This window comes from Phragmites australis, chromosome 6 (genome assembly GCF_958298935.1).
Source record: "Phragmites australis chromosome 6, lpPhrAust1.1, whole genome shotgun sequence".
Taxonomy (NCBI): domain Eukaryota; kingdom Viridiplantae; phylum Streptophyta; class Magnoliopsida; order Poales; family Poaceae; genus Phragmites; species Phragmites australis.
The window spans coordinates 41,398,919-41,471,007 of record NC_084926.1 but is presented as its reverse complement, the minus strand read 5'-3'; the positions used below and the strand labels follow the sequence as shown (position 1 = coordinate 41,471,007).

Here is a 72,089-nt window from a genome sequence, read left to right as displayed (position 1 = left end):
ATTACAATTTTATATTTTACAATACAATTTTCTTAACTGCAGGAGCGCTCACTATATGTTTCTTTCTCCTACAAAAAATATTATTGTGAAATTTCCATGATACCAAATTGCAAACAATGGTTAATTAATATTTCCTTTATTTTCTTAAATAAATAACATTAAGGTGCACATTCCCTGCAGTGGCCTATGCCATGATGCGCCAAGGTATATTTTAAGGAACCCCACTAACCGAACATATCCAGCCTTACATGCCAACAGCAAATTCTCAAAGGCACTACACAAAGTGTCAATCCTTAGACAGCTCCCCCAACACCCAAACTTGATGCCTCTGATTTTTTGCGTTTTTGTTTCTTGCTCCTGCTTCACAAGGACCACATCTTGATCTGCCTTTTTGCTGAATCATAGAGACCTAACCACAAACTTCAGAAGAAGTCACTACCTATGCCTATGTGCATGCAATCTACCACTAAGTAGCCCAATGTCACATCTAATAGCCCATATTTTTGACCTGATCTTTTTTGCTATGCATTCATGTTCCAAGTGGCATGAAAGGTCCCCCCACGGTGCCCTCTGCTCTCAACATCAACATAATTAGGGTGATGAGCAAGATATGGTGATCTTAGACAAAATATAATGATGGTCATTTCACCTTGACTCGTCCTTTACTGTTGTAATGTCGCTGTCATAAAAAAAAGTTATCTTTTGTTATGCCTTGAGCATAAATGCATCCAGTTAAATTAACTACTTGTCTTTTACAACAATAAAATAAATTTCACGGGGAATTATGATGTTTCCACGGTATGGAAGCTCTTGCAAGATTGCATTATATCTATTCTTTTCAACAGTATCGGAACTCGGAAGTGTGGTGCATCTCCTAAGACCATCCAACCATATTTCCTTCATTTTGTTCCCTTCTTGATTACTCTCCTCGTTCCTATTCACTTTATTTTATCTCATCTCTAACAGTTTCACTTCGAAAGGATTCGTGAAGGGAAAGGAGCGAGAATCCCGTCCTAAAGGGAATGACCTTAGAAATCCCTTCCTGACAAGAACCGTAAAAGAAAACCGTTGGAGTACTGAAATATAAAAAATCACTTCGTGAAGGGATTCTGGATCCTGATGGAAATCGGTTGGGGATGATCTAAGGTGCGCACTCGCACCTAGACATTTGAGTCCGAGTCAAAAGAGTGGCAAATACATATGACAACCAGCCCGAGCAAATCAAAACCTCTAAAAACCTAGTGCGAACTTCAACATATCGAAATTTAGATAGTGCACATGTTCAAGATTAGGTTAGGTGATGCACAAGAGGTGAAATTGAATCGTTAATAATTAAGATTTTTTTTCAATGCCAGTGCACTAGGGTGAGCTACTATAGCTTCGCCCCCCTGCAACCAGCTCTGATGGCATACATGATAGGATGAAAAATCTAAAGGCAAGGCTAACATAGCATAGGCATAAATTCTGCACAAAAAACTAACTTTTTGTCTACCATCAAAATGGAAGTTTTTCCTTTTTTAAAAGGGTAATCAAAATGGAAGTTGTTGCTCAAGATACCCCACAGTCCAAAGTTCCAACCCATCCGTCCTGGACGGGATTTTCTGATGTGTTGTACGGCCATTGATACATAGAGCCTAAGCCCATATACCAGTGAGCCTACAGTACACATGCAATACATCTGAAGATCCCGTCCGATCCGCCCCTTGCAATCTAGAAACGATTATGTGTAACACACTGCTTGCTAACATCGAAATTATGTCCCATGATCCTCTCATCCTAATGCCTTCGATACCACTCTAATGACGAGCAGTAATTAATTCATGTTTGACTGCGAATTCATTGTGGAGTAATTGAAAGGCTGACAAAATGGCCACGCGCGTTCATGTCACCGTAGCAATGCATTTTTTTACTGCGGCTTCTTTCAAGAAGCGAGCTTGCCCGCAGGAATTAAAATGTTATTAAAATTTTGCAAATTTTGAGAATTTTGATGGAGAATAAAGTATCGATTTTACCCTTTTTTTCACAGACATAGGAAACTCATATAGAAAAAGGAAAAATGATCAAATTTTTATGAATTACGATCTTTTCCTTGACGAACGAAAAAATTATAAAACGAAATTGAAATCTCGCCAAGAATCTCGTCGTGCTCGCGCTACCGTGCACTGACCGTGAAGAATACGTACATGCGTACGTTACGACGGTTATTTTTACTCGCTGGTACTACACGGAGCAGTAAATATCTTTTTCTCTCCTACGCGAGTGAATACGGCGCGAGGTGAAGACGGGCGCAGCGCAGTACAGAACAGAACGTGACGAGGGAGTCGGAACGCAGAAGGCAGTGAGTGGTAACTGTGACTTTTTTGCGCTGTCGAGTAACTTTTTGCTGCAGCAAGTACGGAGTAGTACTCATCGCAGTCAGTCACTCCACTCTTTCCCTGCGTGGACAGGACAGTAATGTTCAAGTCGGCCTGATTAGCTTTAAACTTTGCCACTTTATATACTTAGGCAACCTCTAGCGACTAACTTAAATTTTTATCCGAAAAATATTATTACAGTACTCCTTATTATTATTAAGATATCCTTTATTTTTTATCTCTAGCAGCTACCCATTTCCTATCTTCTACTCCTTTTTTTCTCTCTCCGATCCTGTTATCAGCCTCTTTTAACAGTACTACTACAGGACTGTTACAGTACATTACAAATACTGTAGCACTGGATTCTGCAAATTTGCAGTCACCGCTGGAGTTGACCTTATGCCATCTTCAACAACTATCTTAAATTTTTAATCTCAAAAACACTATTACAGCATCCCCTATTACTATTACAGCATCTCTTATTTTTTAATCTCTACTAGCTACCATATTTCTTATCTTCTACTGCTCTTTTCTTTTTTCTTCCTTCTGGACAAAATATTACCCTCTGTGAACAGTGTTGTCACAGTAACCACAACGATGTTTTCCTTCCTCCGGACCCACCGTCACCATCTGTGAACATTACTGCTACAGTATTTACTACAGTATTGCTGTTGCTACAGATCCAGTGCTACAGTTCCCCCGTGATGTACTGTAGCACTAGAATTCCAAATTTGAAAACTCCGTTGGAGTTGGCCTTATGTGTAGCAGATTCATCGTTTTCACCGTTCGTTCAAGTTAATTAAACGGTTTTTAGTGTAAATTTAAAATTTATTTTTTTAAAAAAATATTTAATCTTTTATTATTTGATATTCATATATAGACGTTCAATATTTATCTTATATAATTTTAAAAATATATTTAATCTCTTATTACTTATTTTTTATATCTAGATGTCTAATACTATCTCCGTTCTCAAATAGATGTTGTCGGAGTATGAACTCTACAAGCGTGGATCCGGAGGGACCTCTTTGAGATTCGACCGGGTGAATGATTCTGAATCTACCTCGTACGCGAAATAAATGGGAGTAAATAAGATGCATGTGGGTTGGATAATCGGATGCAGGAGGAAATAAATGCTCAGGGAATTTTAGACAGGTTCGGGTCGTACGGAGCGTAATACCCTACTCCTGTGTGTATGCTATAAATGCTTTAGAAATACCTCTCTGAGGGTCTCTTGTGTTACAGGGATGTTTGTCTAAGTCTAAGTCTAGAGCTTCGTGCTTCTTGTTCTTCGTCGGCTTGTCTCGGTCCTGAAGAAGCTGTTGTCTTCTGTGTCGCCTGTTTTGAGCTCGATCTATCCCTCCTTTTCTCCGGGGAGCCCGCCCTCCTTTTATACCCGTCGGGGCGGTTAGCGTGCCCAGAAAGGATGATGCGAGTTCCAAAGCGCCATAAAAGGAAAGCAACCATCATGGGCTGCAGCTTGATGTTACGGGGAGGGTTGAAAACGCGCCCCCGTTCGGTCCTGTCGTCATCATCCCGCTTTTCAGCGGGTGCAGCTGGCAGGGCCCACCGAGCAGCCCTGCGTGCTCGCCCGGTCAGAGCAAGCCTGACACAGCAGAGCGGCAGGCGATATGCCTCAAGCCCTGCGATGTTATCCCGAGGCGCGCCGGATGACGCGCGATGGGACTCGCCTTATTAAATGTCCACACGTCTCCCTGCCAGAGAGTGGCAGGGGCTGACAACAGGCGTGGGGGGAGTGGTTGGAAGTGACAGGCCACGCGCCCTCTTAAATGCAGCATCGAGCCTCTCACCAATTGACACCTCACCGCTGAGCCCTTTTAGGGACCTCCGGCGAAGGACTTCTCAGGTCATCGGGGAACTGTGAGTGCTTGGAAACTACTGTTCATAGCCCCGAGCACTCTCTCCCGGATATGCCCTTTCTTGATCCTCAAGGAACTCGGGTACTCGGGGACCACTGTTTATGGCTCCGAGCGCACTCTCTCCGGAACTATGACTACTCGAGTCATCGGAGAACTCGAGTACTCGGGGACTACTGTTCATGGCCCTAAACACCCTCTCCCGGAACTGTGACTGCTCGGGCCATTGGGGAACTCGGGTACTCGGGGACAACTGTTCATGGCCCGAGCACCCTCTCCCGGAACTTGGTCTTCTCGGGTCATCAGGGAACTCGGGTGCTCGGGGACCACTGTTCATGGCCCCGAGCACCCTCTCCCGGGACTTGCTCTTCTCGAACCTTGGAGAGATAATCCTCGAGGGAGAGCGTCACGTGGCACTCCGCTGTCCTTGCCTCGGGACTCGGGGACCCCCGGTTCCCATGTCACCAACAAATGTTGTTTGAAGAATTTAATTTTGTTTTCAAATAGTCGTTTTAAGTTTTCAATATAGTATTTTATTAGAGTGCTCATATTAAAGATTATTGAAAAATAGAATTTCAATTCAATGAGTGTGTTGGATTGGTGACTTATTTATTTTTATTAAATGTTGAAAAAATTAAGAGAGATAAAAAAATTATATATAAAAAAATTTATTATAATTTTATTCTATATGTTAAAGGCTAAAACAATATTAAAAATGAACTATCTGAATTGATTCTACCTTGCAGTTGCTAGTTACTAGCAGTTGCGTACTAGTACTTTAGCCTGGCTTTCAATGAAGACGATTAAATGGTTGTTTGGTTGGCGGCCACGCGCACCGTGCCAAACTGCTGGCCCGCTAATTATTTGGTGGAGAAATTGCCCGGCGTTGCTGTTTCGCCCTCGCGTGGGTGCAGAAAATACTGCACGTGGGCTCGCCGATGGCTGGCGCCCATCCAAACACGCAAGTGCTCACAGTCAACGACAAAAAAATGGCCGAGCAGGCATGGACGTCGAACCAAACAGGCCCCTAACAACTGGTGTTAGTAGGGGCCAGACGAGCGAGATTTTATCTATATTATTTATTTTATGATCTAATAACTGAATTAACATATGTCATTAAGGAATGAACATATGTCATTAAGGAAAAAGAATCTTTCATAGAAAGAGGTATATAAATTTGTTTTTCATCATTCACCCATGTACACGCACTCCGTATTTATAAACCTTCATTTCATATTCACCCATGCACACGTACTCGGTATTTATAAACCTTCATTTCACTTCACTTCTCTCTCATTTCACCCTAGTAAGCTTGCACCATCATCTAGCGTGTGCACAGTTTTGGTCTTTTCATGCTCCTCCTTGAGCATGTCTGGACTTACCACCAAGATCCACCTGACTGCAGTTGGAAATTTCGTTTAGATTTAGAAGTGGGGAAATGCATTCATAACGTTACCATCTTATTGGACTTAGAGCATATCCCGTAGGAATACAAATGTGTATTCAATGAATAATTCTGGGTCAGTATGTAATCTTTAATTTATTTTTTTAAGTTTCGGATCGAGTCAATAACTTAGAAAATATAAAACTTGCTGTGGGAGAGCTTGAAGAGGCAGCTGTTCACGTGTTGCTTTAGCAGTTCACGCCGCACGACAGTGTCCATAGCTGGCGCGCAAGCCAGAAGCGGTGCGGCGGTGCCACCGAGGTGTTGCTCGGCAAGTTATCGGCGTGTGCTGGGTAGGAAGCGACGTGAAGCGGCATGGAAGCCGTTGGATATTATTAAAATATAGAAGATTGAAATGTAGAAGATGAAGTACAGATAGTAAAAAATGTAAGGAAGAAAAAGTTTTAGAGCACTCTATATATAAATATGAAGGGTGCAATACGGCAATACCTAGTGTCTCCGGCAGATCTCTTCCAATATTGCAAATGAGGTGCGCGTAGAAATCGATTGCATTTATTAGCCATAAAAACGTGGATTTAATTCTGCGTGTACTTGGTGTGCTCTTGTACGGTCCCAACCCCAAAATATAGCTGCAGGTGTGTGCCTGTACCGGGGGCGGAGTGGGTAAGATTCCAGCGCGCCCTGGGGAAGATTCCGCGTAGGCGTAGCCACCTCCGGGTCCGTCCGTGCCAACGTTTCCGCCAGTGATTGGGCCGGAACTATTCCAATGCTACGTGCACACCACCCAGTAGGTGTACTTGTCTAGTAATGACTTTTCTATTTGGATAAAGTTACTGCCACTCTTTTTTTAAGATGTCGTTTTAGTTTTTATATATAAATAAGGTTATAATAATTTTTTATATATAATATGTTTACCTCTTTCGATTTTTTCAATATTCAATCAATGACATATAAATTATCAACCCAACACACTCATTGAATTGAAACTACACTTTTCAATAGACTTTAATATGAGCACTCTAGTAAAATACTACTTAAAAACCTAAAATGACATTTATTTAAAAACAAAATTAAATTTCTAAAATAATATCTATTTGAGAACCAAAGTAGTACCAAAATTGAAATCACTCGTACTTACAATGACACCAAATTGGTGACCTCAAATTTGGCATGCCAGAGTTTAAGCTCGGTTAATTCTTTCAGAAAGAAAGGAATTTCGGTTTGGCATATATGTTACTCCATATCCATATGTGTGCAAACCATCAAGCTCTAAGAAAACGTGTTAGACCGACTCAAAAAAGTAGAAACGCTTTGGGTTTGCAAAAAAAAAAAAAAAAATTGTTGCTCGAAAGTATAAATGTTGTAGAAAAGGAAATATCTGAACTTTATGATCCAGGTTTATAGTCACCTTAAGTAGGAGTAAAAACACTCTCAAATGGCACTGTTGAGGATTTTTTTATAATATGTTCGTCAAAATAACGGGTTGTCTTCGTGATTTAGGAATCCAACAGGAGACGAGCACATACGATGTATATAGATTCGGGCCCCCCGATTAGAGTAATACCTAGGTCATATGTAGTCGATGATATATCTGTATTCACTTGAGTATAAGTAAGGTGTTTAGGTCTATTATAGGAAGTAGATGAGATCTAAACTAAACTAATGAAGTAGTCGCCGAGTATCTCCTGTGGTCCTAGTGCTTGCATAGTATTGCAGATGAGTTATCCTCCTTCGGAAAAAGAGAGTCTCCCTCGGGGTCTAGGTCTCCACCTTATATATAGTGGTCTTGTACCATCTTCTATCTCATCATAGTCGATAAGGAATTATTCATCTTATCCACCAAAAAATATCAAATAAATCTGGCTAGGATACTAGTTGTTCTCGAGTTGGGTAACCAATCGAGACCTTCCTAGTATACGCCTACTAGATCTCTAGGAGTATCAGGTACTGCAGATACGGTTTCGTAATATCCGGAGTTGTTAAGCTTGCACACAGTATGCATTATCTGTATATAGTATACTCTTTATACGTATATACCATATAGTTAGATATTCAACAGTAGCCCCCTTACTCTGCTCGGGAGGAAGGTTTCTGCAATTTCCCACTCGAGTGCCGCCAAGTCTAAGCCTGGTCGAGTAAGGTGGTTCAGGCTTACGGTCAAGAGAATCGAGTAAGAATGGATCCTATTCTGAGTATCGAGTGGAAACACAATGGGTCGAGTGCCCTGCTATTGACCGCACTCGAAACTTAAGAAATGACTAAAAGCTCAATTAGTCGACACCCGATTCCGAGTAGAGTTAAAAAAATATTTTGAAATTTGAACTTATGGGTATAGGCGCATTTAATGCCTTGCAGAAGTTGGATGGGTGTGTAGAGATTTGCTCGATATCACCACTCCGCCTTTCACGCTGATCAAGGCGTCACAAAGACGGTAGTGGTTGCCGAAGCAGAATCTTTTTTGAATTTTAACTGAAGATAATGCCTACTTATTCCCTTGAGAGAAGGCTCAGTTCATGGGCCGAGTTGAAGACTCAGTTCATAGCCAACTTTCAGGATACTTTTGAGCGCCCAGGAATGGAGAATGATCTCCATCAACTGAACCAAGGAAAGGACGACTCCCTCCGAGACTCCATTCGATGATTCAGTGACAGGCGAAACACGATCCTGGATATTTCCGATGAATCAGTCATCGTCGCCTTTAAGAGGGGCGTCAAGAACACAAATCTAGTTGGGAAGCTTACCACCCGGAAGATCTAGACAGTCAAAGAGCTCTTTAAGTTGGCTGACAAATCTACAAAGAAAGTTGAAGCTCAAGCACATGCCAAAAACCCTCAGCCTAGCAAGGACAATCCTGAGTCCTCGAAGAACGAGGGGAAGAAGGGCAAGCCTGGTGACAAGCGCAAGGGTCTGGATACGACTATAGCCACGGTCGATAGGAGCAAGTCGCGCAATACTGGGGACAGTAAAGGCCTGAGTCGAGGTGGCAAGAAGTGGTACCCCATTCATTTGACCAATCAACATGACTTTGATGAATGATACGTCCTCAAAAGGAAGGTAGAAGAAAAGCTCAAAGCCGCCGCTATCGAGCACCATGATAAACAGATTAAGTCAGATGCTAAAGGTGATGAGCCTGAATTCCACAAGCCTAACCAAAGTTTGGCACACATCTTCGGAGGATCCACCACGTATGAGTCAAGGCAGTGCCCCTCGACCTGTCTAAACCAGCCAAGATGATCAAGGTTGGGGTTGGTTTCGACCCCAAATAGGAACTCGAGCTCGTTGCTTTCCTCCGAGAAAATCAAGATGTGTTTGCATGGCAACCGTCTGATATGTCTGGGGTCCCTAGCGAAGTAATCGAGCATAGACTAGCTGTTAAATCTGACGTCAAACCTGTGGTGTAGAAGCAACAAAGATATGCTGAGGATAGGAAGCTAGCTATCCAAGAGGAGGTTGACAAGGTCCTAAATATGGGCTTTATTCGAGAAGTTTTTCATCCTATGTGGCTCGTAAATCCTGTCCTCGTCAAGAAGGATAATGATAGGTGGAGAATGTGTGTCAACTTCATAGACCTCAACAAAGCCAACCCCAAGGATCTTTTTTCTCTCTCACACATCGACCGGATAGTCGACTCCACGGTAGGTTGTGTGTTGCTTTGTTTTCTAGATGCCTATTCGGGGTATCACCAAATTAGCATGGGAGTTGAGGATGAGGAGAAAATTGCTTTTACTACTTCTTTGGTGTATTTTGTTATGTAAAGATGCATCTTGGTTTGAATAATGTCAGTGCTACGTATCAAAGATGTATTCAGAATTGTCTACAACCCCAGATTGAGTGCAATATAGAATCCTACACCACCCTGGAGCTAGATCTCTAAATTGGAGCTTGGTCAGAGTGAACTCCTCCAATAGAAAGCTTTCCTATACTAAGGTGAGGCACCATCTACCGATTCTCCGTCATTCCCAAACTTAAGTCGATCCCCATATTGTTTAGACCCAAGCTTAACCTTAGCCTAGGGCTTATCCATGGGGTATTTTGAGTTTAGCTCAGTGAATATTGTCCAAATCACTTTAGAAGCACTCCACTAGTCCTATAGAGCATTTTCGTACCCTTCGTGGTTGAAGGTTTCACCGAAGCCTTCGTCGGCGGCCTCGCAAAGTGACGCCAGCAGGGTCTCGTGGTCAGACCGCCACTAGGGTCGGTCTGATCGCTAGACGACGATCTGACCGCCAAGCACTAAAACTTTTTGTAGGCTGACGGTCAGACTGCCACCTCCACGTCGGACTGGCCGCGGCCCTTCAAGGCTATATGTACTCAGGTTACCTTGTCTGGGGTTTTAAACTTCGGAACCCTGATGATTTGGTGGTTTTTTGCAAATGTTATCGGAACACGACGTTCTATTAATTATCCAGCATGCATCATATGTACACTTTTTTATTGTTTGACTATTTTTATAATGCATTCTTGATTCGTTTGGAGAGCGTTACACCGAGAGTCCAAGCGAGTGAATGTGCACCGAGCTACCTGAGTTATGTGAGTGTTGTTCGGGCAGTATCAGGCAACCACCAGAGCAACAAGGTAAGCATCTAAGCATACTCAACTTACTATTTTGGATCTCGTATTATATAACTTGATAAATATGCTTTATGTATGTTTGCATGAGTAGTGGGTCTATTGTTGGGTTTTGTTGGTATAACCTATGTTGATGAATTGCATTACCTCTATATTGACTTGTTGATCATCCATATCCTTATAGTCTTGATAACATTGTTGATGTTTAACTTAAAAGTTATTCGAAATACTTACCAATGCATAGGTCCTCAGTAGAAGTCAATTGATGACGCTACCATTGTTCATGAGCTTAGGGCCTACTTGTTGTTTACAAACACAATGACAATGATGTGAGTTATATGAGATGTGGGAATGAGGTGAGACATGGGCGGTGTTAGGGGTATCTTCTGCACCGGAGGAGTTCCTCGGTGTAGTTTGTAAAAGGAGTCCGTATGCCATAGATCGCTAGCATCATTTAAGCACCATCCGTTGGTGCAGTTAGCTTTAGCACTTTTTATACTTACTACATGTCGCATATGGGAACGATAAGCAAAATATACTTGTAGTTGTGACCTTTTGGCATGTGAATCGATGATGTCGTAGGCATAATAGGCTTATAGGGGTATCCAATTTGCTTCGAGAGTAGTTCTAGATGACCCTCGCACATATCGATGCATGATCAAACAGTTGAGGTTTATTGTGGAAGGTTGATATGAGTACCCCTTGCATGGGTATGTGTGGACACGTGAGCCGTATGGTACTCAAGTCGTGTAGGTAAGGGAATACCCACTGCAGAGTGTAAAAATAATTCAAATTATCGCGCTCTCAGTCATGAGTATGCTTCTGTCCATTTACATCGGTCGTAGAGTTTTCGAATTTAGGGATGTGTGATATGGAATAGTGTGTTGGGGATGGTTGGAAATGATTATTAATTACATGAGATGGTTTCAGTTATATTTATGTTCAAGTTGTTGGTTACAGGGTAGAAAGGTACTTTTGGTTAAGTATAAAAGCTCGTATGTGTATGTCAAATTACATTTTGCTTATAAAATTTACTTAACCGTGTGGCCGATTCCTTGCTAATACCTCAATGCATTCTTTTTGGAGTTGGGCTATTATATATATCCATTATAGATTAAGTCTTGCGAGTACCTTCGTACTCACGCTGCTCTTTCAGGTTCTACTAGTGAGAAGGAGCTCGTGTTTGGCTACTTCACGCTTGCCGATGTAGATGGCAGGATTGAGTAGTGCAAACTACTCGTGTGGCGTGCTTTTAGGTGGAGCCTAAGGGCATATGGCTTCACCTAGCTTTTGGTGTTGATAGGCGTTACTTTTGCATTGCATAGTTTCTCTGATTATTTGTGTAAATTATTCTAAATGGTTGAATATTTAAGAACTTGTAATATAATGTAATTACTTGCTCTTTTTAAAGCTTTGTTGTGATGCTATATGTTGGAAAGGCATGTGTTCTAATCTTGAGTACAAAACATGTGCCGAGACTACCGGGATGGTATTTTGGTTAATCATCTTGGTTTTGATTGATCGTCCTGATGATTAATTCGAATACTATTTAGGTGGTTTCTCACAGAAAATCTGCAATGCACCACCGGAATTTACTACTAGAGATCTGGAACCACCGCGATGGACCGTTGACAAGATATATGTGCATACCTTTTGTCATTTGGAAATGGAAGCACGACATTTTCGAAACAACGATTATGAACAACCTTTCGTTCCTTCGTACCACTCATCCCTCCAGGTTCACACAGAATGCATCATAGGAGAGCGGCAGAAGATCGAAAACCATCTAGTCACCAGATTCAATACCATACCTTTGATGTGACGCCTTCTTTCAATGACGATCAAGAGCCCACTTGAGGCCCTGATCATATCCCAATTGTCGCCAACGAAACCTCAAAAATGAAGACTGAAGACTGCTTCGCTTCTCAGATGATGCACCTCTACCAAGCCATTGTTGTGCACGAATGGCCCTTTCAGGATCCATGGTGCGAACTCGCCACCCTACGCACTTCACGCTAGGTGGAGCAAACGCAGCGGAAAAAGGCAAAATCTTCCGGGTGCAGTAGTTTGTTGGAAATGAGGTCCATCACTCCCAATGGCAAAGCCGCACAATCAGGATTCCCCTCCATAACGGGGAGGCACAAAAGTTTCTCGAGCAAAAGTAGACAATGTTGAAAAGCTTTAGAGAAGAAATCCGAAAGAGAGAGTCTGGTGAAAGCAAAAAAGATGAGGCGATGGAGTTGGTTTCTCCTTGAGGGAATAAGTAGGCATTATCTTCGGTTAAAATTCAAAAAATGATTCCGCTTAGGCAACCACTACTGCCTCTGTGACACCTCGATCGGTGTGAAAGGCGGAGTGGTGATATCGTGCGAATCTCTACACGGTCCTCCAACTGCTACAAGTTATTAAATGCACCTATACCTATCGGTTCAAATTTTGAAAGGTTTTTTAACTCTACTCGAAATCAGGTGTTGACTAATCGAGTTTTTAGTGCTTTCTTGAGCTTCAAGTGCGGTCAATAGCAAGGTGCTCGACCCAATTATGTTTTCCACTCAATACTTGGAATAGGATCCATTCTTACTCGATTATCTCAATTGCAAGCATGAACCACCTTACTCGATCAGGCTTAGACTTGGCGGCACTTGAGTGAAAAGTTGCATGAACCCTTCCTCCCGAGCAGAGTTAGAGGGTTACTATCGAATATCTAAGTATATGGTATATATACATAAAGTGTATACCATATAAGGATAAGGTATACCGTGTGCATGCTTAACAACTCAGGTTATTACAGAACCAGATGTGCGATACCTGATACTCTCAAAGATCTAGTAGGCGTATAATAGTAAGGTTTGGTTACTCAACTCGAGATCAACTAGTATCCCAGCTGAATTTATCTGATCTTTCTTGGTGGATAAGATGAAGGATTCCTTATCAACTACGACGGGATAGAAGGTGGTACAAGACCCCTATATATATAAGGCAGGGACCCAGACCCCTGAGGGAGACTCCCTTTTCCTGAAGGAGGACAACTCATCTGCAACTCGACGCAAGCACTAGGGACACAAGAGATACTCGACGACTTCCTTATTAGTCTAGTTTAGATCTCATCTACTCCTTGTAATAGATCTAAACACCTTACTTGTACTCGAGTGAATACAGATACATTATCAACAACACAGGACGTAGGATATTACTCTAATTAGAGGCTCAAACATGTATACATCGCGTGGGCCTCGTCTCTTGTTCGATTCCCGAATCACGAAGACAATCTCGCTATTCTTATGGACATACTGCTAGTGAAAAACCCTCGACAATTGGCGCGCCAAGTAGGGTTTTTTCCCTGACAATATGTCCATAAGAATAATAAGGTTATCTTTGTGATCCAGAAATTGAACAAGAGACGAGGCACACGTGATGTATACAGGTTCGGGCTCTTCATTGGAGTAATACCTTACATCCTTATGGTCGATGATGTATATGTATTCATTCGAGTACAAGCAAGATGTCTAGATCTATTACGAGTAGATGGGATCACATTAAACTAATAAGGAAGTCGTCGTGTATCTCATGTGGCCCTAGTGCTTACGTCGAATTGCAGATGAGGTGTCCTCCTCCGAAAAAAGAGAGTCTCCCTCGGAGGTCTAGATCCTCGCCTTATATATATGAGCTTTGTACCCCCTCCTATCCCACCGTAGTCGATAAGTAATCCTTCATCTTATCCATCAAGAAAGATTAGATATATCCGGCTAGGATACTAATTGTTTTTGAGTTAGGTAAACAATCAAGACCTTCCTAATATATGTCTACTAAATCTCCAAAAATATCAAATACCATAGATCCGATTTCATAATATCCTGAGTTATTAAACATACACACATCATACGTTATCCATATATAATACTCTTTATACGTATATGCGCATAATTAAATATTTGACAGACACACAATCACCTGATCCATATTTTTTCATTGACATCTTTATGATTGTTGCGACTGCTACTTGTTGGCTGGCTCCCTCCTTATCAATCATGGTGGGCTCCTAGCTTATCCTCATCCATCTGTCGGTCAGATCAAAACCATAGTTAGCCATCGCATTGGCTCCCTCCTTACCAATCACGCTGGGCTCCTATCTTCATCCTGTTCATCGGATCGAATCCATAGTTGGTTGTCGCATGCATGTTCCAGTGGTGGGACTCTTCACTTCTTTCTCCTTCTCTACCTCCTCTTCCTCCTTCTCACCCTCAACCTCTTTTTTTCAATGATGTTCAACCCGATTACATATTTTAACATATATAGATCTAGATGATGCACATATTTAAAATTGGATAATGCATAAGAAATAAAATTAAATGATTAATAACTAAGCTTTTATCTTTTTCCTATACTAATACACTCGCCTATGCTACTGTAACTTCACTCATGTGTTCCGGTGAATAAAGGACCTAAGGGCTTATTTGTTTTAGACTATTTTTTTTCCTGTTTCTATCAGAAATTTCAAAGCTAGAAGATCAAACAAACAGGTTTGCTGAAAAGTGGTTTCTAAAAAAATCAAAAACCTGCTTATGAGAAAATAAACTAGAATCTAAAAAAACTAGCTGGAAGTAACATTTTAAAAAATAGTGTGCTAAGAAATAAAAAATTATTATAAAATCCAACAACTAAAATCAAAAACAACTTTTAAAAAACAAAAAACATAACTTTAAAAAAAATTAAAATAAAAACACAAACAAACAGACCTTAATCGACCCAGCCCCGTATCCGTCCCCATATGTCCTACGTTAAAAAGCCCCGTGATCGTGTGCTCGTTGTGCCCCACTTTTCACTACTCTTGAAGATACAATTATTATTAGAGCTGTACGTAGCACACTAGTGACATATAATTGGAACGAGCACTATCACTGGCTCACGCTGAGGAGAACGCTCGGGCGCTCGGGTTGGATTGGATATAATTCTTCGGCTTTCTGCCACCGCCATTTCTGGAACTATGGGTGAATACCAGGGAGGGGGTCACTTTCGTTCAAATTTGAAATTTTACACGAGGCAGCTCTTTGTGTACGTAACACAGATACCGATAAAGATGAGTTATTGTTGGTTCATCTTGATTCAAACTTCGTAGCCTGATTCGGTAGATATAGATTCTTTCATCTATTTATATAGATAGATTTATTTGTCAATATTACAAAATCTTTATATAAACAATTAATTATAATCTTAACTTTTACATCTACTCATAGTCTCAAATTTAGTCCACCGTACAGAAACTCAATTCAACTTATCTAAACAGTACAAACAAACAAATACTTTTCTTTTCAATCAATATAACTATGTTCATTATATTTCTTCTCAGTTTGCATATACAACATAGCTCTACAAATCTCATCAGGAACCAAACACACCCTACTTGATATGAGGAGCCATGTGGTAGTAATTTGCCGTATCTGGAGCCGTTGTCTGAAACGTAAAAAATACATAAGGTAATTCCATAAAATTTCGAGGAATTATTGTGATCTTTTTCTGAGTACTTGCTACCACTTGCTCAGAGGAAATAAAAAAAAGAAGAAGCTGAGATCGCCAGTAGCGTGCAGTGACAGTAAAGTTGTTGGCTCGCTCCTTCCCCAGAAGCAATGATTCTTTACTACACCCCCTGCCTCGTCGTTTACGCACAAGCCTCCACAGAAGCTGCATTTCCCACGGTTACAATCATTTGTAGCCCTGGCCGGCGCCACCACAAATCCCAAGCTACAAGTCACGAATCTCCTTGCAGCTTCAGGGCTGTTTATTTCAGCTCGGTATTTTAAAAAAGAATGGGTACATTGTAGATAGTAAAAAATAGATTATAAAAAGCTTTTAGATTATATTTTTTAAAAATTGATGGACAGTTTAATAAAATATACTTTCACAATATATAAAAAGCTGAAAAAACCAGTTTTTTATTCTCACAATATAATAAACGGATTGTAAAAAGCTATGACAAAAAACTATCTATTTTTTTAACTTTAAATTATAAAAACAGAAAGACAATCTAAAATCAAAACAAATAAGTCCGAGGAGCTACCTGAGCTTGTAAAACTACAGGGTACCATCTCAGCAAGCTTCATCGGATCATCTTTCGTAACTCATTTGTTTCAAAATAAAAACAGAAAAAGAAATCATCTCCTAGAACTGGAGCTCTTTGATGCATTACGGCAAGTTAGGCGAATGGCAAACGATCGCTATTGTTAGCTCCATTGCAGCACATGATACACGCTGATGCACACGCGTTGGGTTATGGAGAAGTGAGTGGGAATTCGTCATTTGATCTGAGCCTAGGGGCTATTTGACTCTTGTTTCTATCTTCAGTTCTGCAGTTTACCAGGCATGCTGAATTTAGCTTAGCGCTAGATACGGCTAGCAAACAAGCTTTTTGAATACGGGATACCTCATTTCTATTAAGAGTTTAACGGAACTATATCATATGTAGTTTTTACATTACCAAAAGCAAGACAGACGGAGAAACTAGTTTAGAACCATAGAAACATAGACGATCAGGACTAACTATCAGAATCTAACCAACTATGTAGGATCGAGCATGGCGACTAGAGGGGGTGAATATGCGTCTCAACAAATTTCTTTCGAAATAGATGTCATTTTCCTATTTCTCACCTAACGCACCTCAAAACGCTCAAGCGAAATCAAAAGAATTAAAGAGACAAAGCAAGAAGACTACTTCCATGGCAACATGACTCTACAGATGGAATATGAACCATAGGTTCCATTCAGGATCAATCTATGTGTCTTTGTGCATAAAAACTCGCAACTTCCAAAAAAACTAGCACTACCGGAAACAGCCTCTTTGCCGAGTGCCTCAGGCACTCGGCAAAGTACGATATACACTCGGCAAAGGCTTTGCCGAGTGCTACACTCGGCAAAGTGCGCTCGGTAAACAGTTTGTCGGCAAAGACCTCTTTGCCGAGTGCACTTTATCGGGCACTCGGCAAAGGATTTGCCGAGTGCTAATCTGACACTCGGCAAAGGTCTCCTCTTTGCCGAGTGCCAGGGAAAGCGGCACTCGGCAAAGTACATTTTGTTTGCCGAGTGTCTGGACCGTGGCACTCGGCAAAGCATTGTAATTTTGCCGAGTGCAATGGACATTGCACTCGGCAAAGAATTGTCACTTTGCCGAGTGTCCGAGGCCATTGCACTCGGCAAAGAATTGTCACTTTGCCGAGTGCAATGGCCATTGCACTCGGCAAAGTGACTGATAACAGCCTTCTTTTTTTTGTTTTTTACATCCCATCCAAACAAACAGAAGATATATATAACAAACATCACCAACATCACATATATATCATCAACAGCACATTTATATCACCAACACCACATATATATCACAAACGTCACATGTCTCACAATATATCACAAATAAGTTTATAATTAATCCAAGAGGTCCATCATCTACAACCATAATTGCAAATAGATGTACCATTAACAACCACAAGTATCATAAGCAAGATGGTCAACGAAACTGATTTGGTGAAGGATTCGCTGAAGCATTAGGATCGTTCGATGCCGCCGATTGATTCTGCACAAAGGAGAAGAGATTGCATGTGTGAGACAAGATAAATATATAACATACATGAATAAAACTTTTATACTCCACTAGATTTGACCGTAAGCATGAACATACAAACTAAAACATTTATACTCACAGGAGTAGAATAGGGAGGAGGTGGAGGTGGAGCGAATAGCGAAGGTGGCGGAGCTACACCCGTAGCAGCGCCAATACTTTGCATGTACTGAAGAATCTCCACCATCCTCCGCTGCTCGGCCTCCCGCTCGGCCTCCACCCTCTCCATCGTCGCTTGCATTTGCTCCCGTATCCTCCTCTCTTGTTCCAGCTGGGCCTACAATATATTCACCCTAATGTTACAATAATGCAAAGGAAAGGTATGAAAAAACCAATGAACGACGAATAAACTAGGAATAACCTCGAGTGCCTCCACCCGGTGCTGTGAAGTGTCCTTCCGAGGTCGTATGGCCGGGCTCGTGCTCGTGCTGCTTGCTCGAATCTGGGAGAGACTGGGAGTAGCGGCCGAGTCGATTGCGCCGTCGCCAATCCAGTATCGCCCATGCTTCTTTCCTCCTCCCGCCCTCATGACGACTTCTCCATCAAGGTCCTCGGTGCTCGGATCGTACTCTGGCCCATGGACCTCCCTTGCCATCGATGTGTACTCACTAAGACGGTTGTGGACGGTCGCATTGCTGTACGCCTCGGGCCCGTCCTCCGGGTTGTAGTCGACGTCAGAAGTCGCCTTGCCCTTATGGGCCATAGCAAATGCCTTGAAGATGGAGCAAGGCTGGCCACCATGTGACGCCGACTGCGAGAAAAATAGCAAGATGATTAGAAATCATGCAGAATTGAGCGTTAGAATAAATAAATGAATTCGCGTACCCATGTTTGTGCGTATCCGCTGAGGTTGCGGCTGCCTTGATGGTGTGCGACACCTGGCATCATCAAACGCCGCTCCCGGCACAAGTTGTGCGTCTCCTCCCACTCGCGTGAGCACCACTTGTCCACCATCTGTTCCCAGCACTGGGGATGCGCGGCGCACCAATAAGGAATCATCTACATGCCATTAAGTACATGACATATCAGAAGATGAAATTAAGCCTTCTTAATCTCAAGAGGAATCAGTATTAATGTTCTGTATTTACCTGCAGGTACTGGTCCCGGGTCAGCGTCATGGTTCTTGCGTCCCTTTTGGTGACCTTCGTTCCAACGACGGTCCCGTGGTAAGTTACGACGGCCTGGATGCGCGCCTCGTAATGCATGTCCACGACGAGTTTTTTGCAGCATTTGGTAGCCACCGCATCCGCCCTAGCCTCATGTCCGTCCTGGCATCTAAAGAAATCCTGCATACAAACACGATGTATCCATTCATTATTTCAAGAATGTCCAATAAATACGATGTATTGAGCAATGTAATGCGGGGAAGACTTACCCACAGCTCTTGCTTCACCCGCTCCGCCTTGTTGTTGAATACCCTGCGGGCCCGATCTGCAGCATCGGGGGCGGCGGCGTAGTGGTCAAACGAGTAGGCCGGCCCCGTCACTCCGGCGTACTCAACCAGGCCAGGGAAGTGCTCCTTGCACAGAAGACCGAGGATGCCATTGACTTGGCGTGTGTGAGCACCTCCACTCACCACAATCGTCCAGTTCCTGCCCAAGTGATTAAGAAAAATTATTAATTTCTATTTTGATTTTCAACATATCATATAAAGTAGTGATAACATCTAAAGTTACTTACTTTTCCCCCTCGGGTCGAATCAGCGGGCGTCTCTCACGAGGTATCGGTCGCTGAGGGAGGCTTGCGGGACCTCGCAAGTAGACGCTCGACGAACTAGAGGAAGCGGAACCCCCTGCTGTCGCCTCCTCCTCGTCGTCCTCCTGCGCCTCCTCGTCCTCCTCCTGCGCCTCCTCGGACTCCTCCTGGGGCACCTGCTCCTCCTCCTCCTCACGCGACGGGGCGGCAGGCGACGTCTCCTTCCTGCGGCTGCTCGTCCTCCTACTCTCCCCCGATGCAGCGGTCATTGTCCTTCGGTACAAGGACGTTAGCTTCCTCATCCCACCGCCCACCATCTTTGTTCAATCACCTGCAATTAAGAAGAGTAAACCAATAAGCACATATAAACAAGAAGTCCTTAGAAAGAGATGTAAAATAAACAAAACGTAATTACAAAATAACATAGTATTACATGTATTAGAAATATTCTTCATGATCGGGATTAGCTGGATCATAAGTCTCATCATCACTATCAATCATGTCGAAATAATCAACACTATCCGAATGAGCAATGTTGCCATTGTCATTGTCCAAATGTAATCGCTCAAGCATTTGTAAGTCCTTCACATTTTGCACCTCATCTCCAACGTCCTCTTCAATAACCGTTTCATTGTCTACTTCCATTCCGATCGCTTCGGTTAAGTCTATCTCAAACCTCCCTTCTAGTCCCTCTTCTTGAAAGAACTCTCCGTCATATGTGTTTGGGTCTAAGTTGTAATCTTCATCGTTTGGGACAGGCACTTTACCGTGTGGCGATACCCTGTGCACAATATCCCAACCCTTAAGATGCCTTCTGGTTTAACACGCATAGGGGAGATAATAAACTTGCGTGGCCTGTTGGGCCACAATATAGACATCGTCTCCTGGTAAGACGGAATCCTGTCGAATTTCGACTAAGCCAAGATTACAATATGTCCGTCTCGTTACTTCAGGATCAAACCAATGGCATTTTAATATGACGGGATTAAAAGGTTCGGAACCATGAAACTTGAGTTCGTATATTTCTTCAATTCTTCCATAATACTCGACCTCATCAACGCCGCGCGTAAAAACTCCGGAACTTGTGGTTCTTCGATTGGGCCGACTCTGCTCGTAGCTTGTTGTGCGAAAGCGATATCCATTCACGTCATAACTAGAAAATGACCTGACCCTATAGGCAAAGCCATCAGCAACCTGTCTCAACTCGGCACACATAGACGCATCCCTCTGGCCCTACAAGCTCAAGCAGGATACATTGTTATATTATTCGCACGTACGAGTAACTAGGAATGTCAAACTAAGTACGAGCTAAATTGGACGGTACCTTCCGTTTGAACCAAGAAATGAAATCGGGCATTCCATTACCCGCACCCTGTCTAAGAAGGGTATCTACCTGCTGCGGGGTAGGATCCCTTGATTTACGCCAGAATTCATGAAGAAATTCCCTGTACCAACGAGAAACAAGGGGGTTAGATGCAGAATACTTGCCACCCTTCTGCAACCAAATGAACCTCAGACCTTCCTTGCATACTGGGCATGGGAACTTCCCGTGAACACACCAGGCGCAGAATATCCCATACGCCAGGAAGTCATGCAGGGAGTAGTGGTACCAAACATGCATTTTGAAGTTTTTCTTTGTAGCTCGGTCGTATGTCCATACCCCTTCCTCCCAAGTACGGACCAATTCATCAATCACAGGCTCCATGAACACACCCATATTATTCCCCGGGTGTCCAGGAATTATCAACGACAAGAATACGTTCTGTCGTTGAAAGCATATGCCGGGGGGGAGATTGAGGGGGATAACGAACACGGGCCAACATGTGTATGGGGCAGCCATCATTCCATAAGGATTGAACCCATCTGTTGCCAGCGCAACACGTACATTACGAGCCTCTTTAGCTTTCTCATGATGAATGCCATCGAAGTGGGTCCATGCTTCACCATCGGATGCATGTACCATCCTGTCAGGATTGTATCGTTTGCCATTTTTGTGCCATGTCATCTGTTTCGCGGATTCCTCGGTCATGTATAGCCGTTGGATCCTCGGTATGAACGGAAGGTGCCGTAGGATTGTCACGGGAATGTCAAGCTGCCTCTTCTGGCCATCACCAGAATCTACCTCCAGGAACCTAGATGATTTACACTTTGGACAGTACTTTGCTTCCACGTATTCTTTCCTAAATAGGACGCACCCCTTCGGGCAAGCATGTATCTGCTCATACGGCATCTTAAGTGCACGAAGGAGTTTCTGTGACTCGTGCATGCTCTTTGGCAGAAGGTGACCCTCCGGAAGCAGGCTGCCAATAACTGTCAACATACCATCGAAGGCGTCTCGACTCAGGCTATACTGGGACTTCAACGCCATTATGCGTCCAATGGCATCCAGTTGAGAAACCTTTGTCTGGCCGTGAAGGGGTTTCTGTGCCGCGGCAAACATGTCGTAAAACGCCTTTGCGGTTGCCTCTGGCTCCTCCTCCGTACGTCCTTCAGCGAACTGTGCCTCGTGATAGTCATTTAACATGTTTGCTACCCCGGCCTCAGCATCATAATCCTCGACGCGTGGCCTCACCACCTCCTCTCTCGTACGATCGGCTTCACCATGGTAGACCCACCGGGTATAGTCTGCCGTAAATCCATTCTTCCAAAGATGTTCCCCCATTACCTTCTTCGTTTGTCTTTTCCTGTTTGCACATTTGCTGCAGGGACAGCAAATTTTACTCGCTCCTTTAGCAGCCACGCCAAATGCCCGTTCCAAGAAAGCATCGGTCTTGTCGATCCATTCATTGGTGACCTGACCCTGACTTGCACGGCCCGTATACATCCACTCACGGTCCTCCATCCTCTAACATATATAGCGGCGAGTAATATAAACATCAATTGCATCTACACGACGTTCCTACTATCTTATAGGTGAGGTTAGGTCCTAATCCCACACGAGGATCCGTAGATGAGGTTAGTTTCCATTCTCTACTCCTATTCGAGACAGAATTTCGGCAGCACCTCCCCGCTGTTCTCCAAATACACGTCCTGCTAGGGAGAGTGTGTATCCGGAGAACAACAGGGAGATGATGCCGAAACTCTGTCTCCGATCGGAGCAGATCATGAAAACTAACCCCACCTACGCATCCGCGTGCTGTCCAAAAAACGTGGACAATTCGAAACAGATACGGTTTTAGATATGCAAATATCTGCATATTTCCAACCGTATCTCTTTCGAACGGGAGACGCCTAACTGGGTTACGTGATCTACAACATGATACGGAAAGAGGGGTTATACCTAGGGTGGCGGTGGAGTCAGGCGACGTGGTGCAGGCAGTCTCGCAGCGCCAAGGAAGGCGATCGGGGTCGCCGAGGTACTCCGGCCCCGCTTCGACTGGCTCTTCTCTGCCAAAAAAGAAATATAAAACTGTTAATACAAAATTTCGGCAGCACCTCCCCTGCACGGTGAGGTTTCCAAAACCTGCAACAAAACCAACGGCACGATAGCCGACATGCACATATATATGAACGGCACGATGGCCGACATCCACAAGATTATATCCAACCGCATATATATAACAATATCACAATCACTCCTACGACTACTTTGACTACCACCACAACTACTTTATCACTACTACTACCGCAACCATTAGTAATACTACGACGACGACGGTATGGCATACCTAGTGATACGGAAACGTCAGGAACGTGACAACGACGACCGGAGCGCCTCCTCCTCCTCCTTCTTCTTCCTCCTTCCTCCTTCTTCCTCCTCCTTCTTCCTCCTCCTCCTTCTCTCCCTCCTTCTTCCTCCTCTCCTTCCCTTCCTCCTTCTTCCTCCTCTCCTCCTCCTCCTCTCTTTCCTCCTTCTTCTTCCTCCTTCTTCCTCCTCTCCTTCCCTTCCTCCTTCTTCCTCCTCTCCTCCTCCTCCTGTCTTTCTCCTCCTCCTCCGGCGGCGCGTGGCGGCGGGCGCGGCGGCGCTGGCGCGGGCGCAAGGGCCGGCGGCGGCGGGCGCGGGCGGCGCGGGGGCCGGCGGCGCAGGGGCCGGCGGCGGCGGGCGCGGGCGGCGCTGGCGGGCGCGGCGGTAGGGGCCGGCGGCGGCGGGCGCGGGCGGCGCGGGCGCGCTGGCGGGCGCGGCGGCAGGGGCCGGCAGCGGCGGGCGCGGGAGCGGGCGCGGGCGACGGCGGCGGCGGGTGCGCGTGCGTGCGTGCGTGCGGGCCGGCTGGGCCGGGTACTTAAATCCCTGCTTTGCCGAGTGCCCCCGATCTGGCACTCGGCAAAGAGGGGTTTTTTAAAAACAGGTGCAAATTCTTTGCCGAGTGCCCCCGATCTGGCACTCGGCAAAGAAAACCGGGATTTTTTAAAAAAAATTTCAGGGGCTTTGCCGAGTGCCAGACTTCTGGCACTCGGCAAAGAGGGTATTTGCCGAGTGCCAGACTTCTGACACTCGGCAAAGAGGGTCTTTGCCGAGTGTAATTTTCCAACACTCGGCAAACCCTAATTTTTTTCCCCCTTTTGGCCTCCAAATTTTTCCTACAGTTCTCATACAGTACCTGGTACTCCATGTTCCAATGTGGCACATTTCTCGGACTTTTTCTATATTTCTTTAATTTATTTCAATTAATTGAATTTTCTTGGATAATTCAAATTATAACTGCTAGTCATTCAAATATTGAAAAAAAATGAATGGAAAAATGATATTCATGTTATTTAGTATAATGTGAGGCCGTATCCAGGAACAGACAATCAATTTCGAATATCAAGGTCACGAAACATGACCACGAACTTGCGATCGAGTTTGCAAGCATCGTACGTGATAACTTGCTTAAAACCTTCTCAAATTTTTATGACAGCCTCCACATATGAAATCATGATATCTTGACAAGTTTCAAGATTTTCGGACTTTGTTTGCTTTTTATACAATTTAAAAACAACTCGATCGCAAGTTCGTGGTCATGTTTCGTGACCTTGATATTCGAAATTGGTGGTCTGTTCCTGGATACGGTCTCACAATATACTAAATAACATGAATATCATTTTTCCATTCATTTTTTTTCATTATTCGAATGACTAGCAGTTATAATTTGAATTATCCAAGAAAATTCAATTAATTGAAATGAATTAAAGAAATATAGAAAAAGTCCGAGAAATATGCCACATTGGAACATGGAGTACCAGGTACTGTATGAGGGCTGTAGAAAAAATTTGGAGGCCAAAAGGGGGAAAAAAATTAGGGTTTGCCGAGTGTTAAAAAATTACACTCGGCAAAGAGGGTCTTTGCCGAGTGCCAGATGTTTGCCGAGTGCTTGCTCTCTGACACTCGGCAAAGATACTCCTTTGCCGAGTGTCCTATTTCTGGCACTCGGCAAAGAGGGTCTTTGCCGAGTGCCAGATGTTTGCCGAGTGCTTTACCTCTGGAACTCGGCAAAGACCCTCTTTGCCGAGTGTCCGATAAAAAGCACTCGGCAAAGTATGGGACACTCGGCAAAGACGCCATCTCCGGTAGTGTAGATAAGATGGACACCGGACAAGGTTATCCTCCAAGATGATAGTCTAGTGGCAAGGGGACTCAAGACCCGCTCAAATACATGAGTATGTGAGTATTTAAGCCACTAGCACCAAGAAAAATAACCCTGCAAAGGTGAAATATTGCAGCTCAAAGAAAAAGATCACCGGGCAAGAAACCTCTCCAAGTTGATGATCTAGAGGCAAGGGTACTCAAGACCCATGAGCATACACTCGTATGTGAGTTTTTATGTCTCTAGCAACAAGAAGAATGATCTCACAAGGTGCTGAAATTTTAGCTCAAAAACCAAAACGAAAATCAAAACCGAAAATCGAAAAATTTGCAAACTTGCAAGGGAACCAATAGAGCGAAACTAGAAGGAGGGGAATTCAAGCATATGCAAAAATATAAACTTAATTACTCAAAGAGGTCAGCCCTATTTTAGACGGATTACAAAGATTTATCTCTCAAAACTCTCATCTATTACATAGACTAAGCACTCATCCTTCTCTCCTCTAAAAACCTAGCTCTAAGGCTCTCAAATGAGTGGCACAAGGGGGCTCAAGTGGCTGGTTCAAAGCTCTCTCTAGTCCTACCCCTCTATTTATAGCCCTAGGAAACTTGGCCCTTAAGTTTCTTAGCTTTTTCCCAAAATACCCCTCTCTTATAGTGCACTCCTACCTACCACCGAGGGTATTTTGGTCCATTACTCCATTCATCGGACGATCGCGGCGCCTTCACGACTTAGCTTCGCCTCGACGCAAGCTTCGCGATGGTGCCACATACTCATACAGTCCTCCCACGATTTTGAGGCCGAACCGCGAAACCGCCTGCACGCTTCTCAAAGCGCGACTCACCGCCTTGCTTACACCTTAAGCAAGCGCTTCGATGTCGACGCGTGTACTCCGTCATGCGATCCTGACCGTTGGCAAGTTTCTCCCGCTCCCGATCCCTCATGCCGCCTTGTCACTTGCATCGGCATCCCCTTCGCTTGACTTTGTCAACACGCCGTCTCCATCCGCCTCCAATGCTTTGCTTGACCTCCACGTGTTCAGCTAGGATCACCCTTGACTCCGCCCGGCCTCCTTGATCGTCTGGCACCAAGCACTCTATTTAGCCCCGATCATCCCGCCGTTAACCGTCAAGTTGCATCCATCACCTGCACACCATAAGATAAGTAAACACGTATCTCCAACTCCAATTCCAATTAATCCATAATCATTATGCTTAAATGAAATGTCAAATCAATTCAAATCACATCAAAGCTCATGCAAAACCGAAGATCATCAAACCAAATAAATGACAATGTCAATCACTCATCACAAGAAAACCAATGCACATTACAACTTGGTTTCTCAAACTAACAGATGACGGACCGGGCACTTAACATTAGTTTACTATAAAACTTTAGAAACATTCACAAAACAATCAGCATTAAGCCTCTATCAAAGTATATTCAACTTTGATCTTCATTCTTCTCAGGGTCTTGCTCCTCATCATTATCATCTTCACCTAGAGGGAAGACACAGAAGGCCACCTGGAATTGGCCGGGTAGGTTTGATGATGCATCATCACCCGAGATATCAACTGAAGCAGGAGTTAAGCATCACGAATCAGCTTCTCCTTACTCATGTACTTAAAATAATCTACCAAAAAAATTTATTTTTGATATCAACACGATCTCTGAACGGGTAATACACTTTTCCATTTGGCAGGTCTAAATATTTGTAAGAATACTAGTAGCTAAAGTTAGTCTAATTGTGCGTATTTTAAGGCTCTGTTTGTTTTCGCTAAAAAATATGAAAAGCAACTAATAGACTGTGAATTGTGAAAACTTGAATTGTTACAATCTGAATTGCAAAAGCTATTAGTTGTTTGGCAACCTGGATTATGAGGTGGGTGGATTGCTGCTTTTGGATGTCAATAATCTGTAATGCCCTCAGCTGTTTAGAAGGTATGATTATTCTTTTGTGACATGTTTATTTTGAAATACGAAAATGTATAAATAAAATTTATAAGATACATAATTCATGCAAAATTGAATATTTGTCCATAAACTTGAAAATGCATAGATTAAATTCAAGAGATACATAATTCATACAAACTTGAGTATTTATCCATATAAATATTATCTCACAATCATCCTACTCTGTCATAGCAAACAAAGCATTGGCAAGGTTATCCTCGAAGACATTCATATCTCCCTCTTCATCACCAAATTTACCATTGCCACCACTTCTTTGAGATGAAGATGCTTCGGGTATTAGCATGTAGTTTTCAACTTGATCACACATGTCAAAATCTTCATCCATCATAGCACTATTTCGAATGAAGTTATGAAGAGCCACACATACAAGTATTATTTTTGTTTGCTTTTTCATAGGATAACTTGGTAAGTCTAATAAAATTCTCTACTTCATCTTCAAAACACCAAATGACTGCTCGATCACATTGTGAAGAGATGAATGCAGATGATTGTATACTTCCTTTTTGCCACTTGGCCATGGGCCTTGTCAAAACTCCAGTAAATGGTACTTCGTCCCTTTGTACGGAGCTAGAAAACCCGCTCGGTTAGGATAACCTGAGTTAACAAGATAAAATTTTCCTATAAACACAACATAGAACATGAGAAAAAAGTATGATATTGAAATAAGTGAGATCACAATGCAATATATGAGTATACCTGGTGGAGGATGTGAGAACTTATCGTCATATTTGCGTAAAGCATCATTGAACACCCTCATGTTATGTACCGATCCCGGCCATCCTGCAACAATAAAGGTAAACCTCATATCAAAATCACATATAGCCAAAACATTTTGAGTAGAATATCATGACGTCCCACATATTGAACCAACTTTGATGATGGCACAACATTAAGTATATGTGTCCCATCTATTGTACCTACGCAATTATTAAAATACGGTGCAAAACAAGCACCTAGAAGTCTAAGATGCGCTATCCTGAACTCTGGATCTCTTAGTTTGACAATATCTACCGAGAGGAGATAGACACTATCCAACACTTCTTAAAATTTCCTACTAATTGTTTCAGTTGACCTCTTGAACCGGTTTTTAGCTTGTTTAAATGACTGTGGAGTACCAATCATTCATAAAAACATGCCTAAAGATTCAATAGAACTTATCTTCCTGGTTGACCTCAAGCCATGTGATGACACAAGCAATTCATGTATCCTATAAAAAATTGGCCTACTCACCCTAAATATGTTGAAGCAAGATGTTGGATTATTAAGAATATTCATAACCCAATCATGACCCGATAGAACAACTTCCTTCCTCTCAGATTTGTTCAAGAAAGTTGCACCATAGTACATACCAAACAAGCAAGATATAGCTCCATATTGTTGAATCACATCCAGTTGATTGTGTGCAACCTCAAGTGTTTTATCCTCATCATCACTTCCAATAAAGTTCGTCTACAAACAAAGTTCACAAGAAAATAAGTTCATGGAACAATAGATCCAAGCAACATATTACATAGCAAAGTTCACAAGCAAATAAGTTCATGGAACAATAGGTCTAAGCAACATATTACATAGCCAAATTCACAAGAAAATATTCATGAAACAATAAATATATGACTAACATTATATGACTAATAGTAGGCCTCCTTATGGCACCATCTCTTCAACCAACCGAGTCCTCCTTCATTAGTGGTTAAGGTCATAAACACATCACGATTTTCAGCTTTGACAAAAAATTAGTTAGCCATGAAATGTTCCACACTTCCTTCCGTTGCCCCACACGCCACAGCCAAGCCCATCACTTCTTTGATGGATTCAAACCTTAGTTCACCTTGTGTCACCTTGGTGGCTGCAATACTATTGGTTTGCATAGTATCATAGATGCCTTTTATTATCTTAACCATGGGGTTCTTTACTTTCTTCTTTGGACTAGTAGCACTTTTACTACTGCTAACTCTCTTCAATGTAGTGCTACTAATCGGGCTTGCTTCACTGCCACCTCCTTCATCTCCTTCACCTCCTTCTCCTCCTTCACCTACAACTTCACCAGGAACACAAGAAGATGAACCGTCCACAGCAGTAAGCTCAAACATAATCTCATATTGTTCAAGATACTCTGGTTAACCATTCTTGAGCTTCCTCCATTCCACATGTTTATAAAAAATATAGAAGATAATATTAGTCAACAAGTACCCTAGAATAACATAAAAGATAATAATGTGCATGATGGACAAGTACCTTTGTCTGTTCCTTCCAATAAGTCTCACTTGCCACCAGCGTAGCTTTGTTAAGGTACAACCAAAAGTTATACAGACCCTTAAGTGCATCCCATCAGTTCTTTAACTGTTGTCTAGTGTGATGCAACCATGTCCTTAATAAATACTTCTCAGCTATGTTCTTATACCCTTTACTAGTCATAACTCCAATAGGTCTATTCCCAGCTTTGATTTCCTCAACACAAATTTCACATAACGTCGCAAGGTTGGAGGAATTCCAATCAGCTTTGTCTGGAACAAAGTCCTCCACCTATTACAAATATGTTGTAGAAAAAAGGGAAGCAAAATATCTAAGCATTCAGAAAAATGTTGCCTGATGACAGACATGCATAGCACAGTGTATTCCATAGAACATCTATATTGGAATGACTACTGCAAAAAAAAAAGGCCCATGTCATAGCATAGTGCATTCCATCAAGACCTCTGATCCATATTTTTGCATGAAAAAACAAACTATCATTTGCACTATGTGTTAGCTTGATTACATGATGGCTTTCTATTGGTCCACACAACATCATCCATCTATTATGCTAATTCATTTGCAGCTCTAAACTCTAATTGGTAAGAACTTTCATACTACATCTATTCAGCCAGCGACAACCAAACAAAGTTATATTTGTAGGCAGGCCACTCAAAAGATGGATGTACAAAGAAGACTACATGGCAAAGAACATATTATCTAGGATTGATGTAGATTGTCAATACGCCATCAAAGTAAAAGAAATGGGAGCCTAAGTTTGATCCTGAAGAGAACAGTAAATCACAACCTGCCTCAAACATAAAAAAATACCATGATCAATTGACACAGGAAAATAGCAGAGTAAATATTACAAGTTTTAGCTATCATAATCTATTTATGCTTCTCCAAATAGCGCTAGGATCACGAATGCAGAAGAACCAAGGCCACGAACAGATTTTAGCCCTTAGAATTAACATTCTTCTAGTTCATATGTTGCCTCACCTTAAATCGAGTAATTGACCATCGTCCCAAATACAAGCATGTTAGTATTTTGACAGAAAAAATTACTGAAGATGGCGCTGATGGGGGGGGGGTGTGCGTCGGCAGATGCTCCGGCTGCCACGCCTGCTGCTGCGCCGCCAACCACATCGGCGAAGGAGCGAGACGTCCTGTACACTTGGGCGCCCGAGCCGCGCTGGGCTGCCACGTCGGGGCGGGCAGCTATGACAGGACGGAGAGTGGCACCGGGACCGGAGGTGATGACGGGGAACGAGCTAGGAACAGCCTCCGCGTTCGAAAACCAAGCCTCCGCGCTGGGGAACGAGCCATCCACGCCAGGAATCACTCCGCGCTGGGGATCCATCTGCGTCGGGGAACGAGCTGGGAACAGTTGTCAAAGCTCGCAATGCGTCTCGGAATGCGATGGTGGCGACGACCTCGGGCGACTCGGTGTTGAGATCTAGCGGATCCATCCACATCGGATCTGTGCTCTTTCGATGACGACGGCGGTGGCGGCAGCCAGAGATGGCCAAATGGGCCACTCGGGCCGGCTCAGCACGGCCTGAACAGCCTAGCTACTGTAACGGACCGTGCCGTGCCGGCCCGCATGCCTCCCCCTCGGCCCAAGGCACGGCCCGTCGGTCACCGTGCCATGCCGGCTCGGCCCAGGCACGATTTCGGCCCGGCGACACGGTCGGCCTGGCCAGCACGGTGCCACGGGCAACCCGTCGGCACAGCCAGCCCGAAACAATAAAAAAATAGCTATAAAATTAAAAATATATATAGAAAACAGATAAAAATATAGAAAATAGATAAAAAAAAAATAGCTACAAAATAAAAATATATATAGAAAATAAAAAATAACCGAGCCCATGCATGCCGGGTCGGATTGTGCCTAGCCGTGCTGGCCTGGGCTGGGCCGTGCTTGTGCCAGCCTGACTCAGCCAGGTTGTGCCGTGCCGGCACGCCATGCCGCGCGCTCGGCCCAGGCACGACCCGTGACCTCGTGCCGTGCCGGTCCAGCCCGTCTCGCCTCGAACCGTGCCGTTCCTGGGTCATGCCTACAGTGTCGTGTCTCAGACCGGCCGAGTAGTTACGACCCATTTGAACATCTTTAGCGGCGGCTAGGATTCTGGAGGAATATGAGAGCAGTTGGGGTTGGTGGGGGTGTGGGGTGCGGTCGTGCGGGGGAGGTATCGGACCTAGGGTGAAAAGGTGGGGGCATGGCCGGTAAAATCCACAAAATTTGGGTATTTTGGTCAATCGCATTTCACAATCTGTAATAATCTGGTGAGAGATGGATTGTTGAATTATTAGAATTTAGAGATCAAATTGATACAATATAATTACACGATCTATTTGTTTGTTTTAGCTAGAGATCGTAAAAACCATATTCCATCTTTTCTAGCTAAATAGAGATTGTAAAAGCCATATTCCACCTTCTCTAACTAAAACAAACACAGCCTAAAATAGTACTCATAACAATTATTTTCAACTTAAGTGGCTATTGCTACTCTGAAATACTGTGTCTGTTTTTAGATAATTGAATGAATCAGTGAAAAAGTACTTCCTCCAAAAGGCGAAAGCTGAATAACCAACTACTCAGAAGATATGCTAAACTAACATCGCATAGCATGCGCTCCGAGTCTTTTCACGCGCTTTGGATCCAGAGGCTTACTGCTGCCCGCGGGGCGGCTTGCTTGCGTTGCGCGCGGGCTTTCCACCGGCTGGGGCGGCGAGCCGCGGCGGCAACGTGCCTAAAAAGAGCCGGAAAGAGGTGCGGTTGCTTTGCCGAAAAGGCCGCCGGTGGAGGCTGAGCTTGGAGGCGGCGTCAGCACGCCTTTGCAGGGACAGGGAGACGGACTCGTAGCTGTGCCGACTTGCCGAGCTGCGGAAACAAACACTCGGCGGCATCGTTGCTACGTCGCAGCCAAGCTAAGGACGGGAAACAAATCTTCTTCGTTTTTGGAACGGCTAAATCTTATTTTTCATGGTCTCTTTTCCGTTAAACAACACTGAGACCTCTGAAGAGAAAATTTCGAGCAGCCTAATCTCGTTCCCTCTTGGCCTCTTCTGTCTCCGCTAGACCCAAATTAGCAGCGGATTCAGAATAAAAATAACTGAATGTCCTAGTTGGACTATTAGGATTCGGTAATCCATTTGTTAGCCTAGAGGATGTCAATAGACTATTACATATTATGGATTATGGAAAAATGTAAATTTAACCGTTTGTTCTCTCTAGATCTCGATCTAGACATCACCAAACCCAAAAGAGGATTTTCCGTAAAAAAGATTGAAAGGAGTTTGGATGACGAAGATTATTTTCGGAAATTTAGATTTAGTATGCAACCATGGAGACAGGTCCTGAATCTCAAATTTGCAAAAAACTAGCTCAGCCCAAGATAGCAGAACATACACGGGCCAACGCCAAGTGAGGACGTGCATGTAAAGCCCGACGTTGGTTAGGGTGCGCCACTCGCCAGGCCCAAGCTCAACGCCTAACAGACGCTTGAGGGCCGAAATGGCAAAAGCCACTTTGCAACTGCGGTGGATTTTCACCCACAATCAAAATTCAAGACTAGGTCATTAACATACACTCGTTAAGTGTAAATGTGTTACAATGAAAATAGAGATATGGATATATCTTGAGAGTCCCGCCAAATGAATATATCGAGAGCGATGTTGTAGTTTGATTTTATATAAGATCCGAAAAAGAAGGAGGATGTTATCTGCTAATTTCTCTCTTAATTTCTTCATTTATTTTTATTAGTAAAATTGATTATATATCCCTAACCGATAGCGAGGCGTGGAGGCTTGAGGACGAGGGTGGATGACAAAAGTGAGAAAATCATTCAAATTTTAGAAATTTTTATTAGATGAGAAGAGGGTAGGAGCAGAGATGATGTACTAATCAACTCGTATTTTATATAATAGAGATATCAGATATTGCAAGGTAGCATCCATGTTAAGACCAGGGTGATATATGTGCTTCTCTAATCCTTCGGATATTGTTGTTGTACCCATAAACATTATGATTAATTAATAAAGTTCCTACTTTCCTATAGAAAATGAAGATATTACACTGATAAGAACATCTATTATGATCTTAGCCAAAAGACCAAAAAAGGCATGAGTTGAGAAAGTTCCATAAGAAAAAGATGTTCCACAGGTTTGGCTTCTTCTTTGTCACCATGCCGCCTCCCCCGCAATATCGTCATGCTCGTCGTCACGCCGCTTCCCCCTCACAACACCATCTTCCTTGTTGTAGCGCCTCATTCCCCATCAAATCGCCTACCTACCCATCGAAGTTCCAATCCCCAATGTTGTTGAGCCAACCTGAAAACCCTAACTCGCTAGCGTATGGCGGCAGCGAGAGGTGGCGGATTGTGCGAAAGCGGGCTAAGCCCATGTAGGCGACATGTATTATTCCCAGGCCGCATGACCAAGCTGGCGCAAACAAGTCACTTCATTTGGCCCACAAATAAAGTACTCCAGCTGTTAAAAAATAGTAGGGATATTTCTTTTGGGCTTGGTCTTCAAAGTTAGATTTTGACTAAGTTTTTCTCACAAAATATATCATTTATAGTTAAAAAATTATATAGTGTGAAATCATTTTGAATTATAAACCTAATTGTATAATTTTTATACACTAAACATCCTTATAATTTGATTCAATGCTAGTCGAAGTATATACAATTTGATTTTTTTTCAAAAAAAATATGTCTACTATTTTTGAATGGGGAAGTACTAGCAAATCTACACGGCCTCTTCCACGATGGGATTTGAGAAACAAATGCAAATTGACGTGGCTGCCTTATTGTATTTGTAGATAATATTGAAAAATCCCTGTCAGAATTCAAGTACCAAATAAACTGGCATTTCTCTTGTCAATGCAACGTGTCACCATATTTCCTGCGAAGCATGCATTTCCTTTGTCTTCGGACAAGTATCCAGACTTGCATCACTTGATCTCATACGATAAGCTAACATAGAATTACGTCGCTCGCAGAGTGTCAAATCAAATCTACCATGATGTCTCCACGATCTCTCAATTGCTTCGCTTCTGCTCAGTTTATTTCTTGCAAGAAACGACGAGTGAGGAGGAGATGATCCACTTAATAATCCATGTTTAAACATTTTTTTACAGACGTCTCTTCACTACACGGTCTACTTTAAAAACCTTTTGAGATACGAAACAGAGTCGAACTCTCCACTGCACGGCCTACTTTAAAAAACTTTTGAGATGCGAAACATAGTCCCTACTGGGCTATAACCCCGTCCGCATAATACACGTTTAAACTGTCCAGACGTAAATATCAAACAGACCATTTCTTCTTTGCGCATGATCTCATCACTGTTATACCGGGTATATAGCCGTGACAAGTTCGAGCATCACTTGCTTGAGGACGCACAAAACGAGATTTATATGCTAATCCCAACTAATTCTTTCAATTACAAGTCTAACCGTAGCAATCACGTACTCCACGTGCCTACAAATAAATCAGATGAAAGCACTTGTGTGTGTGAATTGTGAGCATCCGGATTTGAACTACGGTGCTTGGAGTATCTCCACCGCCCCATCAACAAGCGGTTTAATTAGTTACCTACTATTTTGTTCGTTTAGTGTAGGTTTGCATATGTAGTTATGCGTACATATATACTGTAGGCATATGCGCTTATGGTAGGTTTGAATATGTAGTTAGGCACATATATACTGTAGGCATATGTGCTTATGGTCTCTCCATACGTATACATGTTCGTGCGTCACTTTTGGTACCCAGGACAGTTTCTGAGCTAATCTATCTACTTGCGTGAGAAAGTAGATATCGTCTATTGATCCTCAAAAAGAAAAACACAGAAAAGTAGAAAACTGTGCATGATAAACTGGTAATTTGTTCTGAAAAATTGAAGCATCAATTCGTTGCACTTCCTTTATGTAGCAGATAGCAAATTAAAGAAGGCTAGGCCAAAGCTAGCTAAACCGATCGATCTTGATGAGTCACTGATCACAACAGTACAAACTCCAAGATGAGGGTGGAAGATTACACTCTGTAAAATTCATTAGTTTGAGCAAGAAATTTTGTAGAGTATATGTATGCACCTGCATGCAAGAGCAAGGCTCACAGTTTGAGCGTCAGGTCAAGCTTAGGCAGCTCCTCTTCTCCATCCCCCGGGCAGCCGCCGTATCCGCCACCCAACCGCCGTTCGTCGGCCGCCGCCGCCGCAGCCACGGGAGCCTGGGGATTCGCTGCGCGCATCCACCCGAGCGCCATTGCGTCCATGAACGCGCCGTGGACGGCGAACGGCGTGCCGCTCACGTGCACGCGGTGGTGGCCGAGCCCGAGCGGCGCCACCCCGCCGCGGTGGCTGGCGAGCCTGCGCTCGCGCTTGTGCGCGTTCTGGTGCCCGCCGAGCGCCTGCGAACTGTAGAACTGGCGCCGGCAGTAGTGGCACGCGAACAGCTGCGGCGGCTCAAGCCCAGCCACCGGCTCCACGTCACGCACGACGGCCTGCCCGGCCGAGGCAACCATCCCCGCCAGGAGGTCGAGCTCCACCGGTGCAGCGCCGACACCACGGTGACCATTGCCGCCGCTGCCTGGCCCGATGCTTTCTCCCTTCTTGTCAACTTCCATACGGCACAAAACATACATACGTGCAACGCAACAAGGCAAATAAAATCTTTGGAGTTTGAATGCAATAATAAGGTCTTCGTGTTTGTGAGAACTGATCAAGCAATGATATGAGCATGGCTGTGTAAGGCGACAGAGACGTACTACACATCGTCCAGACATGGTTTAGTTTCTTGGCACGCTTTGCTTCCGGCAGGCAGAGAAATATTGGCCGGCTGACGCAACAAAGACTGCCGTTCGTGTGGGGGATTTATTTACTTTTTCCAATGCCCACGTCCAGGCATGAGACAAGTGATGGGTACCAAGGATTAGGATATGGAATCAGTTGATTCGTGTGCCGCTTTCTTATCTACATCTCTTACTTAAAAGATAACAAAAGATCCTGTTTAAAAAGTAGCAAAAAAGTCACATACGAGACTTATAAGTTTGTAGTCCATCTCATTCCCCTCTTTCACAGAAAGCATTTAACTTTTTGCCATTTTGACAAAATAAGTGGTAACAAATTTATCATCTTAACCTATATTCAGTGACACAGTGACTCTGAAGATTGTCGTTCGTATGGGGGATTTATTTACTTTTTCCAATGCCCACGTCCAGATATGAGACAAGTGATGGGTACCAAGGATTAGGATATGGAATCAATTGATTGGTGTGCAGCTTTCTGATCTATATCTCTTACTTAAAAAATAACAAAAGATTCTATTTAAAAAATAGAAAAAAGTCCCATACGAGACTCATGAGTTCTGCACCTCATTTTCCTCTCTCGTATATAGCATTTAACTTTTTATTTTTTTATAATATGAGTGACAATAAATTTACTATTCTGATCTATATTCTGTGACTCAGATGACTCTATACACCAATTAAATATCAAATTAACACGTAATAAAAATAATAAATAGTTAAATAATCCCTCAAACATAACAGCCACACCGCCAGAAGGCCTTACGCAATCCCCGCCACCCCTTCCCTGCCTCCTCCCCGCTAGGCCCGCCGTCGCCGCCGCCTTCTCCTCCCTCGTGCCACCGATCCACGCCACTGCCGCGTCTCCCACGACCGCCGCTGTCAACGACCGAGCCACTCCCGCTGCCGCGTCTCCGACCGAAGCGCCGCGGTCGGGGAGCCCGCTGCCGCATGTCTGACCGAAGCGCCGCCGTCGTCCCCGACCGCTCTGTCATCGACAAGGACTCCGCCTCCCCCGGACGCCCTCTGGTCGCACGCCCGCTGCCGCAGTTGATCTCCTCCAAGCCCTCTTCTCCCCCGAGCCCACCGCCGCAGTCGCCGCCGGTGCCTCCCTCCACCACCGCGGCGCTGCGCTTCGCCACCGCCTTCGTGCCCCCAGCAGCAGGAGGGGCGGCGCGATCGGGGCAGGGGTGGTCGCGTGGTACCTCGGCTCGATAAGGCGACGGATCCGTCTCTCGCCGCGCTCGCCTAGCCAGACCTCCACGACGGCGCCGCGGCCGCCACCTGCCGCCTGGACGTCCACTCACTCCACATCATGGCTCTCGCAACTTGTTGCATCCTCCTCCGTGTTGCTCGTATTGAGTCTGCGCCGACCACCATCGTGGAGCCATGCCGTCCGCGCTCAAGGGAAGCCAGATCCGGGCCTTCGTGCTCCTTCCACCGCCCCGCCCCATCCCCCTCTCTAGCCCCGTTCTCGAACGCGGTCACCCCTACCCAGGTGAGATCTTCTTCCTCACCGCAACACAACTCCTGTGCCACTGTGCTTGCTCCACCCAAGATCCAAACTGGGCCATGGTCACAGAAGGTTGTCGTGCGGCACGGCAGTAGCACAGGAGGGGTGCGGGGCGAAGGCTTCGGCACCGACGTCAGTGAAGACGGCTCTCTTCGTGGCCATGCTAGCGGAGAAGACACAGCTCTACACGTGCTCAGAGGTCATGGCCCAGCTTGCCTTGTCTTGCGTGGATGCGTTGCTTCCGACGGACAAATCTGCACTCCACCAACATCCTCAGCGCCATCACCTTGTAAGCTACTTGTCTCCATTGGGCACGCAAAACAGCCTGATTTTAGAATATTCTGTCCTTCGCAGATCAACCACGAGTTGGATAGCACAAATAGAAGATCAATAGTGACATTCTATAGGACTATTACGTCTCCTGTCATACTGTGACCAAATGGCATTGTTTGGTGCCACAACGATATCCCAGGTTTGTGTTATCAAGTTGCCCATGGTGTGTTTGTTAAAATGCCTCAGAGATAATATGGTGTTTCTTTTGCAGTTCAATTAGTTAATTCACGTGCTGACTTTCAAATTATCGGCAGGTCACATTGTCATTGGATGATAAAATAGTTTTGGCATGCTTCTCTTTTATCCTCATCGGACTAAGGTGCCTTCATTCTAATCTTAATACAAGAGAAACTCCTAAAAATGCTATCGAGTTTCATGCGTGTTTGTAAGAAGAATAGTTTTCACTAAGTTACATAGTTTTGAACTTTATTATCATCCAATTTTGTTTCCTGTTAGTCCATCTTTAGTCTGTGTACCAATTTATAGTTTTGGACTAACTCCTATGATCCATGGTCCACATGCAAAAATTATTCTACGCATTGCCTCTGGTCTACACACAAGTTTAGCCAAGCCCATTTATTGCAAAAACATGTTCCCATTTGACCCTCGTGGAGTTGAAGCAGATGTTCATGGTGTTCAAAGGTTGTTATTTATCTATTCTAAGCTTTCTATCTTTTGTGCCCTTTGTACCATATTAATATATCTGGATTTGTCTTTTATCAGAAATTAACTCCTAAGTGATGTTTTTCTTTCATTTGTCATGAAACATTCTGGTCTCTGTCCACAGCAAATAGCTCTAAATATTCAGACAAAGCTATCCTGATGAACTACTTTCTGTACTGGAGAGGCTAGGGCATTTAAAAGAGTTACGAAACTCAAATATGCAATTATTTAGAGGAAGAGCCTAGGGATTATTGTGATCCTTCGTGTTTGTTAATTTTAAACAGAAAATAAACATGCTTGATCAGATCTACACACATTGTTTCTGTTCTGAACAATTAAACTGACAACATGTTTGTTTCTTCTATATTAGTATATGCTCCATTGTCCAAATACTTGTTGTTTTGGGGTATGGTGGATGTGCTATTATTAGGGCAGTATAAATATTTGGGGTTTTGTGATAATTCTTCATGAAGATCAAATTTGCTAACACTTTGGTTTTCAGCCATTTTTATTCCATTGTCCACTCTGAAGTAATTATGAAAAATTAATTAACAGGTTCTACGTACGCTTGTTTCTTAAGAAGTAATATATATAAAATGAATTATGTGTACAGCCACAACATACTTTTCTTACTCTTCTGAAGTGGTAGCCTGGTAGGTTTTGTTTATCATATATCTATATTACCATTCTAGGTACATTTCTGGAGATGCTACTCCTAGCCTAGCCATTCTCCATCGACCATTGAGCTCTCCTCCCTCCCTCTCTCTCAACTCAATACTACAACTAAAATTCAGTTGTGTTCTTAGCACAACTGTGCAATCTCTTATTACAACCATGCAATCTCATAGAATTGTTGCCTGGTATTTCACTTAATCAATTTTCTAACTACAGACATTTTAGTGAGAGAAGGAGAAAGGAATTAGAAAGGGACATCTCTGCACACACCAAAAACCAGAGGTTCGTTTCTCTTACTTGATGGCATCTTTTTATGAAATTAGGAACCAGAGGTCCAGTAGTTCGTTAAGATGATCAAGTAGAAATTCTTGAATCCTATATTTAAGGTATGTTCTGATGGAAATCACATGTCATGGAAAACTATAACATTACATTTCGGAAGCAACTGCACCTCACAGTATAAAAACAGTAGTCTTTTTTCAGATACAAAATTGCAGTTCTTAGACATACAAAGAAGCTTTCTCAATTGTTGCCTGTAGTTATTTAGAAAGTTTGAAAGTCACCATCTTACAATTGCAAGAGCACGCTCATGCTGATACTAGCTTTCAGGGTGTCAATGGTTGATAAATATAAGTTCTTCGGCATTTCATTTGGAGCACATCTTCATATGCACGAACTCCATTCAACTAGACATGCTATAACATTGTGTGGATCTTGTACTTCGAGTTGAAGCACTTAATTTTTTATATAATTTAAAACATGCTGCAGATGATCGGACCATGGTGTCACTTGTGTTTCCTTTACTCAGAAAAATGGATTGCAGTTGGTTATACTACCATATGCTTTTCTGGTGGTTATTATTTGTGCCAGGTGTTCAATTATGCCAACTCTGTGACCTACATGACGCTGCCACTCTTTGTTTATATTTGCATTGAACACATTTTCTGATGAGGCCTCGGAGGCAATGACTGCATGGACATTCTTAGCTAATGACTGGAGTTGTAGCTGGCGGAGCATGGTATGTATAGCAAGGCCGTTCGTTTCATTACTAGCTATCCAGAGGCTTAATCTTTTGCAATTTTGATCTTACTGTAATCTTGCTAAATCAGTTGGATGGAAGCAGCTGAGAGGAGCTTGAACATAGTACTTCTCCATGTATTTGTGGTACTTTTTGCGTTCGTTCATGCATTGGTGATTGCCTGCAGGGGAGGGTCAGGTAATTAAAAAGGCACTTGTGACGAATTAATTAGATTTGTTTGGACTCTGATACTCTGGCCGTTTAATTCTTTCCTTGCATTTGCTGTATTCTGTTTTTCCTTTCTCGTGGCTTCCTCAACCGATTCACCCATGTACAACATATACACACTCCCATGTTGAAAAAAACAACACATGTTTCAATCAATCATCAATAGTCTTGTAAAAATATTCAGCTCACGTTGCAACATATGGACATGTAACGTTGCAACATATGGACATGTAACTGTCATTCCAAAGGCACAACCCGTGCACTGCGCAAGTCCAGAATACGAAATGAGATGAAACTGTCATTCCAAAGGCACAACCCGTGCACTGCGGCTGTCGCTGTTAACTGGTCAAACAAGCCTTTTCATAACTGAAGTGCCACATCTCCCGCATGCTGTTAATTTCTTATAAATGAGTTTCGCATGGGTATGATGCAAGCAGGAACAGATCTACGCAACAACTGAAATTTTCGCGTTTAATGTTCTTTGGAAGTAAACAGAACACACGTGTTCTCCGAATTCTGTACGCAGTAGTACAGGGGTACGGCAAATGAAGAAAATATCCTACGGTACATGAGAGAACTCAGTCCATCCTTCCCTTGAGCAGTCTCTCCTGAACTTCAGTGGGTGTGCTGCAACCAGGGAAAAACAATTCTCAGAATACGGAAAAGAAGACTCTCATATAAAACATGGACTAAGGCATCCTCATCTAAACTCCATGGCCAGGTGCAGTAAAACGTGCGAATAGTATCATCTGGTGTAGTGATGATGTTCACATACCAAGTATTCAATCGAATCCTATAAGTCAGTAGAAAGGCAGACCAAACACGGACTTACGTATATGTAAGTTTGAAAGGTGTCGGTAACTTACACAAGGAGAACATAACCACCCCAGCCACTGAGGCAATCGCGATCAACAGAAGCCAGCAATGCTTGCGAGACTGTCTCAAACAGTTCTTCAGGTTCCTTTACCAAATAAAATGAGATACAAGTGTCAAATTTACAGCGAAAAAAGTATGTTCATGCCATACAAATGAAGAAACACAACAAGGTTATATGCAGATTAATCAAGTAGTATACGGAGCAGAAAGCAAATCTTCATGAGATGAATCAAAAGCAATGGTACACGCTCCATGTGTTTACAAAGCAACGACTCAATTGCTGCAGGTTTGATGATGGTAATTGGTATCTCAAGGTCAGGTACAAATCCGAACCAAATTAATAATGAAATGCACAATAACCTTCCAGATAGTATCATTTGGATCCATGAAACAAATAAATTACCTATGAGGCTAGGTAATAGATGAGTAATCAAGGAAGACAGGATGAAAGGCAACTGAATCCTTTTAGAAGAAAATTTATTCATAGTAGATGTAATTTACATGAGGAACTATTTAAAAGATTTGCCCTACAAAGTTCTCATGTAAAGAAACTAACCATGTTTGGCTTATACATGGACTCACAAGCACCATAAAGTGACTCCGAAGCAGTGCCAGACACCACAAAATCTTTTGCTAGTTCCCTGCACAAACATAATACTTTGATCAGATTACACATTTGAGACCAAATGGCCAGACAGTGAGTCAGCACAGGATCCACAGGAAAGAACAGACAGACAACAATGCTATATGCTATCAATAGGCTTAACATGGAGGGATGTGATTGCACAAGTTACAGTTAGGACTGAAGAGTGGGCTATGAGTCTATTGTATTCCCCTCAAAATGATATGAATCTGTTGTACATATTAACAATATTAGGGCTCCTGGCAAACCTGAAAATTAAAAGGCACCCTCCAAAATCACCTTAGTAATAATAGGCCAATACGTGTTTCTTTGTAACGCTTTTTATATCCTACCTTTGGTTCCATGAAGCCAACAGTTGGACATATATATTATTCCTGCAGTCTATTCGGTTCATAATGTAATGCCCATTGAGCATTTGAGCCTAAGTGTTAGAGGAGGATATTTACTCAAACACATGCACAAAGGAAATAGTGATGATACCTGGTAGTATGTAAATAGAAAACATAATGTATGATAATGTTCAGATCAACTAGGAATTTGGACTTTAGACAAGAAAATAACAGCAGTGAGTAAAAAAGTTTAGAAAGACCAAATGAAGGAATGATTAATACATACTTGGCACCAATGCAATCCATGGTACATATAAATGGTTCGTTGTTTTCTCCTAGCCCAGCAATGACTGGTTGGCAGAAGTATGGCCCAAACCTATATATCATGAAGTAATTCCGTCAGATGTCTCTAAAGTTAAGCACAAAAGAATATGTCAAGTGAGAAAACAACAAATCCATTACTCAAAGACAGGTTTATGAATCGGATATGACAACCAGGCACAAGAATTGCAGTCTTGATTCAGCATAGCAGAGAAACAAAGCTTAGCATCAGCCTACAGAGAAACGTTTTAACTGTCGGCCTCCCTAAAGCACCACCGGATCTGAATTTCCTTGTGTGGAATTGATGTAGATACATTGGCATGACTTCACACAATTCAGCAAGTTCATACACTCCAATGCCACTACAATTGTTACCATGCCAACAAATCAGTCTATCGAGACCTGAATGTACTAACCTTTTCTCGTAGAGGAGGGCAGAGACGAGGCTAGCGAAGGTCTCCGGCTTCATGTCCCTCTCTTCCCGCAGCTGGTACAGCTTGTGCCTGAACACCAATCGCTGGTACCTGCACACACGCCACATGACGCAGCACACGCATCAAACCCAAACCCTAAACTAATAGGGAGGCGCCAGCAACCAAGCGGCCAAACCAATCGAGAAATCCGAGAGACCCACAGCGTTTGGGCGTCGGTGGCGAGGCCCGAGAGGCCGATATAGAGGTTGTCGTGGATCTTGAACACCCTCTGGAAGTCGGTGGCGATCGTCTGCAGCTGCACGCCGAGCCGCCGGTCGCTGGCGATCGCGAAGCAGTTCCGCCCCACCATCGCCACCACGGCGCTCCCGTTGTACTCGAAGATCTGAGTGGGGGAGGAAGCAACCAAGCGAATGAAATCGTGCCGATCAGACGAGGGCACGAGTAGAGAGTTAGGGTTTCGGGGCACGAGGAGGATGAGGAGGGAGGCGGAGGTCGGATACTAGGGCTCCGGAAGACACTCACCGACATGGCCGGCGTCGATGCGCTCGGTGACGGCGGCGGAGGCGACGGCGGGAGGGTAGAAGGCGGCGAGTTCGGTTGGTTTACTCCGGCGAGAAAAAAAAAAGATTGAAAACAAACAGAGCGGAGTGGGTTGTAGTGTTGTGCCGGCAAAAATTAAAAAAAAAAGACAATATACTACGCTATAATATGTTGACGTCTCGCGTACCGACACGTAAAGTAAAAAAAAAAATCTAACAGTTTTTGTCACTGATGTGCCGAATACAGATATTGTACATGTAATCGATACCTAGATACTAAAAATTATTTGTATTTAACACCTAAGATACTAAATACTTTGAATAGTATCATATTACATATCTCATCCGCCAAATAACACCGCGACCCTTCACCCAATGCACGGGCGCGTGACGTCGGCCGTACTGGTCAGTGACGGGCACATCTAGGTGTATATGATCTGTACATTTTTTATTTTTTTTTTGCCTCAAGAAGAAAATCGATTGTTTCCCGTACGTCTTCAATGCGCATGCATGCATGGACAACAGCAAAATGCAAGCTCTACTGTTTTTGTTTTGTTGAGCGAGAAATATGGAACAAGCACTTTTCAGGATTAGAATTCTAGTTTAAGTTAATATATTTTTTTATTACAAGATGATACATATGTGCACATATCACACTTACATATCCGTTAGTACGTCCATCTTTTTAGATTTAAATTTCAAACGTTCAACATCTTCTCTATCTTATAATCTAATTGTATCATGTTATGATCGTGTCTTTACCTAAATGGATTTTTATTTAAGGTTTAATAATTCCGTGTCACCATCAATAGAAAGCTGTCAACCTATCGTTAAAAGCTACAGTTATGTCATCAGATGATATAGTGATATGTCACTAATCACCGACTGGCATACCGACATTATACTATTCTTATAATTTCATAAATTTAGCTATTTATTTTTATAATTTTTTTAATAAAATACTATTATTAAAAATTCTTTAATCCCTAGTGGCCACATTTTAATACCTGAACAGCAGCTGCCTGTGACGTGCTCACATGACCGAATCAATTTTCTAATCCAACTAATCTCGATACGCCTGGACACATGATCATGACTCCATTAACCGAGTAAAAAAAAACATCTGCGAACTCTTGGCCGTCTCGTGCAGGCACGTGGCCGAGCCACATACGAAGCCAACGTCTCGGTGGCTGCATTTGACAGTTAGGTGTTAAATACGGTACTGTTTAAAATATGAGGCTAAATATAGGCTGTTTTAAGTAGTTGAGGTATCGAATATGTTGTATAGTTTTGTATTTAGCACGTTAGGTGTTAAAAATTGTTGGGCTCATGCTTTTTTTATTGTATGTTGAAATCGGGTTTTCGATACGTAATACGTTGAATACACATATTAAATTTGTAAATATATTAATATATTATCTATTTTAGTAAATATATTATTATATATTATCTATTTTTAGATTTTTTTTTTCCCTGTTGTGCCTATACAGACTGCGTATGTAGAGAGAAGTCGTAAATACAAACATGATCCCACCTATCATTGATCGATCAACATACGACGGAGTAATTTTTTGGGGGACATACGGTGGAGTAGTGGAATTTTTAGATTTGCTACATATTGAGGAACAATATGCAAAAATGAATATTTTTATAGCACCAGGACTATTGGTGTTGTTGTTAAATAGCACGTTAATGTGATAATTAGTGTTATAATAATTATCACTTATTACCTAACAAGTTCAACGTAGAAAATCATACATGTCATCTACCACGATACCAACTATCATAGTGCCATATATTCAACTACTGACACTAAATTTCATAACGTCGTTCAAAAGACCTATCTTTAGAAATTATTTTTTGCAGGGCTATTTATAGAATATATTTTTTAAGAGGTCAAAATATAAAAATTCCACCGGTGGAGTAGTACCAATGGATTAGAATACGGACCCATAAGTCAAGCTTTTTTATTTTTACATTTTTTAACATAAAAAATTAAATAAATAGATGTTGGATAGAAAGATTTGTAAAAATAAGCGCCTATCGTTCTCTTATAAAACAATTAGACCCTTACTACCCCTTGAGATGATGGTAAACTACCACCGTTACTGCTCCAAAAATCCTAATTTTTTTTACATGTTTCATAATTAGATTCACCAAAAAACCTATATTAAATTTAAACTAAAATTCCAAAAAATGCTATTTTATAATTCTAACAATTTTTAGAGCATCAAATAAATTTCGAAAAATATGAGAAAAATTATTAATAATCTTTTATGTGATGTACTATTTCTAAAATTATTTACAGCCCTAGATTATATGATGAAAATATGAGTTTTTTAATGCTTTATTTATATGTATTTTGATCCGTTCATGTGATATTCTTTTTTTAATTCAATTTGAATTCAAAAAAATTCAAACTTACACAAATTCAAACAAAATTCAAACTTATACAAAATTTAGCCGTTTAAAATATAGCCATTGCAAATATTATTATTTATAGGATGGAAATAATTTTACAAAATTTCATATGTTAACATTTTCACAATATAATCTAGGTCTGAAAATAATTTTAAAAATTAGTACATCACATGATAAGAATATTAGTGAATTTTCTCAGATTTTTGAAAATTTATTTGAGGTCCTAACAATTGTTAGAAGTTATAAAAATAACCTTTTTTAAGAATTTTAGTTTAAATTTTACATAGGCATTTTGGATGAATCCAATTAAAATAGGTTGTACATGGATTATGAAACACGTATAAAAGTTTTTAGGATTTTTAGAGCAACATAAAACAATTATTTTGAATAGAGAATACGAGATTGAAAATTGGAGCTATAAACAGTACTTCTTGTGAGTACTGTTCCTCCGGTGGCTACCCGCGGCCGGTAACGGCCCTTAAGGGGCGGTAGGTCTAACCGCTGAGAGTGTGACATGTGCATATTTTATAATTTTTTAATCTAACATCTATTTATTTAATTTTTTAGTTAAAAATATAAAAATAAAAAAAACTCGCCCAAAAGTCAGCCTCCAAGGCAAAATATCCTAATAGCCCAAGGCCTTTCTGACAGGCTCATATTTATATCTGTTAGTGGCCCATGTCATTGCCAATGGGCTTATTGGTGGAATGGGGTACGTAAATTCAGATGATAAATAGCCTATCACTGCTCACCATCCACAGTCTACCTCCTGCTGCAGTGACCTCAACAATCATGACGGTAGGACTCAAATCCTATTTATTTTCTGCTTATGCTGCTGTCAAAAGTCAATAGCCAAAAGTTAAAATAAACGAGGTTTTGTAGAAATGATTTTTGGAGAAACTAGAAACATGTTTATGAGAAAAATAAACTAAAGCTGAGAAACTCGGTAAGATACGATTTTCTGACAAGCTATATTCTAAGAAACCAAAAAATTATTATAAAAACTAACAATCTATTTTTAAAAATAATTTTTTCAAATAAACTAAAAACACAGATTTTTAAAATAACATAAAAATAAAATTCCAAACAAATAGGCCCTAAATACCGTCGCATTTACGCCCAGCCAGGGCATCGGCATCGGCATGTGGTGTCCGCATCGTCGGGTTCGAGCACGAGCAAATGGCAGCCGCCCGATCTGCAACTCGCTGCCTCCTTGCTTGGCTCCTTCTAGAGCCCAGTTCTGATCTTTCGCTCGATTCCTCGCCGCTACCATTGTATCTCCTGCACGTGACTGTCGTTGCCTTCTCCTTCGTGCGTGACCGCCACCACTGCTTAGAGCTCCCTATCCAGCGCGCCGCCTCTCCACATCCCTGGCGGTACCCGGCGGCTGCGCGGTATTCATCTACAGTGCACCCAAGGAGGAGGCCCTGCAGGCCGCTGCAGATGCGTCACCATTGCCGTAGCCGTGGAAGAAGGTCATCAGTCGTTCCAATGATATTGAATGGATTCCAACATCCCCATCCTCACATGCGATGAGCTGCAATCAATACCATTGGTCATCTGTTTACGGATTCGAGCCCAGAAGGTGCTACATGCATTGGTGAATGCTTTGGAGGATTTCCAGGATCCAAGGGTTTAGGTAAGTTCCATCATATCAGCAAAATGTGAACTCACACCTTTCTACTTGCAATTCATAGTCACTGTTTATTTGCATTTTACAATGTGCAACTTAGGTGTGCCTTTAGATGTAACAGTGCATACAGACCCAGCGGATCTAGCATCTATACTATATCCTATGCTGCCAGGAATCGGTGAGCTCTCCGAGCTTCTCCCTCCATGTAGTTACCGTGCCGATATGTGGCCCCTGCCCTCCCATGCCTCCCCTCCCCCAGTGCTAGTTCCTGGCTCGCGTGAAACTCAGAGAAATCCAGCAACTTCCTTGTCAAACCCCAGTCGCCAAGCCAGGAATCCGTGCTGCCTCCTTCTTCCACGCCCCCCCCCCCCCCCCCGCGCGTTCTTGCTTTGCCCCTCTCCTCCCATCGTTCTGCCTTCTGCGTGAACAAATCACCGGCCTCCCACGCTTTAGGTCCAAGGAGGAAGGGAGCCGACAGCAGGCGTGTGGTCGGGCTCCCTAGAGCAGAAGACGGAGGCGGGCCCGTTCGGGGATCGTGCTCGGAGGAAGACTATGGCGGGTCGACAGGCAAAAGCGGTGTCCTATACGAGAGCCATGCGTGAGTAGGGAGCGCTCCCTGTTGTGCGGAGTCCACCTCCTTAATTCGTCGTCGGCACGTCCCTCCTCCCATCGTTGCGCCTCCTATGTGAAGGAATCGCCGACCTCTGATGGTGCCCAGCCACGAAATCGACCCACACGGCTTTCTCCATGCGTCCATTGATTTGGAGGGCTTCCAACGCTTGGTGCGCTTCCCTGCTGTGAGCTTCCATAACTTTGTTGTGGCCTCAGATGCTACACTGACGCGATCCCCGTCCATGATCGCACGGTCACCACACTGATACTGTCGACGGCGTCTTCGCTCCGTCTGCCTGCTCCTCGCCCCCTCTCCTCCCATCATTTCGCCTCCCACGTGAAGAAATCGCACACCTCCTGTGTTTAGGGCCCAGGAGGAAGGGAGCTAGCGGAGTTCCAAAAGGAGGCTAGGAGCCTGAACCGAGCATACGGTGTTTGGGGCCTAGGACAAGAAGGCAGCTGCAATCGACAAGAGTGCGTGCAGCTTCCCGGTAGCGCCGATGCGCAGCTGATTCGAGCCGAGGATGCAACCATCCGCGCTTCCAACGGAGCTGTCTTCCTCATCAACAAGGCCTACGTATGTTTCCCTCATCCTATTTCTTCGCTTTTACTCTAAATGCAATTATTTATGCTAGCAATTATATGTGAGGATTGAAGCATCGTATCACTCTATCCGAATGTGATGATTTTGGATTGATTCTTAGTTCCTATGGAGCCACCGAGATTTACTTTAGTGATGCCATCAGTGCCTACAAGGTCTTCGATGAATTGTCTGAGATGTTGTCACCTCATGGCATGTGTTTCTGTTTTTTCTGTTCATCGAGAATGCACACGACTTGTGTTTCTGTACCGTGAATTGGATACACCATATATGAAAACAAGTTGCCTGAATGCCTTCAGAGTTCAGTCTTGCTAAGAGATCTATGAGGGGAGACCTTTTCCTATTGTGTTTCTGTACCGGGAATTGTAAGCTTGACTAGCTGATCCTGACAAGTGATTGGGAACACCTTCCATTTACATACCATCATCCTCATGCAAACTTTAGTGTCTGGACCAATGAGAAAGCTATCCCCTTGAACTGATGCCCAGTCAGAAAAAATATTGTTGTGAAGGTTTTAAAAATAAATGGCTTCTTTCTTTTCTTGCTCTTTGTTAATACTACAAATTTCTTTTGGGGGAAAGCAGTGTTTGCTTAGTTTGTCTGTTGTAACTCACATTCTGTACCATTCATTTGGGAACATCTGTTGACATTTAGCGCCTGTACATTTTATGTAATCTGAACTGACAGTGTGATTACATCTATAACTACATGAGTTATTCTTGGAGAAGTTTGCGGAGAATGCTTATTGCAATGCCCTAAAGGATCGAAAGAACTCAATTATTTATGATAATATTTGTAAGTTGTCCTTTCCTTCCTATCCACTTCCAATTTTTCTTCATTGTCTATGCTTAAAAAGACAATTAGTTAGAGGTGCAAGTGGTGACTGTATTTAGGAGTGAAAAACTTGGATTGGTAAAACACGAATGGTCTACTAATACCTGAGTACACATCTTCATGGCTACATCCATTAAGATGCTTGGTGATTAAGCTTTGGGTTGGTTGTTGGTGTGATTGCGTTAGAATTTTGCCTGTAGAGAAAAGATAAGGGAGAGGGAAAGCACACCTATGACTGGGAGAGCCAGATGTGAGGACCGAAAGCCAAAATTGTATTGGAAATAAAATTCGGTCTGGTCACACTGTGGTATTTTTGTGCCTCACAATAAAACCTCCACAGGCGTAGCGTAGCGCGCCAATCTGTCTAGTTTCCTTTATGAATTCTATGACTGGGATGTCTTATTTGTTGGTGTGCAGAAATGATAATAAGATTGATTTTCTTTTACATAGTATGATTGCGGCTTGGCTGATATAAACCCCATTGGAAGTGTAAGTGAGCAAGATTTGAGGGCTTTCCTACGATGGGGAGCAAATCATCTTAAGTATTCTTCCTTGGGCGAGATTGAATCTGCACCACATACTGCAGAGCTTGAGCCAATCCTCACAAATTATAGTCAGGTAATTACATATCCTAAAACTTGATCTCCAACTTTTAGATGGAAATTAGCAGAAATCATGTTTGATATATCTGCAGCACTCTATAGTGCAAAACTATGAAATTCTTGATTTATTGTTAAGGCTAGGACATATTGGCCTTGAAGATAAGTACACATTCCACATCTTAGCTGTTTATTACATATTGAAATGAAATATTGTAATTTTATTTGGCAGATTTAAATGTATCAAACATACTCTTTTGCTTGGCGCTAACAATTTTCTTCAATAACAAAGTAATTGAAGTCCCAAGCAGCATACTAAATTCACCATTTCATCACCATTATAATAAGTTGATGTTAATACAAACTAGCGATTTGTAGCTGTTTGAACAATTTGATATGTTGATATTTCATTTTGAAAACTGGATTCTGAGTTGAACATTGTTTAAGTGTTCTGTGTGCAATGAGATAGTAAGTTTATGCAATTCCTTATGCCTGGATTCTGAATCTAAAGTTCTATGCACCTATTTATATCATGCATCTTACCTCGTCAGCTTACAAATGCAGCATTTTGTGATCTTGCATTATATTGGTCATAAAAAAAATCTGAAATAATGTTAACTAAATGAAAGTTCTGAACAAGAGCTTCACTCCATTCGGTGAATACAAGTGCACCTAGATGCCAGAGGAACCACATGAGGGGCAAGATCGGCCACCGAGTGCCCATGCAACCACCTATCCTGCCAGAGTAAGGTGTTATTGACATTACTGACTTCAGAATAAATAAGGGTGTTGAACAAAGCATGGGAGTTGGAGTGGACATGGAGCTTAAATCCTACCCATGACATGTCTGGTTGTGTCTTTTGTAATAAAATACATCGCATTGTTAGCGACCAATTCAGAGTTTCCAAGTCATGTATACCTAGGCCACCAAGCTCAAGCTGCCGACATACACGACGCCAAGCAATAGTGCAATGTCTACCGTTAACCTTGTCACAACATTTCGAAAGGAACGCCCTACGGCATTTATCTATGGCCTAGATCACCCACTTTGGGAGATCCAACATGATCGGATGATATATGGGAGTTGCTGTGAGGACAGCACGAACTAGGATAGCCCGACCAGCAGGGTGCATTAGAGCAGCTTTCCAACTCAGAAGCTTATCCACAATCTTATCAATAATCGATTGCAAAGCTGCCTTGGATAGTTTCTTAACCAATAGAGGTAGCCCCAGGTATTGACAAGGAAAATCAGAGATCACACAAGGCAGTACATGCTGAACCAGCTCAATATCTCCATGGCCACATTGAATAGGTTCTGCCAGGCTCTTCTGGATATTGGCCTTAAGCCCAGAAGCTACTCCAAACTGCCACAATAATTCCATAGTAAGCTCAAGATCGCTATGGGTTGGGCGCAAGAAGAGAACAACATCATCTGCATATAAGGATAACCTATGGTTTAGAGATCGTCTAGCAAGTGGTTAAAGCAAGCCCTCCTGACTAGCCCTGTTGATCAAGGAGTTAAGGACGTCCATAACCAAAACAAAGAGCATGATAAAGGGTCTCCTTGTCCCCGGTTCGCCGTTCAAGAGGACTCGAGTTGAAGATGTCGATAGCAGGCTACAAATAAGAGAAATCCAGCATCTCCCAAAACCCAAGTGATCCAGCACCTCCAACAAGAAACTCCAGGAAACATAATCAAAAGCTTTAGTGATATCTAGCTTAAGGAATAAGCATGGCTCCTTTTGTTGATGCAAGAACTGAGTCATCTGTTTCACCAATAAGAATTTATCTTGTATGCACCTTACTTTCACAAATGCGTTTTGATTGGAGGAGACTAAAGAAGACATACGAGGTGCTAGCCTAGTTGCTAAGATCTTTGAGACCAATTTTAGCGAAGCTATGCACTAAACTGATCAGTCGGTAATCCTTTACTTCAGATGCATCCTGCTTTTTTGGGATAAGAGTTAGGAAAGCCGAGTTTAGGAGCCCAAGTTTTCGATCATCTCCTCGCTGTAGTGCCATGATTGCCTCCATAATATCGTGCTTAATTATATGCCAACACGTCTTGTAGAATCTCCCGGTAAAACCATCCGGGCTAGGAGCCTTATCCGGAGGTAGGTTCTGAATTGTCTCCCAAACCTCAATTTCGGTAATAGGGTCATCAAGCATCGAGAGGTCCTGGGCTGTTGTGTGGAAAACCTGCAAGTTCAGTGATATCAACCTATCTGCCAATGTACCAAAAAGGGTCGAAAAGTACTCATACACATCATCTTGCTTGTTTTCCTGGGAGGTAACGATGTGGTCTGTGACCTTGAGCTTGGCAATGAAGTTTTTCTTTTTCCAGAATCTAGTATGGAGATAAAAGAACTATGTGTTCGCGTCTCCCTCTTTCAGCCAATGGATCTGTGAGCGAAGACGAGCTATAGTGTGTTCTAACAACGCCAAACCGAGACAGTGTTGTTTCAGCTTGCCCCTAAGCCATGCTTCCTCAACTGAGAGATCCCTTCGATCCTGGGCTATCTCCAAACGATGTATGATCTCTTTAGCAACGTGTAGTTGCAGCCAAATGTTTCCAACCCTTTTCTAATTCCATGCTTGCAAGCTTCTGCATAAAACCAGGAATTTGGCCGCCAATCGCTCAAGAGGAACAGTCTCCTTTACTGTCGTGTCCCATGCCTTTTGTACAGCCTCATAGAACCCCCTAATTTTGTCCAAAAGCTCTCAAAATGGAACCGCCTTTTGCCCCTTATATTGGTCTTTAACCCCCCAAAGCAGAGGGCAATGAATTTGAGCACATGGGTTCATCGAGCAATTGGTCTCAAAACAGGTAGTTAGACCAAGAAGCTAGTACGCAGGTAGATGTTCGGGTCAAGCATGTAGTCGAATCCAAGAAGACCAAACTGCAATAAATGATACTCGAGCAAATATATGAGAGTTTACGTGGTTGATTAGGAAATATATGTTAATTATAGAAAGTTTGGAGATGAGAAAGCATGGTTGAATCATATATGTGAGTCTTGTTCAATTTGAATTATGAGTCTTGATCTTGTATAGTTAAGATCTATCGTCCTTTAAATATGAGAGGATCCTGACCGATTGAGATCATCAACTAATCGATCAAATATAATTTATATTACTTTTTATTTTGCCTAGTTCTTATAGTCTCGTTCATTTTTTCAATCTGCATTGCTATCTGTTCTTGATCTTGATGACTAAGGACAAGTCATCGGCCATCCATGCTACAACTGGGTCCCTCCCGAGTGTGGGTGACGATAAAGGTCCGATGATGCAACGCCATGACCGGAGTATCTTGGGTGCTGCTCGTTGGATATTACACACGAGATGCTTAGTATTTGGTATGGCATCTTTTCGCGTCAACAAGAGCAAAAAAAAAAGAATAATCAAATTTCAAAAGCATGGATGAAACTATGGAAGAGAATGCGATTTCTTAATTCGCTACGACTAGATAGATACCGACAAACATCAACATTTCCTCCTATTTTTTTCTCTTTCCATACTTATTTGAAACCGGCCTAATACAAGGAACAGGTGTCTCAACCTATTTGGTCGCATAATCGCTGCTATATAGGTGGCCGGTCGAGTACATGTTACCGGTTTTCAAAACCTTGCTTGTTTTGGTCAAATTTTGTTGTTACAAAGGGTTTTGTCAAATCTCACTCGGTTGATTCCTGTTCGAAGTGGAGCAATATTTTGAATTCGGTTGGTTTGGTCATCACCGATCACAAGTTCAGGTGTGAAAAATGCATAAACATCGTTTTTAAAAAAGGAATGCATAAAAGAAGAGACTTGTTTCGCTGTTTTCTGCGGTCCCACCCTGTCTCTCAGTTCAAGCGGACGCCGTCCCCTGGGGTCACCGGCGTCGGCACTCCACTCACCCGAGAGCAATGCACCGCCGTCCCTGATCGGTCCCGAGCCCAGCTCCTCCACGTGTCCTGCTCGGCGGGGAGGCCGAGGCGGTTTCGGCGGTGGCGCCCGGATCTGTGCAGATGGAGAGCGGCGGTCTGTTGTGACATGGCGGCGGCGGCGGCGGACTGCGATGCGAGCGCGCGGGCCCTGGTTCACGCGGCTCGGGCTCAGTGGCTAGGGACGGCGAGGGCAAGGGCTTCCGCGGTGAACGCCGCCCGGCAAGCTAAGGGACGAGGCGGAGGCCTTACCTGAGGCTGACGGGCGTTCCGGGCTGCGGCTTCGTCCGGCACATCAAGCCGCCGCCGCCGGCCCCTGATCCTTCCTTGCTCGTGTCCGTCCTGCCAATACGGTAACGAAATTTTCCGTGCTCTGCTTACCGATTCAATCTGGAGCAACAGCCTGAATACAGTGATTTTCCGATATACTGGGTTCAGTTTCCAACATATCTGATAGCTAATGCATCATCCAACTGAAATATCTGTACAATGCACAACTCAAAAGCAAAGTCACATTTTAGTATTGACGCGACATTTGAAACCATTGCGAGGAACATGATTTTTCTCTATTGTGTGTACACAACAGCTAGATTAGGAAGCAAACTTTAGCTCCAGTGCTCCACAACTGTTGTTGATTCAGTTCTCACTACTGTAACTAGCTTATTGTTAGATCCAAGTTCAAATACATGCTGTATATTTACAAACCACGATACACGTCTCTAGAAATAATTGTACATCAGTGTAGACACTCAAAATACATGCTATATTGAAAATATACTACTTATTACTACCTTTATCAAATGATAGGGCGGCCTGGACTATAAGTTTCATAGTTGATATTTTGCTTGTATCTTCCACCAAGAAGGAAATTGCCAAGTTAATCGATGTAGTAGCTTGCATATGGTTAATTTGGCTGTTCAATCATCAACTGATAGGAGGGTCTGGACTATGGATTCCATAGTTGGTCTTCTGCCTCTGTCTTCCTCCAAGCAGGAAACTGCCAATTTGATTAGTGTTCTTGCTTGCACACAGTTGATTGGACGATTCAATTTTGAATCCAAAAGCCCGTCGATCCATGAATGTTCCTCCCCTTGCAATTTATCAGCAAGCATCCTGACAAGCTTCCTAAGCATATTATACACTTCATCTGAACCTTCAACCAACTCTGTAACTCTAGTGCCTGACAAAAGTTCAAGAATCACAACCCCATAACTGTATACATCTACTTTTGCTGTGATTGGGAGACCGGAAACCCACTCAGGGGCAATGTAACCTAGTGTTCCTCTTACATGGGATACATTCTGGTTGGACCCCCTTCTGTTTAGTAACTTCGCCAACCCAAAGTCTGTGATCTTAGGCTCAAAATTTTGGTCCAAGAGTATGTTCTCAGGTTTCACATCGCAATGGATGACCCACTCTAAGCACTCATGGTGAAGATACGCTAGTCCTTTCGCAACACCTAATGCGATATTGAACCTTCCCTTCCAATCCAACACAATATTGTTTTTTTCATTGAACAAAATGTTAGCTAGTGATCCATTCTCAACATATTCAGAAACCAACAACCTATGAGATCCTTCTGAACAAAAACCCCATATCCTCACAAGATTCATGTGGTTAATCTTCCCAATGATGCTCAGCTCAGCTTGAAACTCTTCCTTGCCTTGCTTTATATTTTCCAGCTTCTTCACAGCCACTGGCCTATCATCTTCCAGGACACCTTTGTACACTGTGCCTGAGCCTCCCCTTCCTAGCTCAACTTTAAGATTACTAGTCGCCTTGACAAGTTCTCTGTAACTATATCTTCGAAAATTACTAGTCATTACTTTGTAACCTTCCTCAGCTGCCCATAATTCTGATGGCCTAAGCTCCCTTCTTAAAACAAAGAACCATGCAAATGTAATAAAGGATGTTTCAACAACAAAAAATGCAGCTATGAACCCATAGAAGTAAAACCACTTTGATTCTCCTCCACCGGTCTTATGTACATCTGGAAATGGTTCTATGATGCTTTTGTTCATCTGAGCACAGTCAAGCTGATGTGGCACAGAATCAAACACATTGGAACGAGGAATAAGGACACTTGAAATATTCACGCTTGTTGGAAGCTTGAGATATATTGTTCGTACATCAGGTGTTGGGTAAGTTCTTCCACTGAAAAGATAAGCTTTTGGATAGCATGATCCTGTACCTTCCTGATATTGAAAGCCTTTACAGGTGCAGTCATGGATGCAAATGTTCCTACAGGTCTGAAAAGAAACTGACAGAAGATGCTGCTGATCAGACCCCCAAAAATCCGTATTCGGAAGCTTCACAAACTTCATAGATTCATGGTCATGATGATCACATGTTATGTTGACAATAGATGTACAACCTTCAGTCCAATTACCTTGGTTGCTCATCACATAACCTGGTGGGCATGAACATGTAGGTTGAGGTGAGTAATGGCAGATTCCATTAGGTCCACATGAACCATGAATATTGCAAGGTTGGGACATAGCTTGCATTGAAACTGACCATGACCCATCTGAGTCATTCAAGCTATACAGACGGAGATTACCATCAGGGTCAAGAGTTAGCCGTCTCTTAATGTTTGGCCCTGCATCAGAGGCCACAAGTGGTTGACCATCAGCAAAATCACTCGATGCAAGCATCCCACTATTATCAAGGACTCCCAACCTAGTACTATTATACTGGTTTCTTCCATCCTGGTAGATATTTTGATCAGGGTCTGGCCAGTATATATCCGAAACTTTGGGAACATCATATATAAGTGATAGTATTGAAAGATCGCTGAAACGGAAGATGTAGTTACCAGGACTATGTGATTGAGTTGTAGGGACTAACTTTGCAGTAGCAGTGATATGCTGAGTTGGTAGGAAAGTGTCTGTTGGTGAATCAAAACTTTGCCATAGGGTGCTGCCACTCGAGTCCTTGATGATGAGATTCCCAGTGTTCAACAGCTGAGCATGTCGAACGTTTGTGAAGTTACCATCAGCCTTCCACACGACTGTGCTATCATAGTCTGTAAGGACCATGTTGCCATCCTTCTGCAAGGTTACAGCGGACCTCCTGGCATGGACAGGACGGTTAGGGTTCGCGCTCCAGACCATGGTCTTGTTGGCTGCCTTTGAGTACCATATTGAGAACGTGAAGGCATTGGTGTAGACGCTGTAGAAGCCACAGGAGAAAGTGCCATCCGATGATTGCAGGATGTTGGTTTGGTAGGCTTCGACAGTGAGAGAAGAACCCAATGGTAGAATGTCACGAGATGCAGCTCTTGGAAATAGAGCAAAGAAAGAGAGGATGGAAGCCGTAGCAAGGAGAATTGAAAGAGAAGGAACCATTGTTGCAGACATGGTTTCCGGCGATGACTGCACAACTACTTGTATCTGGTGCTGTACCTAATATGTATCTCAATCCAGAAATCAAAACATCATTCCTAGTCAAATTCGGTGCGCTAGGGGTTCAACTTGTTACAGTTTTGTTTCTGCACGAACACTGGTTCTGAAATCTATGGCTGTCTTTCACAGCCAATCCAAATCAGACTTCGCTACTACCAGAGTTCAAGAAAAGTCCATATGCCAGGATTAAAACTAGTAGTCCAGGTGGAGTCTCTCTTATCTTTGTACAGCTGGCTGATGGTGCTTCATGGTGACTTCTCTGCACTTGAACATTCAAATGAATTCACCATGCTTTGCATCGGCAGCCTTGGGAGTAAGGATAAGGTCAGCATGGTCCCTTTGATGTTGACATGTTATTGTGTAACCATAGAGAACAAACTGCAGCCTGCGGTTACAGAGACAGTGGTTGAATAATACGTCGTGGATTCTGATGCCGTGGACATACCCGGTCTCTTGATACGATGATAAATACTTTCCTTTGTCTCCCACTGGCACAGCTGACAGGTATATACAGCAGGCAAGAGACGTACTTGATGTTGACATGGGTATTCGGTGGTGTATCAGCAATGGCCTGTGGTAAAAAACTGTGGTGCTGCAAGTGGCTGCCCAAATTGCCACCATCTATAAATCTTTGGAAGCGGCACTTCTGTCTTCCATTAATTTTATGCTAATGTTAGTGTGCTCCGGAAGAACTGAAGTAATATGTGGAACTGGAAGTGCTGTCAGTTGGAAATAGGAGTTGATAGATGATAAATGCTAGAGCTTTCTCTAAGTACTTATTGACCAGCAGCATCAGATATTCGGGTGACATGTTTTTTAAGGGCATAACTTGTTGACATGACCGGCACTTTCGCAGCACATGATGTGCATTTTTTTGTGGGATCACACATGATGTGTACTTGATGATATCTGCATATTATATTGTGTCTGCGTGCCAATTTGCTTCAGGAAAGAGTTGAAATTTTTTAAATATTATTTTTTACAGAAATTTCAAAAATATTGCACAAATTCAAAAAATTAAAAAAAAAACACTGTCACGAGTTCATTGTGCGAAATCTAGTTTTCTCAACTCTACCAAGCTTATCCAAGAAACATAGAGCGACTTCAATCCTCCAGGAGGTTGAACTGATAATGTGCTTCTGTTACGATCCTTATAGTCTTTGTGAGTCTTAAAATATCTTCTACACTTATGATAAATGCTTATTTATTTGTGTCAATTAACAGTACGATCCTCCTCAATATGAACTGTATGACTACTTACCGATATAACAATATAGATCACTCTTATGGTATTCGTATCAGTTCTATGATAATTATGCTTCACAACTACTATTATTAAAGAAAAAATTATAACCTCCTTAGGTTACTTTACTAAAAAAAATTAGTCACACAATTTTACATCAAATAATTAAAGAAATATCGACAAAAATACATGAACCAAAAATTAAGGAAAAAATTAAGCACTTTGTGTTGTCATTTGGGCAAACTATTTTCAAAATAAACATTTTTTTGCTGAACCACTCACTAAAGATAATTTTTGCATGCATAGAAAAAATTAAACTATTTTTTCTATTTTCGGTACTATTAGAGAAAAACGAAAAAAAAACAACTTTTCGTATAACCAATCAGCGAATTTTTTATCTATTTTCAAATTTGTGCAATATTTCTTAATTTTCTGTTAAAAAATATATTTTAAAAATATCGGAAAGAGTTACATTGTTTCAGATCTGGCAAGTTACTTGGAGCAGGCTGATACATTATTTCTGTTATTTTGTTTTATCTAAAATTTTGGAATGTTCACAAAATACTCATGACCTTAACTTAACTATTAAGTGTGTACGTGGAATTCATGTGAGGACAAAAATAAATTCAATAATGTCGAACCGCGAGGCAAAAAAAAACTTTCACAAGAATGTCACGACTAATTATATCTTGAACACATGACTAATTATAATATTGCAACAGGAGCCAGAGTTTATCGTGTGATAAAATAGTTGATATGGTAAAGCACATGTAAAATAACACCAGTATGTAAAGATGTCCAAATGGATCGTGCCTACTAGACCGGCTCGAGACACGACACTGTACACACAACCCAGGCACGGCACGATCCGAGTCGAGACGGGCCGGGCCGAGCGCGTGGCACGGCGGGCCGGCACGGCCCGGTCGAGTCGGACCGGCACGGGCACGGCCCAGCCCAGGCCGGTATGGCTCGGCACGATCCAGCTCGGCACGTATATGCCCGTTTATTTTCTATTATATATATATATATATTTAATTTTGTAGCTATTTTTATCTATTTTTTTATCTATTTTTTATATATATTTTTAATTTTGTGACTATTCTTTTATGTTTTCGGGTTGACTATGCCAACGGACCACCCGTGCACCGTGCCCACCGGGCCGATCGTGCCTGTCAGGCCTTGGACCGGCCCGGCACGGCACGGTCACCAACGGACCGTGCCGTGGGCCGAGGGGGAGGCACGCAGACCAGCACAGCACGGTCTGTTACAGTAGATGGGCTGTGCTGAGCCGGGTCGTGCCGGGCCAGCCCGAATAGCCTATTTGACCATCTTTATCAGTATCCTTGTAACTCGATCACACATACTTAGATAAAACAAAATAACAAAATTTTATCAAAACGACATAGATCAACTTATTCTCTTTATAAACTATCTATCTCCTGTACGTGTCAGAAATTCTTATACGACTTGAGAGATGTCTTAAAAATTGGTTCATTAGTTCGTAGCCATCCTGCATGTGCATTACAAAATAATCGTTATCACTTATTGCAGCTAAGTCATGACCAAGAGAATGAAAAGGCTGCCTTATACTTTTATTAACTGATAAGGCGTAATCATCTATTAAAAATGGTTGGCATCACTGAGAAGGAACTCTTCAATTGTAGAAACAACATGAGCTACAAAATAATGTAACTATGTATCCACCAGAAGAATACCTGCCTCAATTAAAGCGTGTACAAGCCCGTCGTTCTCCCGAAATCAATCTGCCTTGCCCAACATCACGCAGTGGCCTGTTGTTCCATCTCAAGTATGGCAAGGTGTTTCATCTTTTGGAGAAAAAACCTTGAGTTAATGAGGAAAAAGAAGACTTATTTAAAACTACTATAGCCATCAATCGAAGTATGCATGACAAAATCGTGCAGATTTAGATAATAGAATGGATGTAAGCATGTCGATACTAATAGAACAATGCATTAATTAAAAGAAAAAAATGTAGCAACCAAGAAGTAGTGCTAAATAAATCTGCAAGCCCCTTGCCAACTTGTCCAATTATCTTCCTACTCGCAATTATTAGGACAGAGATGAAAAGGTAAAGAAAACATGACACAAGCAGTGAACACTCTAAGAGATAGGAGACAGCAAGGTCAAAATCTTACCTGCAGCTTGCATCTCGTCAAATTACTTCAAATGATCAATTTAGCTCATCTACATAGCAGCAATTGAGCAATCGTAACACAACGAAATCTGCAGTATTTTTCAGAAACAATTGGTTCTGTCAGATCATCTAGCAGACAAGGTGGCAAGCAGAGATCAATGCATTTTATTTTTGAGAATATGATATTAAAAAAGGCAACAACAAATATACAGAGGGGGTCACATGTCCATAAGTCCTCTTTAATACCTACGGATGGGTCCTGATCAAAAGCTGCAATTAGAAAACAAAGACTGTTAGGTGGAAATGCATATATACAAAGAGGGTTCGTAGCCGAAATGTAAAGAGGAAAGTTGCATGAAAGAAGAATAAACCTATTTTGTCACTCCAATATGTCTTTGTACCATAATGTTCTTGGTGTTTTTCCTAGTCGTCTTGACCAGAATCCTATTTATTAGGCTTGACCAGAATCCTAGTGGTATGCTCTGACACCCCCCCCCCCCCGACAATGCAGCATAAAGCTGATCATGCGAGGACACAGGCTCAGGAATGTAAATACCAACATCTGGGATGGTTTGTCCATGCACTTTCTTTATGGTCATTGCAAAAGTCAGGCGGATTGGGGACCGCTTCCTCTTGATATTGAAAGTAAGTGAAATGTCCTCTGAGGGAGATAAAGGGATCCTAGGTATGAGTACCTTCTTTCCAGCATGTTAGCCACCAACAATCTCGGTATCAATTGCGTTATCTTGGAACACTCTAATCACCAGCAACAATCTCGGTATCAATTGCGTTATCTTGGAATACTCTAATCACCAGCCTTGTTCCATTGCACAACCTATTGTGAGGATTGAGATTCCAGAGCAGAAGCACAGGACAATTAACTTTGACTTTCAGCACATGTGGGGGCAAGCCATTTGGTGTGAGCGACTTCGGTAAATCAATCAGGTAGTGATTGTGCGAGTCATCCTCGATTGATTCAAAGTTGCGGTATACCTTATCTTGGCCTAGAAACCTGTCAATCATCTTTGCATTCAGCTCACCCATGTGCTCATGTAAACTCTTGATCCAACATTGACCTAAAGTGATGGGAGTACATATTGAATAAGTTTTTAAGTGATTCTTCTGGGTCATTGTAACTGATCTCAATGTCATCAAGGAGGCATACATAATCATCACCAATCGCCTCTTTAGTTCCATTGCTAATTCTAAGGAGGTAATCGAAAAACCAAGGGTCAATTTATGTCCTCATGTTGCGTGTTAGGTGTATCTTCTTTGTCTTCTACCATATTTAAGATCTTTGTAGTGTAGTGTCAATGATCTATGCCCTTGTCCCACACGTCACCATAAGAAGGACCCGCTTAAAATCTCCACCAAACATAATAACCTTTCCTCTAAATGGCAAAGCACATTCCATAACATCTTGTAGTGATCTATCAAGTATCTCAACTGCTTGACACTTTGTTATGGCACCTTCGTCCCATATTATCAAGGATGCTCTGTGAAGCAACTACGCAATACCACTCTGCTTGGTAAAATTGCACACGCTATTGTCATCAATCTTAATCAAAATTTTGAACCTGGTGTGGGAAATCCGTCCATCAGGCATGATTGACGTTGCAGTTGCAATGGATCGTAGTCTCAATTCGCTCTTGAATCCATGCCATGGCCTCCTCCCCATCGTCGTCGCCCTAACCTCTTGCCCCTTTGCCGCCTTTGTTGTCACCACCAGCGTTGTTGTCACCATCACCGCGCAGGTTGTCATCGCTTGTTCTTTCATCCGACTATACAAAGAGGCTTGTGCGAACCATCCAAATCGCACTCGGTTTAATTGAGCGTGTCGGCTGTCCATGAAGATGAGCATTAGCTAGCACATACCCATCATTCGATGTGCCATGCTAACAAACATCTAAATGACACCCTTCATAGCCATCTTTCAATTAAAACGAGAGCCCCTGAGTCCACTTCCCATTGTCATAGAAAACCAGATGACATAACGTAATAGGAAAGTCTGAATTCTGGTAATCCTAATGATAGCATTTTTTATTTAGCGCTATTCATAATGTTTAATATACTAGTCCCTCCCCTAGTAGCCAATGTCGTCCAGTTATCCTTTCGACGGTGTTTATCCTAACACTTGCATGAACCACTCAGCTACCTTTCAGGTAGATAATGATATACCATATATGACAGAGAAACACTTTGAAACAATGGTGCTGCTCAACAGTCAAACATGCATAGCCTCCTGTGATGCATTCAGTATAAGACAGCAACAGACCAACAGCATTTCATTGATCTATGTAATTGCTAAAGCTAGTATGGAAGTATAATCTCCAACGGCCTCATGATTACAGCACAAGTGTAACATTGATCTATATAACTGCTAAAGCTAGTATGAATCTATGACAAACATCCAACAACCTGATGAGCTGAGCTGAGCATTTTGGCTCTCTCTACACGACATGCATGCATGTCCCCTTTGTCATTGCACGGCAGCTGATGCATAGCGCTTTCTTGCAGCCTATGATCACTCAAGACTCAACCATATGAAATGATCTTAATTCCTGCCTAATACGCACATAGTCACTTGTTCTTGTTCCCATTGCTTTCCCTGGTCCAAATTCCAAATGCTAGTCTCATAGTTCCATTTCATCACGCTGAACATTTCAATTCACCAGCTGAAATTTTGGGGAAAGCAACTGGATTACACTGTAAAAAACCCTAACATGTTACCACTGATAATATGTTTATCGACTTGTAAGTAGTGCAGAATGCAATTCTTGCGAATTATCTGATGGTACTTGCTAGGTTACTTCAAAGGAAAACTATGCACAGGGTAACATAATTTTCTGAACCAAGCAACTTATGTCATGATTCATATTCTTGAAACGCTTATTCAACCTTATGAAGTTCCTGCAGATAACGCATATGACATGACTGGCACACTGAACTGGGGCAAAGATCTCTTCAATTCTGGTATTGATTTACAGTGTGAAAAATCTTTAATCTATACAGCGGTTATCAGATCCAAAAAGAAAGAAGAAGGAAAAAGAGGGCATTATGCTCTTCTTTGTACAGCCAGGGAGAGATGTCACCCTTTTCTCTGCAAACCCGAAAGCTCTACCAACTCAGCTTGACAAGAAGTAGCTCACTCAGACAAACACCAGGGAAGGCAATGCAAGCAAGGAACAATAACCCGCACTCAACATCATAAGTTATCTGAACCACTTGGATGAACAGACCCAATTGAATCACCGATTCCAACCATGTCCATCTCTTTTATCTCAACAGGGAGAATGGTTCTGAGTAGCATAAGGTGATTCGGCGCCGACCCTCAATGTCCCTCCAAGCTCCATGGGCACTAGGGGAGTCAGAGAGTGGAGTACATCGGTGATTAGTGGCCTGTAACTTGGCTCTGGCTGCACACAGAGCACAGCCACCGCTGCAACCTGCAACGCAGACGAATTTTACCAGTCTGATTAGTTGAAAAAAGATCAATGCACATGAAAGATATAACACTCTGATAATTTTGAAAATGCGTACTTGGTATAAGTGCTTCAGATCCATTGCATTCTTTATTACGGGGTCAATTATGTTAGGGAGCTTTGATCTATCGGTTAGCTGAGGCATGGCCTGCATTTGATTCCCAAAATGCCAATATGTCAGATGCCAATGAATTAAGCAGCTGCAATTTATCTGCCTGAATTCTGACAGCGATAAAACGAAAACAGCTCGTGTGCTGAGAAAAAATAATGATAATTGAAGGCGTCAAATATCATAACGTTGCATACCCATGTAACAATCGATTGGCGCTGGGATTGTGCCATCTTCTCAACAGGCTTCCTTCCCAATAGAAGTTCGAGAAGTACTACTCCGAAGGCATATACATCGCTCTTCTCGGTCAACTTCCCTGAATTCGATGCAGTTGCACATGATTAAAGTACAACAACATTGTTGTGGCTGAGGATTAGTCTACAAAAAGAATTACAGTAGGATAGAGAAAAAAGAGCGAAGCCAAAGCCTGTACCATCTAATAAGTACTCAGGAGCTACATAACCCAAAGTCCCAGAAAGCTTCAGGTTCCCTTCACTGTGATTTCCACTAGTCACTGCAAGGCCGAAATCTGATATCTGCACAGTAAAAAAAGGATGAATTAAGTCAAAATAACAGTTGTGGCCATTGGTCAATATTGATATTGTACTTGACTCGAAGTAAATTAAACAAACATACCTTAGAATTGAAGTCGGAATCTAAAAGTATGTTAGAAGACTTCAGATCCCTGTGGATAACTGGTGGGCTGCAGTGTTCATGAAGGTACTCTAATCCCCTGGTTGGTTCAGATAGAGATGCATGTTATAAAAACCTGTCATTAGCATACAATATAGCTAAACATACAAAGCAAAGTTGCAAGATGGGAACCTTGCTGTGTCAAGGGCTATCTTCATTCGAATGTGCCAGGTTAGAGCTGACCCATGTGATGGCCCTAGATACAAATCATTGAGACTTCTGTAATTTATCGAAGATCACAATTCAAGATAAACATAAACAAACATCACAGAAGCAATCATAAAAAGCTGGTAGCATGAAGTTACTAAAAAACTGATACCATGAAGTTGTGTTTCCAGTGATCCATTATCCATCAGCTCATAAACGATGAAACGGTTCTCCTCATGAATACAGAAGCCCACAAGGGACACTATGTTCGGATGCCGAATCCTCCCAAGCAAATCTAGCTCATTCTGCCAATTCAATAGCAGTCAAAGCATTTTTTTTAGCAGGAGCACCGCCTTATGAAGAACAACAATCCATTCACAATCATAGACAAACATTGTTTTGAGAAATATTGACATGTGCAATCATCACCTCAAATTCCTTCTCACATTCCTGTCCCCCGCCACCCAGTCTCTTCACTGCAGCAACAACTCCTCTATCAAAATTGGCCTTGTACACACACCCAAATCCACCAACTCCAAGCACATTGCTCTCGCTGAATTTCCCGGTCGCCGCCTCCAAAGAGGCATAATCCATCATCGCGGCAGCCCCATTCTTGCTTGTCTTGAATGAGTTGAAGCTGTTCAACATTGGCACGAATGCGATCCTTGCGGTATCTGAACATTGTAAGTAGGGCGCTAGCCAGTTAAGAAACACACATGGGCAACAAGGCAAGTCAACAAGAAAATAAAATATTAGAATCAGTTAGGCCAAGACCCGAACTCTGGGTATCCTTGGAGTCGAGGTCTCTGCGTGATCGCCGCCACAGGATGCAGGCACACAACGCGGCAAGGACGATGGTGACGCCGGCGACGGAGGAGAGGACAATGGCAGCGATGAGCTCCCTGCGGAGATGGTGGTGCCTCTCCACCACAATGACCACTGCAACAGCAACATAAAGGCAAACCAAATGTGGGTGTTAAGCACCGTGGATGTTCAGGAGAATACGAATTGAAGATGAACGGTCACAAGGTCAATTTGGGCGTTGCAAAGATAAAATCTGTGAAAGGAAGCTGAACTGTGTAAAATTGGAGTCCCCAAGGCACAGATCCTCTCTAACTCCAAAAGAAAGAAGAGACTTTTGGCATTTAAATTGGCATCATTCTTTGTTTCAATTTTTAATTTGGGCAGATTATGAAACCTAAAACATTTCCCTGTTCCAGTGAAAATAACAGCTTGTTCCAATGAAATTCGCGTTAAAATCCTGAAAGAAAAATCCCGAAGCAAATACGGTCTCTCGCAAACTTGAAAAAAGACTATGGATCCCAAGATGAACATTTCCCCACCATCCCAAAAGATTAAACATGGCCTGGCCACCCAATCAGCACCGAAATTACTTAAAGGAGCAAAATAATTCTCCCCTCCAAAAAAACATGCGAGGATCAAGAACCAAGAACACATTGAAACCCCACATAAATGCAAGCTTTAATTCAGCTACACCTACACTACCAGCCGCCACCATCTTACCCAAGGGAGGAGGCGCCGCAGCCGCAGGAAGCACGGCGGCACCGCTGCCGTTGAGGTTGCGCTGAGCCGGCTGCACGGGCCCGGCAGAAGGCCCCGGAGATGGGGAAGAAGCCATGGGCGGCGGAGCCCTCCCATTGGCCACCAATGGCCGACACAACAGGAACAAGAAGACGAGGATGGAGGACCAGAGGAACGGCAATGGCGGCGACATTGACCTCATTGCTGCCCCCTCTCTCTCTGGGTCTCTCTTCTCTTTGGCTATCCGGACTTCCGGAGAGGAGACAAGGGCGCTACAACAGCAAGCACACAAAAGTACGTGCCTTTCTGACAAGATACCATGCGAGTCAGGGAATCCAAAGGAAAAAAAAATGCAGATACAGCAGCAGGGTCGTTGTCTCTCTCGCTTGTGTGCACTCCTCCTGCTTGTTTCTTGAGAAGCCAGTTGATCTTGCTCGGTGTCTTTTCGGTTAGTGTAACCCTCTCTTGCTCTCCTGCGTCAGTGAGAGGGAGACGTAGCACGGAGTGATGGAGACTTGGGACTTGGGAGAGGGAGAGGATTAGAGGAAGGAGTGAGAGGGAAATCTGGTGCACGGAGAGCAGGGGGTAGGTGAGAGACTGGCGGTGTTCTTGTAGGGTTGGTCGAGCAATGGAGCTCTCGTGTGGGCTGTGGCAGCTGCGAAAAAGGCACCGCCGCTTTCGATGGCGATCACTGATCATCTGTTCTTGGGGCTGCGGTTGATGGAACATGTGCCGCCGCACACCAACTTCAATTTCCTGCAGCTGCTGCACGGTTCCCTCCCCTACAAATGCGACCTCGTCAGTGGCTCAGTGCACACCGAGATGGCCACTTCTGCCACAGGCTGGGGTACCCACTACCCAGTACCGGTGAGTTTGAAGGAGCTACAGCACTAGTAGTACACACTTCTCTTTAACAAACAAGTAACTCTCGAGTGGTTAAGGTAGTGTTTGGTTCGTGGGACGGGGTGGGACGGAGCGGTTCCATCCTGTTTTTGAGCTGTTTGGTTGGAGTTCAGTGGGATGGGATGGTTCTGAATCAGAGAATATTCTTCAAAGATTCGGGACGGATCCGTTCCAAAAAAAAGGCTGAACGCAGCCATCCCACTTGGGACGGGTCACTGACGGTGGGCCCGAAATCTAAAATGGACTCGTTCCATCCCACCCACCAAACAAACATCTGATTCTGGACCATCCCATTCCATCCCTAAATACATGAATGGAATCATCCCATCCCACCTCGCTCTCCAACCAAACACTACCTAAGACTTTGGTACTGTTAGGCGTTAACTATGGGCAGAAACTGCAACACTAATAGAGAATACTATTAAGAGAACATCATTAGAGGAAACAAAGCATGACCCGTTGCAACGGCGAACCTGTCTAAAAATCGAGCAGCGCATGTTAGTAAGTGGGTCTTGTAACTTTATAAAAAAAATCTAAATTTATTAAAATCTATTGAAAAATAAGAATTTAAGCCGGACTTATGTGCTCGCTGGAGGAAGCAAATTTTATATGATCTGATCTCACAGAAAACTCTTTCTCTTATGATGACATGTGTACAATGTCTCTTATCTTCAGTCAACCATTGGATTGCGAGATAGACGGTATAAATAGAATCTCACGAGAATCTTTCTAAATATGATCTTATAAAATTTACTTCTCTCACTGAAATCTTTCTTAGTCTAGCCTGATCGGCTGACTAAGTATATTCAATGGACTCAATAGTCCGTCCCCACTCATGGTCGTTGGAATTCATCTATCCTCAATTTGCAATTCTAGACGTGAGTTATGAGACATGGTACAATGCATATGCATGACGAGGTGTGGCGCGCGTCACCAGTATCATGTAATCGAGAAGACTGCAGCACGTAAGGAAACAAAAAAAAAACTTGTGATTAGTTGGAATAATGAGGGGTTAGCTTAAACTAAGATGAATGAACAGCTACTCGTACCGGACGGTCCTGTTGCTGTTTGCTGAAAGTAATGTTTCATCCATCATCCTTCTCGAAAGCGTAACAGAGTACACAGCAAGGACACCGCCATCTATTAATTAGGCTCGGATAAGGATAGTGACACACAAGCAACAGTGCGTGTGAGATAATTACAAACAAAGGCGAGAAACAGCTAGGAGGAATTAGGCGTCTTTTTAGCGGTAGAAGAAAGCACACCCGCAAATCTCTTCTATCTGTTACTCCATCCATCTTAAAATATATAAAATATTAAGATTTTAAAATGTTAAATTTTATAAATTTTGATCAACAATTAGTTAAATTATACGTATATTTTAATGTACAAAAATTGTATCAATATATCTGTATTTCATTAATCTTTTAATACGATATTGATTTTGTAGAAATTGATAATATATTGCAAAATAAATTAATAGTTAAAGTATATTTTCAAAGATTTTTCTAAATCTTAATATATCCTATATTTTGGGGCGTAGGGAGTATATAAAACACAATAGGTTTTTCATGTCATCTTTTTCCCTAATTTTTTACTATATAATAAAAACCTCTAAAATTTAAATAATTTATCTATTTTTAACATCCACTTGTTTTACTAATAAAAAAATTAGGAGAAAAATTAACGAATAATCTGCTTCTTCTTTGTTTTCAAAACACATCTAAAATCAAACTATTGTATCGCTCGTGATGTATTCGTTCTACGGTGCTCACATGACATACTCACATCTTCGTACCTTATGTTTATATTTAATATTACTGTATCTAATATTTATATTTTTGTTGCACCTAGCTAATAAGAGTAAAGAGTGTTTGAAACGCATGAACCTGTCAGAATTTTCACAAGAAGTTGTCCAGTATTTGGAGATGGAGCTGAAGGGCATCATAGATCCCACCAACTGATCCCGGAGCCTGTCCTGTTCTGCAATGCTTGATTTGGCCGAGAGCTAAATGATGGGGGATAATTTTTTCCAGCAGGTCCACAGAATCTTGGGCACGAATACGGCTCGCCACTGCAGCCCGAAGACCTTGAGCTCATGGCATGCACATGCATGCTGTGGTGTGGAGTGACCACCTTTGGACCATTGGTCCAATCCAATCCATCACAGCCTTCGGTGCAAATTCAACTCCCTGTGTCCTGTACCTAACGTATAGTTTATTACTTTATTTCAGATATCCGGAGTATTATTTAATATTTATTGCCATGTGAGTTGGCATGTTTCTCGGTATATGTGCAACGAGCTGCTGGCTGCATCCGATCGCATGCTCTGGTAGCAACTACTGTACTAATAATCTCAGCCGTTGGTGCGTACGTCCTCGGTACGGCCGTGACATGATTGACGATGAGCTGCACCGCGAAAAGCGTGGCACGGACTCGCGTGTCGCGACAGCGAGGCGCCATCACTGATTGCTAGATGACACAGTCCAAGTAATTCTGGATTTGGGCGCCGTTGGTTCAGTTGGAGACGGACTGTCCTTGATCCATCTAGAAGATTTAGTTTGGTGGTCAGTGAAGATGATGGTATCCTTTATCCTCAGATTTGCTCGTTATTTCATCGAAAGTAGAATTTTTTTAGTGGTAGATAATATATTCATCGATAGTGAGGTGTTTACGATGACTTTATCAATCTTTAGGTTTCGTATCTTTAATCTTTAATACATATTGTGTAAGTGCGTGTGTGGTGATGTGAGTGTGTATATCTGTATGTTATGCTGAGGTTTCTAAAAAGAAGTTTTTATATTGTATTGCTGGCTAAGTAGGGATGGAAGTGGTATGGGAATAACTTGTCTCCTTTCGTGATCGTTTTCCGTTTTTTCGATTGTTTTTTATTTCCGATTTTTACATAGGAATGGGACGGTGACGTCTGGAAACGGAGCTAAAAATAGTTGAGGTCTCATCGTGCCACTGTGGCCGAAGTAATTCTGAATTTGGCATAGTTGGTTCAGTTGGAGACAGGTTATCCTCTATCCATCTAGAAGAAGATTAGAGATGGTTTGTTTTCTACTTCTCTGATGTAAAAAAGCGGTTGACGAGAGACAAATTTAAATCGATTCTAAAAGCTATTAAATTGATTCTTGCAAAAAAAGTGTAATTGTCTCTTATTTAATATATTTTCTATTTTTTGAAAAACAAAATACAGATGTTACGATGAATCTATGTTCCATGATCAATTTAAAACATTTTTTTCTTATTTGTACACAACGATATTTCCTATAATAAATAATGATAGCTATCGATTCAACATCTCGATATTGTTTTTTTAGTTCGATATTGGCCTACCATGGAAATTGCTAAAAACCATCTATAACTAAAAATAATTAGAGCTCAGGTCAATAAAGAGTAAAGCAATGTAATATAAGTCATGACCATTAAGGAAAACCACTTTAAAATTGATAAAGTTTGGCAAGAAAAAATATTTCGTTTAGATGAATTCATAATAACCATGTGCTGTAAATTATAATCGATGACATATAATACCTAAAATGTGTTAAAAAAAAAGACATAATACTTGAAACATATATAAGTAGATAAAATAAGTTTATATACCAATTATCTCTTAAGTTATTTAGTTTTTATATACAACTAATTATATATATATATATAGACATATAACATACATGCATACATGTATAGGGGCATGGGGCCTGGCCCCTGGCCGCCCCTCTTGTCTCCGCCCTTGGCGGTAGGCGACATATTCGTCGACAACAAGACGTCTCACTACTATAAAAACCATGATCACATCCGGTTTTGGAACCGGTAGTAATACATTGGCACTATCACTGTCAGATCTAGAACTAGCAGTGAGTGTTCTGGGGAGAAAAAAAAAAGAATCAAGTTGGCACAACTCCGACGACTCCCCGAGGCCGCGCCGCTGTGCTTCATGTCACCGTCGCCGCCCTCCCCACCCGTCTCCAGAAGAACCCCACCCAGTCGTCCGATCATTTGTCAATGGCCAAGATTAGATCTCCTGCACCGGTTCGTTCAGCCAGCCACATCAGCACCATAATCCAACGTGGCATGCCACATCAGCCCCTCCTTTTCTCCTTTTCTTTTATTTAAGATGTTGACATCATAATTCCCTTTTAAGTAGAAAAATAATTCATAAAATTGAAAAATCTTGTAATA

At 42.6% G+C, this 72,089-nt stretch overlaps 4 protein-coding genes and 1 long non-coding RNA gene across 11 annotated transcripts; 1 reads left to right on the top strand and 4 right to left on the bottom strand.

The window, feature by feature from the left end:
- Positions 1-35,106: 35,106 nt before the first annotated feature.
- Positions 35,107-35,982, bottom strand: LOC133920682 (uncharacterized). The gene has a single exon (XM_062365279.1). It carries the CDS (start codon positions 35,864-35,866, stop codon positions 35,336-35,338), a length of 531 nt encoding a protein of 176 aa, XP_062221263.1. The 5' UTR covers positions 35,867-35,982; the 3' UTR covers positions 35,107-35,335.
- A 777-nt stretch (positions 35,983-36,759) lies between these two features.
- On the top strand, positions 36,760-40,479 carry LOC133922535 (uncharacterized). 6 transcript variants are annotated; one of them, XR_009910491.1, is made up of 5 exons: positions 36,760-37,830; positions 37,896-38,013; positions 38,129-39,494; positions 39,981-40,230; positions 40,418-40,479. It is a non-coding gene; the product is annotated as an uncharacterized LOC133922535 (long non-coding RNA). The 6 variants fall into 6 exon arrangements; XR_009910489.1 differs by having other exon boundaries at positions 40,322-40,479; XR_009910493.1 differs by having other exon boundaries at positions 36,761-37,830; positions 38,129-38,516; positions 39,429-39,494; positions 39,981-40,479.
- Positions 40,480-40,904: 425 nt separating this feature from the next.
- Positions 40,905-43,746, bottom strand: LOC133922534 (proteasome subunit beta type-3-like). Its single transcript, XM_062367905.1, has 7 exons — positions 43,584-43,746; positions 43,262-43,443; positions 43,044-43,151; positions 42,593-42,682; positions 41,891-41,975; positions 41,325-41,419; positions 40,905-41,085 (listed from the first exon to the last, which is right to left on the bottom strand). The coding sequence occupies exons 1-7, from the start codon at positions 43,587-43,589 to the stop codon at positions 41,037-41,039; spliced, it is 615 nt and encodes a 204-aa protein (XP_062223889.1). The 5' UTR covers positions 43,590-43,746; the 3' UTR covers positions 40,905-41,036.
- A 10,978-nt stretch (positions 43,747-54,724) lies between these two features.
- On the bottom strand, positions 54,725-57,780 carry LOC133922533 (putative receptor protein kinase ZmPK1). 2 transcript variants are annotated; one of them, XM_062367904.1, is made up of 2 exons: positions 57,039-57,780; positions 54,725-56,822 (listed from the first exon to the last, which is right to left on the bottom strand). In XM_062367904.1, exons 1-2 carry the CDS (start codon positions 57,580-57,582, stop codon positions 55,141-55,143), a joined length of 2,226 nt encoding a protein of 741 aa, XP_062223888.1. In that variant the 5' UTR covers positions 57,583-57,780; the 3' UTR covers positions 54,725-55,140. The 2 variants fall into 2 exon arrangements, with proteins under 2 accessions (XP_062223888.1, XP_062223887.1); XM_062367903.1 differs by having other exon boundaries at positions 54,725-57,779.
- Positions 57,781-63,973: 6,193 nt separating this feature from the next.
- On the bottom strand, positions 63,974-67,734 carry LOC133922532 (probable receptor-like protein kinase At1g80640). Its single transcript, XM_062367902.1, has 10 exons — positions 66,981-67,734; positions 66,231-66,395; positions 65,886-66,130; positions 65,629-65,761; positions 65,442-65,505; positions 65,253-65,349; positions 65,050-65,152; positions 64,814-64,932; positions 64,566-64,655; positions 63,974-64,471 (listed from the first exon to the last, which is right to left on the bottom strand). The coding sequence occupies exons 1-10, from the start codon at positions 67,198-67,200 to the stop codon at positions 64,307-64,309; spliced, it is 1,401 nt and encodes a 466-aa protein (XP_062223886.1). The 5' UTR covers positions 67,201-67,734; the 3' UTR covers positions 63,974-64,306.
- Positions 67,735-72,089: the final 4,355 nt, after the last annotated feature.

Coding starts and splice junctions, on each gene's coding strand:
- LOC133920682 (XM_062365279.1), bottom strand. CDS start 35,866: ATGTATGTTTTGTGCCGTATGGAAGTTGACAAGAAGGGAGAAAGCATC.
- LOC133922534 (XM_062367905.1), bottom strand. Junction 42,683..43,043: donor GCCCTCCTCTACGAGAAAAG/GTTAGTACATTC, acceptor CATGATATATAG/GTTTGGGCCATACTTCTGCC. Junction 41,420..41,890: donor CCATGTATAAGCCAAACATG/GTTAGTTTCTTT, acceptor TATTTGGTAAAG/GAACCTGAAGAACTGTTTGA.
- LOC133922533 (XM_062367903.1), bottom strand. CDS start 57,582: ATGTCTGCAACAATGGTTCCTTCTCTTTCAATTCTCCTTGCTACGGCT.
- LOC133922532 (XM_062367902.1), bottom strand. CDS start 67,200: ATGAGGTCAATGTCGCCGCCATTGCCGTTCCTCTGGTCCTCCATCCTC. Junction 66,131..66,230: donor CAAGGATACCCAGAGTTCGG/GTCTTGGCCTAA, acceptor TACAATGTTCAG/ATACCGCAAGGATCGCATTC. Junction 65,762..65,885: donor AATGTGAGAAGGAATTTGAG/GTGATGATTGCA, acceptor TTGAATTGGCAG/AATGAGCTAGATTTGCTTGG.